General features: G+C 34.8%; 5 protein-coding genes and 1 long non-coding RNA gene across 6 annotated transcripts; all 6 read right to left on the bottom strand.

Annotated features, from left to right (window-relative positions):
• Positions 1-17,242: 17,242 nt before the first annotated feature.
• LOC131613264 (uncharacterized) lies at positions 17,243-24,836 on the bottom strand. The gene is made up of 3 exons (XM_058884951.1): positions 22,387-24,836; positions 21,982-22,272; positions 17,243-17,339 (listed from the first exon to the last, which is right to left on the bottom strand). Exons 1-3 carry the CDS (start codon positions 24,834-24,836, stop codon positions 17,243-17,245), a joined length of 2,838 nt encoding a protein of 945 aa, XP_058740934.1.
• Positions 24,837-32,820: 7,984 nt separating this feature from the next.
• On the bottom strand, positions 32,821-33,448 carry LOC131611286 (uncharacterized). The gene is made up of 2 exons (XM_058883355.1): positions 33,333-33,448; positions 32,821-33,238 (listed from the first exon to the last, which is right to left on the bottom strand). The coding sequence occupies exons 1-2, from the start codon at positions 33,403-33,405 to the stop codon at positions 32,994-32,996; spliced, it is 318 nt and encodes a 105-aa protein (XP_058739338.1). The 5' UTR covers positions 33,406-33,448; the 3' UTR covers positions 32,821-32,993.
• Positions 33,449-34,230: 782 nt separating this feature from the next.
• On the bottom strand, positions 34,231-34,698 carry LOC131613263 (uncharacterized). The gene has a single exon (XM_058884950.1). The coding sequence runs from the start codon at positions 34,696-34,698 to the stop codon at positions 34,231-34,233; it is 468 nt and encodes a 155-aa protein (XP_058740933.1).
• Positions 34,699-57,279: 22,581 nt separating this feature from the next.
• LOC131613262 (uncharacterized) lies at positions 57,280-59,516 on the bottom strand. The gene is made up of 5 exons (XM_058884949.1): positions 59,428-59,516; positions 59,059-59,338; positions 58,612-58,963; positions 57,573-58,268; positions 57,280-57,401 (listed from the first exon to the last, which is right to left on the bottom strand). Exons 1-5 carry the CDS (start codon positions 59,514-59,516, stop codon positions 57,280-57,282), a joined length of 1,539 nt encoding a protein of 512 aa, XP_058740932.1.
• A 1,868-nt stretch (positions 59,517-61,384) lies between these two features.
• On the bottom strand, positions 61,385-61,951 carry LOC131611285 (uncharacterized). Its single transcript, XR_009286827.1, has 2 exons — positions 61,834-61,951; positions 61,385-61,686 (listed from the first exon to the last, which is right to left on the bottom strand). It is a non-coding gene; the product is annotated as an uncharacterized LOC131611285 (long non-coding RNA).
• Positions 61,952-70,086: 8,135 nt separating this feature from the next.
• Positions 70,087-70,732, bottom strand: LOC131611284 (uncharacterized). The gene is made up of 2 exons (XM_058883354.1): positions 70,578-70,732; positions 70,087-70,406 (listed from the first exon to the last, which is right to left on the bottom strand). The coding sequence occupies exons 1-2, from the start codon at positions 70,639-70,641 to the stop codon at positions 70,159-70,161; spliced, it is 312 nt and encodes a 103-aa protein (XP_058739337.1). The 5' UTR covers positions 70,642-70,732; the 3' UTR covers positions 70,087-70,158.
• Between the last annotated feature and the right edge of the window lie 1,357 nt (positions 70,733-72,089).

Genomic DNA, 72,089 nt, shown 5'->3' with positions numbered 1-72,089 from the left:
GACTCTTTGTCCAATGTGTTGGTAGACACCGGATCTTCCTTGAATGTGATGCCAAAGACGACTCTTGCTCGCTTGTCTTACCAAGGAATGCCTATGAAGTTCAGTGGTGTAGTAGTCAAAGCATTTGATGGATCGCAAAAATCTGTTATTGGCGAAGTCAACCTTCCCATGACAATTGGTCCACATACATTTCAAATCACTTTCCAGGTCATGGACATTCAAGCTGCTTATAGCTGTCTGTTAGGACGACCATGGATCCATGAAGCAGGGGCAGTAACTTCTACGCTCCACCAAAAGTTAAAGTTTGTAACAAATGGAAAATTGGTAACGATAAGTCGAGAACAAGCCTTAATGGTGAGTCATTTATCCAATTTCTCTTTCATTGGTGCTGATGATGTGGAAGGAACTCAGTTCTAAGGTCTCTCTTTAGAAGACGAATCTTCCAAGAAGAAAGCATCAATCTCTTCTTACAAAGAGGCAGTGAAAGTAATGAAAGATGGAACTACCACTGGCTGGGGGCAAGTTGTGATCCCTACCAACAATGAAACCAGAACAGGACTCGGATGTTCACCAATGTTCTCAAACTGCACCAAGAAGGATGAAACCCTTCGTCCGATCAAAGAAACATTCATTAGTGGAGGGTTCCTTAACCCAATTCCTCAAGAGGTTAATGTCCTTATCGAAGAATGCATCGAAGAAGGTCTACCTGATCCTGAAGAAGAATGGAAATGTTATCTCAATGACTCGGGATACATATCTCAGGAAGAACCATATCCTCCTTCAGAGAAATCTAAAGGCAAAGAAACTGAGCCTGTTCCTGCAGAAATCTGGGACACCTTGGGACAACCAAGTGGAAAATATGATTACATGGTGAAATACACTACACCTGAAAGTTCAAAGATTGCGATTGAAGATATCCGACCAACTGGATGGGGAGATTCCTTTGAATATAATAGTCAACCAGAAGAGGCTTATCAGCCCTGTCAATTTTCTCAGCAGCCTGAAATTACTGAAGATTTCGGCTTCAACGCATCTACCAAGATTTATAATCCTGAAGATGGTTATTATCACATAAATGCCATTTTTGAAGATGAAGGGGAAGATGGCCCCGCAGTTGACTCGGAAAGTGTCTCTGACAATGAGTCTCTTCATCCTGAAGACTGGGAAGTACATCCTGAAAATTCTGAAGATTGTGACTCATCATATGCTCTTCAAGAAGTAGAAGAAGACCGTTTCAACTCTACAAAGAACAAGGGTGACAAACCAGGACCTTCAAATCCTGCTCGACCAGCGGTCAATGTCAATACTGAAGATAATTTTGAGGAGAATTTTCCTGAATACATAATACACAGAGGAGTTCGTTGCTACTGGAAAGCTGTCGACGTTCCGAATGTTGTTCGCCGCTCAAAGTAATCACCTCGCTGTTATTTTGACCTCCTGCCTTGCCCAAAGCAGAGAGATGTTTTATAGGGCTTTGCTTTTAAATGTTCCGCCCAAATAACTTTGTGTATAGGGCTTTGTTTTAAAAGTTTCCCTCTTTGTCCTGCCCAAGACAAATGAGTCTGTGTTTAGGGCTTTGTTTCAAAAATGAATCATAAATAAAGTGTCATTTTGAATTCCCTACATTATATGTTTTATTTTTGCTTTTTTCTGGAAATGGTAATCCTAAAAAACCAAAATAAAAAAAAACCAAAAAAAAAACTTTTTCAAAAAAAAATGTGCATACACTCCTGCATTCATAAAATTTCTGAAATAAATATAAATCATATGTGCAGATTTACTATTGATAAACCCATTGAATGCAATAACTCTATGCCCTCTCCCAACTTTGAGTTTCCTGTGTTCGAAGCCGGAGAAGAGGAAGAAGAGGATATCCCGGACGAGATCTCTCGATTACTTAAGCACGAGGAAAGAGCCATTCTGCCTCACAAAGAGCCTTTAGAAAAGATCAACTTGGGTTCTGAAGAAGACAAAAAAGAAGTGACCATTGGATCGCTGCTTGATGCTGATATCAAGAGTAAGTTGACAGACCTTCTCAAAGAATATGTTGACGTGTTTGCCTGGTCCTACCGAGACATGCCTGGGTTGGATACCAATATTGTTCAGCATTACTTGCCATTGAAGCCAGAATGTCCGCCAGTTAAGCAGAAATTGCGAAGGACTCACCCTGATATGGCTAACAAGATCAAAGTGGAAGTTCAAAAACAGCTCGACGCAGGTTTTCTTGTCACCTCAGAATATCCTCAATGGTTGGCCAACATAGTGCCAGTTCCGAAGAAAGATGGAAAAGTCAGAATGTGTGTTGACTACCGTGACTTGAACAAGGCCAGTCCAAAAGATGACTTTCCATTACCACATATCGACATGCTGGTTGATAACACCGCTAAGTTCAACGTCTTTTCCTTCATGAACGGGTTCTCTGGTTATAATCAGATCAAGATGGCTCCTGAAGACATGGAGAAGACATCTTTCATCACCCCATGGGGTACCTTTTGCTACAAAGTGATGCCATTTGGATTAAAGAATGCAGGCGCAACTTACCAAAGGGCAATGACTACTCTCTTTCATGACATGATGCATAAAGAAATTGAAGTTTATGTGGACGACATGATAGCTAAGTCCAGCACAGAAGAAGAACATATTGAATACCTTTTGAAGTTGTTTCAACGACTAAGGAAATATCAGCTTCGCTTGAATCCTAACAAATGTACTTTTGGGGTTAGATCTGAAAAACTCTTGGGTTTCATTGTCAGCCAAAGAGGTATTGAAGTAGATCCCGACAAAGTCAGAGCTATTCAAGAGATGTCTGCACCAAAAACTGAAAAGCAAGTAAGAGGATTTCTCGGACGATTGAACTATATCTTCAGATTTATCTCTCAAATGACTGCTACTTGTGGGCCAATTTTCAAGCTTCTCCTCAAAGATCAAGGGGTTGTATGGACTGAAGATTGCCAGAAAGCGTTCGACAGTATCAAGGAATACCTGTTAGAACCGCCAATATTGATTCCTCCAGTTGAAGGAAGACCATTAATCATGTACCTTACTGTGTTGGAAGAATCCATGGGTTGTATGCTTGGACAGCAAGATGAAACCGGTAAGAAGGAGCATGCCATCTATTACTTGAGTAAGAAATTCACAGACTGTGAGTCTCGTTACTCCATGCTCGAAAAAACATGTTGTGCTTTGGCTTGGGCTTCAAAACGTCTCCGCCAATACATGATCAACAATACTACTTGGTTAATCTCCAAAATGGACCCGATCAAGTATGTCTTTGAAAAGCCTGCCTTAACAGGAAGGATTGCCCGATGGAAAATGCTGTTATCTGAGTATGACATCGAGTACCGTGCTCAAAAAGCGGTCAAAGGAAGCATTCTCGCTGATCATTTGGCGCATCAACCAATTAATGAATATCAATCTCTCAAGTTTAATTTTCCTGATGAAGATGTCATGTACTTGAAGATGAAAGATTGTGACGAACCGTTACCTGAAGAAGGTCCTGATCCTGGATCAAGATGGGGCCTAATTTTTGATGGATCAGTTAACGCTTTTGGCAATGGAATTGGGGCAATCATCATCACTCCCAAGGGTACTCATATCCCATTCTCCGCCAGACTGCTAATTGATTGCACCAACAACATCGCAGAATATGAAGCTTGTATCATGGGTCTCGAAGAAGCCATTGACTTAAGGATCAAGATCCTCGACATATATGGAGATTCAGCCCTCGTGATCAACCAAATCAAAGACAAGTGGGAAACTTACCACCCTGGCTTGATTCCTTACAGAGATTATGCAGGACGTCTGTTGACTTTCTTCAACAAGGTTGAATTGCATCATATACCTCGAGATCAGAATCGAATGGCAGATGCCTTGGCTACTCTATCTTCCATGTTCAAAGTGAGTCACTGGAACGATATGCCTAAAGTCAGAATTATGCGCCTTGAAAGGCCAGCCTATGTGTTTGCAACTGAAGCAATCATCGATGATAAACCGTGGTTCCACGACATCAAACGCTTCCTTCAAACTCAAGAGTACCCGCTTGGGGCATCAAACAAAGATAAGAAAACTCTACGGAGACTTTCTGGAAGTTTCTTCCTAAACGAAGACGTGTTATACAAAAGAAACTTCGACATGGTTTTGCTCAGATGCGTGGATAGACACGAAGCAGACATGTTAATGCATGAAGTGCATGAAGGGTCCTTTGGAACCCATTCAAATGGGCATGCAATGTCCAAGAAAATCTTAAGAGCAGGATACTATTGGTTGACAATGGAATCTGATTGTTATAAACACGTGAAGAGATGTCACAAGTGCCAGATCTATGCAGATAAGATCCATGTGCCACCGACTCTACTCAACGTTCTCTCATCTCCATGGCCGTTCTCCATGTGGGGTATCGACATGATTGGAATGATCGAACCGAAAGCTTCAAACGGTCATCGTTTCATCTTAGTGGCAATTGATTACTTCACCAAATGGGTCGAAGCAGCATCTTACGCCAATGTTACAAGACAAGTGGTTGTGAGGTTTATCAAGAATAACATCATTTGCCGATATGGTATTCCCAGCAAGATCATTACTGACAATGGTTCAAACTTGAACAACAAAATGATGAAAGAATTATGTGAGGAATTCAAGATTGAGCATCATAACTCTTCTCCTTACAGACCAAAAATGAATGGCGCCGTTGAAGCTGCTAACAAAAACATTAAGAAGATCGTCCAGAAAATGGTCGTCACTTACAAAGACTGGCACGAAATGCTGCCATTTGCTTTACATGGGTACCGTACTTCAGTGCGTACTTCAACAGGGGCAACCCCTTTCTCTCTAGTATACGACATGGAAGCTGTGCTCCCCGTAGAAGTTGAAATCCCATCAATGAGAGTCCTCATGGAGACTAAGTTATGAGAGGCTGAATGGTGTCAAAGCAGATACGATCAGTTGAACTTAATCAAAGAAAAACGTATGACTGCTCTATGCCACGGACAGTTATACCAAGCAAGGATGAAACAAGCCTTCAACAAAAAGGTTCGACCTCGTGAATTTCGAGAAGGCGACCTCGTGCTTAAAAAGATTTTGTCTTTTCAACCAGATTCTAGGGGCAAATGGTCTCCTAATTACGAAGGCCCGTATGTTGTCAAAAGAACATTTTCTGGCGGCGCCATGACTCTTGCAACCATGGATGGTGATGAACTCCCACATCCTGTGAATGCTGATGCAGTCAAGAAATACTTTGTCTAAAAAAGAACAAAAGAACAGCTCGGTAAGTCGAAAACCCGCAAAGGGCGACTTAGGCAAAAATGAGCGTCTCGGTGTACTGAAAACCCGAAAGGGCGGTCCAGGCAAAAATTAGAGACAATAAACAGAAAAAATTCATCCTGGTAGATTGAAAACCTGAAAGGACAATCTAGGCAAAAATTAAGGATTTATGACAAAGTAACTGCATCAGTCCGTACTTCGTCACCTGAGGAGTATTTTTCATCAAAGGATCTTCAATCAAATTATTGCCAATCTGAAGCGACAAGCACAGTTGGAACTCAAAGTTTATAGGGGGAATAATGGTTATTGCTTTCAATGTAGCCTTTTCCGCATAATTACCATTCCCAACTTTTGTAAATACTCCATGGAATCACGCCTTTAGCTGATTTCCATCCTATTAAATAAATTTGAGCCTTGTGCCCATTTGTTTGCAATCTCTAATTTCTTTTAGCTTGCAAAATGACGCTTTAATTGTGTTATTCGTTTTTTGAAAGAAAAAAGAAAAAAGTTTTAAATGAATTTACTTTTCTTTTTCAAAATAAAAGCGAAATTTTCCTTTTAGTTGTGAACAACAGAAGGAACATCAACAGCTATCTCCATAGGATGAATCAAAGATTATGATAGGAAAAACTCTTCTATCCCCAGTGAAGAAGGTCTTTTATCCCCAGTGAAGAAGGTCTTTTATCCCCAGTAACGAAGATTTTCTATCTCCAGTGAAGAAGTTCTTCCATCTCAATAAGAAAAATGCTTGTCTTCCCCAAAGAAGTTTAAAACATGCAGCACCATTCATCACCTGTGTTATCTACACCGTGCTGAAGAACATTTGCCAAGTATCTGGTTGTATTGCGACGTCGGTCCCTCTCCAGTATACACTTATTTGTCTGTCAGTATCGTTAGCATGCATGCAACATTCATGACATTCATCATTCATACATATTTGCATCATTTATGCATTCTTGCATTTTTCAATGTTTGCTTCGAAATCACTTGTTCAGGATATATCTATCCCAAAAAAAAAAGAAGAAAAAAAAAGAAGAAAAAAAAAGAAAAAAAAGAAGAAAAAAAAAGAAAAAGAAAAAAAGAAACAAGTACGGGCGTGTCATCCCTCCAGTAGGTTGTCACCCATAAGCAAAAAGAACATATTCTTTCTCCAGTTCCCCACTGAGATCATCCCTCGTGGAAGAAGGTTGCTTTAGTTTCTCCTCTCAAAACAAAGGAGAAAATCCCCATTTGAGTTCATCCCTCATTGGGTACAAAGTCTTGTTTGGCTGTTTCTTTCCAATTCATTCATGGATAGAACCTTGTCTTCACCAGATTCAAATTTTGATTCCCCAAACAGAGTCGTGAAAAACAGAAAATAAGCAATAGCCTCATCATCCGAGCAGCTTATGTCTTTTCCAAAAGACTTTTCCTCTCTAGGAAATCAATCATGAAGACCATTTGACAATTAGGGCCTTATTATTGTTCACAAGGCTGAATAACCAGTAATTTCCCTAACAAAGTCTCCAGAATCATTTTATCACTCGGCTGATAATTGATCATGTCTTCAAAACCACGATCACGAGGCTGGTAGTCGGTAACCTTTTGTTCTGGTTATATTATTTAACATGTCTATCACCATGCTGATAGTCGGTAATATTAACCGAACCTTTGAAACTATTTTTTACCTTGTCAAGTCTATCACCATGCTGATAGTCGGTAATACAGTTTCATACCTTTCACCTTCGCATTATTAAACAAGTCTATCCCCATGCTGATAGTCGATAATGTCGATAGGTAAGCTTTTCTTACAAAGCTATCATTCCCCGGTGAAGCATACACTTGCTTTCCCGAAAAGAAAAAAACGGATTCTCTTCGTAAAACGGATTGAGACATCCTTCCCGATCTCTTGTCCCCAGTGGAGTCAGTTCTTGATATCCCCTCGGTAAAGATATCCTTGCATCATTCGCAATTTTGGTATCTTAGGTCCAAAATTTGCGTCTTCTGATATTTAAGTCTCTTCCACCCTATCAAAACGAAGATTTTCAATCTTCATATCTCAGGTTGAAGAAACTTAAATAGGGGCATCTGTCATACCCCAATTTTTGACCTAAGATACCACCTCATATCATTGCATATGCATCATTTGCATCTCTAACAAATTGCATAGCTTGTGTTTGCTACTTGTGCTCAACAGGGATTAAACAAGAAATCACTCATCAATACAAGTAACAATCAATTAGGGTTTTGTTCTCCCTTCATCCCAAATGAAACATCTTCATCAACAATCAACATTTGGTCCTCAAAAATTCATTTCAACAAGCTCAAAGGCTCTGAATTAACCAGATTAGGGTTTTGACTGAAGATAGCATACTCTTGACTTTTGCTCAGGATTTGACCTAATGACCTGGGACATGACCTAAAGACCCCAAGTACATCATTTTGACCTAATCCATTGGCTCAGGACATCTCCTACACAAGGATTGATCAACAGTGAAATTTCAAATCATCAAATTAGGGTTTTGAACTATCAGGGACTAAAATCAGGGATCACATTTGGGAAACCCTAAAAATCCCCAGGGAGTCAATCAAAGGTTTCAATCATCTTCAAATAATCCCTATGGCAATATCCAATGGAAATTACATCTCAGTTCAAGATCCACAGTCATCAATTTCATCAGGTCGACAATTAGGGTTTTAACCTAATTCACTTGAACAACTGACTTTTTTATCAGAACATGATGCCATAACTTAAACCATGGCTCAAGATCCTCCAGTAACTCAATGTGATCCATTCATACCACTCATTTGGTGAGGATAGCCTGGTTCATTTGAAATCTCCAGAAACGCGATTCGTCTGAAAAAGTCAACTGTACAAGATCACCATTGACTTTTGGGGAATTTTGGTCAACCATGACTTTTGAAGTTTTAAATCATCAATATATGATATATGAAGTCATTTGATCAAGAAAAATCAAGAAAATCAATCAAGAATCAAGAAGTCAAAAGTTTGACTTTCATACTTAGAAAAATTTCTAAGTGTTTTTCAATGGTTTTTTCCAAACTTTGGAAGGGAATAATCCAAAATTTCACCTACAAACTGAAAAAAACTTCCAACATGAAAGTTGTAGATTATGATCCAATGAACAACTTTGTCACATAAAATGATTTTCCAAAAGATCAACCATTTAAGAGATATGGAGCTTCAAAGTTGGTATCTTTTGAAAATTTCACTTAAAATCTCACTTTCTTCAAAGTTCATGGATCTTTTTCACCCATTTCCTTAAAGGTCTTGAAGAAACTTTCAACTAGGGTTTTGAAGTGTGTAACATGAGCTTTCCAAAATGTCCAAGAGCATGGAAAAATATGGAGCATAGCTATGGTTTTGAATTTTGACATTAGTGACCATTATGCTTGAATTTTCACCATTTTTCACTAAGTTTCAATACTATATGGCCTCTAATGCAAGTAATGACACATCAAAGCAATAATTGAAAGATATTTTCTGATTTGAAGATCAGAATGGAAGAGGATAAGAAGCTTGGAAAAATAACCATGGTTAAGTCACTTTAACCATTTTGCATTAAATGTAAGAGATTCCATTTTATCTCATAAGCCAAATCATCACTGTTTGATCCACTTGCAAAGGCTTTGTATTCAGAAAGCTTGGCCTATCAATAGAGGTCATTTCCACTCTTCAAATCACACCAAAACCTCACAATCATAGGTTTTCTCTCTTCTTTCTTTATTTGCAAGTTTCAAGTTTCAAAGTGAGGTAGAAATCCCAACCTCCAAACCTTTGAAGTTCTGGCCAAAATAATGCCTCCCACAACTCATAAACATCATATGGGATGTGTTTGATCCATCCACACACCCCAAAAACACCCAAAACTCAGAATCACTCTTCAACCTCCAAATATGCATAACACTAGCCTTATCATGCCAAAATCAATTCCAGGCCAATTTTGTCCAAGCTAATCATCCAAACACATTCCATATACCATATGTGAACTATCCCAACCATCATTCATGATCTGAAACACCTCCATCATCAAATTCGATCCTCACACCAAGCAACTGCAGATCGGGTCCCATGGCTATGCTTAGATGAATTCAGTTCACTCCAAGCATCCAGACATGTTCCATAATCATCATTGAAGCTATCCAGATCATTGCAAAGCATCTGTAACACCTCTATTGAAGAATTCAATCTCCAGTTTTGCCCTTTTTGAAGGTAAGCCTCATGAACTTCAAACTCATACATACATGCATCATAAATGAAAAATTGAGTTGCCATCTTGTTTCTGCACTATCACTGATCAATAGCCCTCAATCGATTTGACAATTCATCAATCATACACGATTTCATGTTCAAATTCAGAATTAGGGTTCTTCGTGTTCATCACAAAATTGATCACCTTATAGCAAGAATAAATGAATTATGAGGGCACCATCATGTTCCTCGTAAAAAACCGAGTGAGATAGACCCTTTACTTGATGAAAACAACACAGTTTTAGAGATTTTCAAATTTCAGTTGAAGGTGTGTTCTTGGCGCCATTTTTTATTCAGAAAATTCAAATGATACGTTTTAAAATATAATTAAATGGAAGCGTGTATATTACAAGCTGCGCGCGCAGCTCAGTTTGCAAGTGTTTTGGTTAGTAAGAGAGAGGGCGTGGGTTCAAGCCCTAGTTGAGACAAAACCAATTTTTTATCACTTGTTTTCTTTAATTTTTTACACAACTTCATCAATTGATTTAACCAATCAAAATTCATCATTTTCACTTCATTTTTTGCATACTCTTTATTTAATATACATATTTTATGAACATCCAAAAAAATCACAAAAAATATTTATTTAATACATTTTAAATAGGTTTAAAATGACATGTTTTTAAGTGTTTTTAAAATACTTTAAATATTGTTTTTCATTTGATTTTTCAAACTTAATCATTTGTAAATATTTTGTGATCAAACCCTAATCATTTAGGTGTTAATTAAGTATAATCTTTGTGTTTATCTTAATTAATTTGATTTCTTTCAAAATTTCAAACTGTTTTAAAACAAACGATCACAGTTTTTTCGAAACGATAAATCATTTCTTTTTAGTTTTCTTTTCAAGAAACTATTGATTAAATCTTTTTGGATTGATCAATTGATTTTCAAAACCTCCTGGGCATCCCTTATGGTATAAGCCCCATTCCTTTGTATAAATTTAGGTTTTTCATTGTATATATGCCTATCTTTTTATACCACGATCGAATTGATTTAAACCCTCGAATAACAAGATCAAAATTAGGGTTTTTCTTCAATCAATATGGGCCTCCATGTAGGTATAAGTCCCATTCCTTTACATGAAATTAGGTATTTCATTGTACATACACCTTTTTGTACATACCTCGATCAGTTTGATTTTTAACTTTGAATAACAAATCAAAAATGAAGGTTTTCTTTAAATCTTCCCAAAAAATCAACATGGGCCTCCATGTAGGTATAAGTCCCAAACCTCTTTTGTAAATACTTGTTTACATAGCTTTGAATAAACTCATTGGGCCTCTCCCCGAGTATAAGTCCCGAGCCCCGTGTATACAAATGGATCATGCTTACAGGTATATTTCCTTCATAAACTCCATTATATACACACACTTTGACATATATATGTAATTGTTCATACTTGTTCATGTTTGTCCATGTTTGTTCATACTTGTTCATGTGTTTGTTCATGTTATATATACTTGTTCAACTTAGTACAACACTAGGTTCCCCATAGCCTCCTATTGGGCTTCGTGCAAAGAATCTCCCTAGTTTAGGTTAGGACATAGAGTATGGTTTCCCGGTGAAATCGCTCTAAGAGCTCAAACCAACTATACCACGCCTCCTCTTGGGCTTCGTACAAACGACTTGTCCCTCCCATAGCCTCCTCTTGGGCTTACAATGCAAGGACCCTCGATTGTCCCTCCCATAGCCTCCTCTTGGGCTTACAATGGAAGGACCCTCGGATAGCCTCCTCTTGGGCTTCGTACAAGGACCCACGGGCTTCTTATAAGCATCCCCAATATCCAAAACAAATACCCTAGGAGATTAGACATTTATCATCTCTATGATAGGAGTATCTCTTCTATATCATCACAAACAATTAATCAACCGAATTTCTTTTTGCCACAAGGTTGGCTAATCAATCAAACCGTTTAGCCACCATACTGGCTGATTAATCAAAGTTTTTGTCACAAGGCTGACTTCATTGAAACTTTTGCCACAAGGCTGGCTGATTAATCAAAACTTTTTGTCACAAGGCTGACTTCATTGAAAGTTTTTGCCAAAAGGCTGGTTAAACAAAAAAACATCTTTATCATTCTAAGCGCCATAAGTGGCACAGCCCAGGGCTTATAATGAAAAGATTTCAAACAAAAATGAAACAGATGTATGTGATGATATAGATTAGATACATCGAACATTAAGATGACATTTGTCTCTTATCCTTTGCTTCCACTAGCATAAGTGGGAACTACGATTGCTCTGACTTTCTCAACATCCCTTTGAAAATACGTAGGCACAAGGTCGTATCCTTGGCGAGCAAAACTTCTCTCTCAAACCACTCAAACCTTAGCACCCGTAGACCCCGAGCTACAGATGCTCTGATTCCCTCTAAGGGATATGTATGCAGAGGATCGCGATGATCTTTGCGAGCATAATCAAACAAACACCTTAGTTTCCCACCTATCTCACAACAGAACCCCAATAGCATAGAATGAAATGGACATAACAAAGAAACCTATAGAGTACTATAGATACGTTGGGTGCTAATACCTTCCCTTCGTATAACCAACCCTCTTACCCGGAATCTCTCCCCCACTTTTAAGGTTATTGCAGCTTTTTTCCTTTTCCTACTTTGAAAACAATAAAAAGTTTGGTCGAAACAAAAGAAAAATCATTTTTTTGAGCACTCGAGCCCAAAGAAGGCATCAGGTGTCTCATCCCGAAAAAAGATACGATTTTCCCCGCGACAAGGGTGATAACGGTATATACTATCATCCTCTCAGAAATTGTGTTGCTGCTGAGGAGAAGCCCTTCGTGGATGAAATTGAAGAAGCTAGAATGGCTGCTGCAATGGAAGCTAACCCTTGCAGGGAAATTGTGGTCTGGAGACCTCAATATCCTGTTCTGCTCGGAGATTTCAAGACTCTCTTTGACTTTCTGAGGGAAAACCCTTCTAAGGAAGACCCAAGCTTGGCCATTCCAGAAGTTGTTGACCCACCAGAATTTGAAGGTCCTTCTGCCCCTAGGAATCTAGCTGCCATTCTTCAGGCACTTGAGAATGGAGATTCTGAGGTTCCTGCTGCTAGGGGTGTACATGGGCCGGTTTGGATTGGGTTTGGCCAAACCCAATGGCCAACCCATATTAGACACTCCGGTTTGGGTGATGTAAATTAACCACCCGTTACATCAATGGGTCGGTTTGGGCAACCCACTTTTGGGTCATGGTTCATTAAAATAGTAAATGTTTAGAGACTAAAATTACTATTTCTAAGTTAATATTCATCAAAATTATTAAAATTGTAATAATAAATATTTGATTAGTGGGTCAATGGGTCTTTTGGGTTTGGGTTGGGTTTTGCCCGAAACCCAATTTTTTAAATGGGTTTTTTAGTTTTGAAACCCATATCCACCCAATTACCCGACCCAACCCACTTTTGTGGATTTTTTTGGGTGGGTTTGACCGGGTTTTGTGGGTTGACCCAACCCATGTACACCCCTACCTGCTGCTGAGTATGAAGATGCCTCTATGCAAGAAGCAGTTGCAGAAGATCATGTTGCTGAAACAGTTCCTGTTTAGGAAAACCCTGCAAATGATCTAACAATGGAAGTTGCAGATCACAATGTCATCCCTTTGGATAAAAGCTGTGAAGCTTCTTCTGATGAACTTTCCCGTCTTGCAAGGACTCTGGAAGTTATTCAGAAGAACCAGGATGAGCAAAGTTCAGTCAATGCTGAGTTTAGAGCTTTCATGGAGAGGTAGAATGAGCATAACAATGGGGTTCAAGATATGCTGGCCAAGATCTTGTCGAAGCTAGGGTCATCTTAGATTGAGTCTTAGTTGTTTGTTTTTTTTTCTTGCTTTGCTGCATCTGTTTGTGCATCTTCTCTTGCTTATCCTCTTGTACTTCTGTACTTCTGTCTTCCTTGAGCTTAAATGAAAATTATCTTTTTCTTCCATATGTTTCCTTTTGTTTTTCATCTGAATCTTTTATGTTTTTGATGTAATGACAAAAAGGGGGAGAAATATGTGATAAATGATCTAATTAATATTATCAGTTACCGGGAAGAAAGTCCCTACACCACTAACAGAATTTGCTAGATTTGTGTTTCTAAGTGTTTTTGCAGGATTGAAGACAATCTTTAAAGCTCAACATGAAAAGCAAAACCATAAGGAGAAGCAATTCTATAAAGAATCAAGCTTTTGAAAATTGAAGCAAGCTGAGTGCTAGAAAGCTTCAAGATCAGAAGCAAGAAGGAAGAATGTTCAGATATTCTGATGATAGAATATGCTCTGAAACATTATGTCTATTTGTTCTGATACATATTATGTGGCTCTGATACATATTATGTGTTATGAAACATATTCTATGTTCTGACTCATTCATGCTGACTTTTGTCGTTTAGTTTTGTTCTGTAACATTTCAGGATGTAGAGATGCTCTGATGATGCTCTGGTACATTCAACAATGTTCTGATACAATCTAGCATGAAGTGATGTAAGAAGAAATTCAAGTTCTAAAGCTGTCCGATGGAAGCAGGAATCAGAAGCTGTGAATGTTCTGAAGATCAAAGAAATTCAAGTTCTGAAGCTGTCCGATGGAAGCAGGAATCAGAAGCTGTGAATGTTCTGAAGATCAAAGAAATTCAAGTTCTGAAGCTGTCCTATGGAAGCAAGAATCAGAAGTCATGAATGTTCTGAAGATCAAGCATATGTGAACGTCTCTACTGAAATACTCAGGGAAGTCTTTTATTTATAAAATTCTTCTAGTATTAATTTCAGGGGGAGATTACTCATCTCAGGGGGAGATTGCAAATCTCAGGGGGAGACATACTCACACTTTGTCTATATGCTTATGCTATAGCTGTGTAATTGTCCTTTGCCGTCTATTCTTTTCTAATTGCAAATTCATATCATTTATGTATGTTTTTGTCATCATCAAAAAGGGGGAGATTGTTAGAACAAGATTTGTTCTGATCAATATTCTTAGTTTTGATGATAACAAGGATATGAATTTTGTATGAGATAATGTGGTACTCTAATACACTGCAATTTCCCTTTCAGGAAATATATAAAGAGTATGCACAAATCAGCGCTCAGAAGCTTTGACTCAGAAGGTTCAGCATGCAACATTAGAACATGGTCTGGCAAGACATCAGAAGATGGTCAAGCAGAATCAGAACATGGGTCTATGGAAGCATCAGAAGAACTAGAGATCAGAAGCAGAAGCACTGAAGTTCTCATGGTATCACGCTCAGAAGCACTTCAAGGTCAGAAGACAAGAAGATGCTCTGCACCAAGCTGTTTGACTCTGATGATATTCAAACGTTGTATACACAAACATCAGATCAGAAGCAAGTACAAGATGGCAGGCTACGCTGACTAACAAAAGGAACGTTAGAAGCTATTAAAGGCAACGTCAGTAGACACAGTGTAAACAAGGCTCGAGGTAGTTGACAAAAGAGTGAAACATTAAATGCAATGCTGTACAGAATACGCAATGCATTAAATGCTCCCAACGGTCATTGTAATACGGTGAACTGACTTTATATCGAAATGTCGCGGATAGCAAGAGTCGCCACCGACTTTTATTTTATCCAATTGGAATGGCTAAAAGAACAGAAAAAGACCTTTGAAAGATTTTGAGTTCGGGGGGTAAGTTATACAAAGGGAAGGTGTAAGGCACCCTTCGCATCCATGGTTATCCATGGGCTCTTAATTGCTTAGCTCACTTTGTTTGTTTGAAAAGTTTGAATAAGAAAAGATTCGTTTAAGGACTTTAGCTTGTAAATAAGCGTAGCCTTGTTTTGAAAGTATTTGAATAGGAGGTGTGAAAAGCATTTGATTTTTAAATTGATTGTGAGCAAGCAATTAAGAACTACCTACCCTAAGTTTGTCTTTCGTGTTCTTTAAGTCTTTCGGGCGAAAGGGTTTATCCATACCATGAGAGGGCAGGAAGTCTTTCAATTGGATGTGCGGGTCATCGGGAATAATCGTTCGTCATAAGACTGTCCCTACCATGAAGAGGGCAGGTAGTCTAAGGGAAGGATATAATAGTCATTTAGGCAACAGTAAGGATACCTTAGCATTCGAAGGGACTATCACCATTTAATCGAGGGACGAGATCATATTTATCGTAGGCAACTCGAAGGGACTATGATCTTTTATCGGAGGGGCGTGGTGATTTTTAAATCGAAGGCAGCAAGCTAAGGTATCCCTACATTCGAAGGGACTTGACTATTTGATCGAAATTGAAGGCAACAGGCAACAGGCCACAAGAAGGGTACCCTTAAAGGTGTGTGCGTGTGTGCACCAATCACGTGATTGTTTTCGGATAATATTTATCTTATAATTACAGTTATTCTAATTCTGTTAAAGGCTTGCACTCCCTAAGATTACTATCCACGCAGTTTAAAATTGCAGAAAACTAAAGGCAGAAAGATAAATGTCCTACGCTATTACAATAAACACCTGCGGAGATGGGGAAATTAAAAGGGCAGAAGAAAAATATGGCATAATAATTAATATAAATTTTTTGAATGCCTCGACCTTCCTCGAATCTTCGATTGTCTTTGACCATCTGAGAATTAACAGAAAATAATGGGGTGAGTGCATTACCAATTCGGTGGTAAATGGAACAAACCTTATTTTAATTTATAAGGCAAAAATTAATGAATAAAAAAGGATATTTAAATCAGTGAGAAAAAGGAATGAGAACTTAGCTTTTTCGATTGGCATGGCGCGTAGTTGGAGAATCTCGACTAGTCCTGAAAATTTGAACAAAGAAAGAATTTTTAGTGTACGGATGATCTACAAACCTTAAAGATCCATAAACCCTAAAAGGTTTGCAAAACCTACCCCTGAACCTAACATATTTATTCAAGAAAACTTATTGTGACCTACAGGGTTTGTAAGGCTAAAATATGTGTTAGTGGATAACGCCTACCTGAGGATTCTAAGATTTATAAATGAGTTTATAAATGAGTCAAGGTTAACAAACCTAAAAACTAATTATTAATTTTTAATTAATTAATTAATTAAAAGTATATACAAAAATAACAATTTTTATTGTTTAAAAATAATTATTGATAAAATTAAAAAAAAGTCGAGTTTTCGATAAAAAAAATGAATTTATAAAATTATTAAGTAATTTTATGTGACAAGTCTTGATTAAAATAAATAAGAAAACCAAAATAAATAAATAAATAAAAATAATGAAAAAAAAAGAAAAGGAATTGTAAAAATAATTTTTTTTTGGAAAATACTTAGCTCTGATTCTGTGAGGTTGATCTTGCGGGTGTATGGTGAGCCTCTCTCTTCAGATGCGTGGGATCCAATCTTGGGGAGATCTGGTGGTGTTCAGACGAGGGCACATGGTATGCCAGCGTGTGCGTTACATTGGATCACGTGGGAAGTCCTTAGTAAAAATAATTTGCAGTACCTGGGACTCGAACTCAGGACCCCCAAGCCACACTCAAACGCCATTTGCCAAGTGCACTGCATGATATTAGTTGATAATATTATGCCTTGAATGAAATAAATATTAAAACAAAATACTAAGTGCCAAATTTGAAAAGAAGTCAAAGTGGGGCCTGGAGTATTGTGCAGCATCCAATGAGTCCAGAGAGAGAGAGAGAGATTGGAGAACATTTGACCAGCCCATGAAATCGATCCACGCGTAGAGAGAGAAAACGATTCGCTGACCCGCCAGTATTTATGAGCCACGCGTGATCCCAGTGCCCCCACGCACTATTCATCATCTTCAACCCATGCACCTACGAAATTACCTGCAAAAATAGCTTCGAACTTACCTGCGGATTTTTCCGCAGGTTCTTCGTTTCCATATCTGCAAAAATCAAAACACGCCGAGAACGAACCATACAATACTTCCAAGTGCCCAGATCATCTAAAACGGCCCCGGTGGTTTCAATGGTGTCGTTTGTTTGGTTTAAAAGCGACGGAAACCCTCAAAACGAAAGAGAAGGTTCCCATGCCCTAACTATGGTAGGTAACGTTCTACACGTTAAACCTTCCAACCAACGATCCAATCCTTCTCTAAAATGTTCCAGGAACTCAAATAAACCGTTAGCCAGGATTAAAAAGCACTGAATAATAAGGTACGAAAATCAGAAGCGCATGAGAATATAATGAATATAATACATGCGTGTTAGGGATGTTCGAGCGTGGATATGGGTTCAAACATACCTTTTACTACTTCAGAAGGAATTTTGTATGGTTGTTTCGCATTGCAAATCCTTGAATGGAGGATATGATTGTTACACCTTCCTTTGAAAATTTGTCCTTCAAACCCTAGCCTCTTCTCCTAATTTTTTCGTCCCCTTGGCTGCTGAGAATGTCATCCTTATATATGTCATGAAATTAGGGTAATAATCTGGTCCAAAGGATAAGTTAATTGATTGGAAAAAAATTGAAAAAGATTTTAGTTCATATATGATTCAAATCATCCTATTTTTGTTCCAATCAATTCTCAACCAAATATTTTCGACCTTGCCAGCTTTTAATAAATATCTTGGACCTCAAGGATACTAAAAAAACAAATCTTGTATTTATTGATTTATTTTTTGCATTTTATTTTAATTAAAATTGAATTAAATGGATTAATTCAAGAATAAATAAAATAAATATGAGAATGTCATGCCAATGGGCTTTAGAGACTTTTGGAAGCTTTAGAAACAAGTTTGGATCAAAAGAAAATAAGCCCATTTGGAAATATTTGGAATTTTGGTCTTTTTCTCTTCATGCATGCCCTTGAAAATAGGTAAATTTGAACACCTTGCCATTTCCTCATATTTCATCATTTCTTCAAGTTCTTGGACTTTTTAGAAACCTAGAAGAGTCCTCTAATCAACCCTTTTTGTTTCATCTCAATTGAGTCTACCATGTTCATGTTATGGTCTTTGAGAAAGAATGACTTTTTTGCGATCCTTTAGAAGGACCTGTAATGTTTTGGCTCATATCTCTCAAATGAAGCACTTTTGGCCTTGGCATGTGAGAGACAAATTTGTAGAGAATTTGATTTCCTTCAAAATGAGCTTTGGGATGGGCAATTTTTGATGTTCCATGTGAAAGTTATGGCTGGTCAAAGTTCAGTTGGCTTTTAGTTAAAAACCCTAATTTAGAAATTTTGAGTTTTGTTGATTTCTGAACTTTCCTTGATGAATCATGATCAATCCTTGATCAAATGATGAATGATACTTCATAATGAGGATGTTGACAAAAAATCAGATGTTTTGACTGTGGTTTGACCATAGTTTGACTTTTAGGTCAACTAGTAGACTATTGATCGTTTGGGCCATTGGGTGAGAAATCTTTTGAATCAGAGTTTGAAAACTGGCATGAGGATCCTTTGAAGCATATGAGAGGTTATGAGGTCCATTGGAGATATCAGAACCTGACTTTCCTTTGAGAAAAGAAAAACCCTAGTTCAGAGGCACTTGTTTAGGAGATAGGTGACTTTGAGCAATTGGAGATCTTTGAGCATTTGAAAGGTGAAATGAGATGGGCAAATTTTGGGGTATGACAGTCATCTTCTCAAGTGCCTATAAATATGAAGTTCTGATGAGAAGCAAGGTTACCGATTCTGTGAATACAAACTTGCTGAAACGCTGTTCAAATCAAAGCTCTCGAACTTCATCTTCATCAAAGCTCACTACATTGGTGTTGTAATATATTAGTGAGATTAAGCTTAAACTTTAAGAGAAATATCACTATTGTGATTATAGCTTTTCAGAAGCACTTGTAATACTCTTATTTGATTACATTAATTTGTAAGGAACTAGAGTGATCAGATTTGATCAGGAAACTCTAGGAAGTCTTAGCTTGTGTCTAAGCAATTGTAACTAGAGTGATCACGTGGTGGTCAGGATACTCTAGAAAGTCTTAGCTTGTGTCTAAGCAATTGTTCCTAGAGTGATCAGGTTGTGATCAGGAGACTCTAGAAGACTTAGTCGCGGGCTAAGTGGAAAACCATTGTAATCTGTTGAGATTAGTGGATTAAATCCTCAGGTGAGGTAAATCACTCCAAGGGGGTGGACTGGAGTAGTTTAGTTAACAACGAACCAGGATAAAAATAACTGTGCAATTTGTTTTTATCATTCAAGTTTTTAGACTACACTTATTCAACCCCCCCCCCTTTCTAAGTGTTTTTCTATCCTTCATTTTCATCTTCTTCCAAGTTTAGATTCCTACCGATTTGTTTTTTATTGTGGTATGGTGATTAAAAAAACTTCATTTGATTTAAATATTTTTATTTTGATTTCGGTTCATAAACACTCTTCATATCCCTTCCATTTCCTCTATATTCATGGTATCTTCATTAATGCTTTAGTTTTTCTTGAAGGTGATTATGTAACACCCTCGTCAAATTCTAATTCCTTCCTCCTTTTATCATGATAGCTCTTCTGTCTACTCTGAAACGTTTTCATTTTTTCTCTAATCATCTTGATTTTCTCGATAGTCTGTTGCACAATTTGTGGGCCAAGAACTGTGCTCTCACCTGATACATACTAACACAAAGGTGTTCTACATCTCCTTCCATACAACTCTTCAAAAGGTGCCATCCCAATGTTAGAATGATAACTATTATTATATGTGAACTCAATCAGAGGGAGGTGGCTATATTATAAGTGCCAAAATGTAGTTATTTTGTGTATGTAAATAGTGGCACTTATCGATGCATTTTGTTAATACCATTTGAATAATTCCCCGTTTTGTGTATATTTTGTATCGTTTGTGTTTTAATACGTTTTTATGTAAATATATACCGTTTGATAGTTTTGTTGTCTTTTTGTAGGTATTTTTGGCGTTTCGGAGCCTCGAGGAATAAAGTGTCGAAGACACGGCTGCGGACTCGTTTTGAAGAGATAAAAGTTGTTGTTCTGGTGTAGCTCGCGTCGCGCGCAGGAGCTCGCGTCGCGCGCTGAAGATGAAAAATAAATAATCCAGACAGAGTGTTACTCGCGTTGCGCGCTATGTATCTCGCGTCGCGCGCTAGGGCGGTTTAGTGTTTTAAGTGAGAGAGCTCGCGTCGCGCGCTCTATCTCCCGTCGCGCGCTCTGCGATTTCAGTTTTTGTATATATATTTTAGAATAGATTTTCTAGGGTTTTTATCACCCATTTCCCCCTTGGAGTGGCTCTGATCCATTTTTGATAGTTTAGAGGTTTAGGAAACACCATTGGATGCTACATCATGTGGATTGATCATGGATTCGTATCGATTTCATTGTGACGGTGAGATTTCTCCGGTTCATCTTCTTTCTTCCCTATGTTTCATTCCAATGGTGGGTTTTGTATGTATATTTCTACTCTTCTTGTATGTACATTTGTCGATCTTGGGATTGTTTAAATATTCGCTTTATAAATCATCATTGTTGTTGTCCTTGATCTTTTTGCTTAAATGCTCTGGATTTGTGTTGTCTCAAAAATGGACACCATAGATCTTGATTAGGAATGATAACCGTTAGTTTCTAGGTTTCAGAAATGGATTTAGGGGTAATGATCGTAATGGGTATCGAGTTTAATGCCTCCGTGTTGTTTGTGTCGGTTGAGACATCGCTGATGTGAATAGTGCGGTTGAGCTTTCGTCGGTGTTTCAGACATGGACACTGATGTGGCGTCTCGATTGATGCCTGGTGATTTTGATGTGTATTGTGAGTGTGTTGCGATAAGATCGTCCGATTTAAGTATTCGTCGGGTAGAACAAAATGCAATTCCATAACTATTTCTCTTAGACTATTAAGAATGTTTATTTGCTTTTATTTACCTTTCTGCACCCGAATCATGAAACTTAGAACGCGAGATAGTCGAACGACAGTTCTTCTCACCAATCTCTGTGGACACGATAATTCCCGGATAAATATTTCCAAATCTTTTGTTGCTTGCCGCTTTACCGCCCCAACAAAATAGCGCCGTTGCCAGGGATTAGTTGAGATTAATCGTATTGCGATGGTTTCACGTTTTAAGTTTCGTAAATATGTGAATATCGTATATTTTGTGTATAGACTCATACTTGTATATTTTTGTATAGTTATACTTGTTTTGTTTTGTTTGGTGAACTTACTAAACAAGTTAAACTCGGATTAGCTCTTAAATTACATATCTTCACTTTTCAACTTGTTTAGTCAATTTCACCATTCAGTTGTAAATTGGTGTTTTTACACAAACTTGTATATACTTTTGCTTTTGATTCGTTTGTTAAGTGTTTGGGCAGGACGTTTTCTTTAGGTTGCGTTTGAGGCGAAAGCATTAGCGTACCGCGAGGAAGTTTCTTACCATTCGCGAGACAATAAAAGGCGTCGAGCCTACGACGTAAAACAAGCGCTTGTTGGGATGGACCACCAGAATAACTTCTTAAGATCATGATACATCTTCGTAGCTCCGGATGGATACTCAAGCTACTCCGATGACTCTCCCCTAAGATCATCTTCTTTAACTCAAAATTATCAGGGACACAAATTCGGCCCCGAAACCTCAACACACCCATAACGTCCACTTTAAAGCTAATCTCTGGATTGGATTCCATTGCAGACATCAAATCCACCAATTTCACGTCAAGCTTTTGATTCTCTCTGATCTCGACAAGAAAATCGTTATTAATCTTCAACATGCCCAACATCACACTACTTGAAGTCACTTCACATACCATGCTCAAATCTCTAAATTGCTCAATCAAATCTAGTTCTTTACTCATCAATGCCGACATATGAATAGCCTTCCTACTGAATGCGCCCACCACAACATTAGCCTTACCCGGATGGTAACTCAAATTAAAATCATAATCCTTTAGGAATTCCAACCACATCCTCTGTCTCATATTCAATTCTTTCTGGTCGAATAGATATTTCAGACTCTTATGATCATTGAATACTTCGAACCTCGACCCATACAGATAATGTCTCCAAATTTTCAACACGAAAACCACTGCAGCTAATTCCAAGTCATGAGTAGGATACTTCCTCTCGTGCACTTTCAATTGTCGTGACGCATAAGCCACAACCTTACTCTCCTGCATCAGCACACCGCCTAATTCCATTTTAGATGCATCATAATACATAACAAAAGGCTCAATAGGATTTGGAAAAATTAACACTAGAGCTGTAGTTAATCTCTTCTTTAACTCCCTGAAACTTTCTTCACAAGTGACATCCCACACAAACGATTGACCCTTTCGAGTCAACTGAGTTAAAGGTAGCGCCAAATTAGAAAACCCTTCAATAAATCTACGGTAGTAACCTGCTAAGCTGAAGAAACTTCTTATCTCTGTCACTGATTTAGGAGGTTCCCATTTCAAAACAACACTTACTTTAAATGGATCCACAGCTATGCCATCCTTAGAAATAACATGGCCTAGAAAACTCACCTCTTGCAGCCAGAACTCACATTTTGACAATTTTGCAAACAACTTGTTCTCCTTCAACACTTGTAATACAATTCTCAAGTGTCCTGCATGTTCTTCATCCGAATTCGAATAAATTAAAATGTCGTCAATGAAAACTACAACAAGCTGATTCAAATAGCTATGAAAGATACGATTCATGTATTCCATAAACACGCCCGGCGCATTGGACACTCCGAACGGCATCACTGAATATTCGTAATGTCCATACTGAGTCCGAAAAGCTGTCTTTTGAATATCTTCCTCCTTAACTCGAATTTGGTGATAGCCTGATCTCAAATCAATCTTACTGAATACTCGCGCCCCCACCAGTGGATCCATCAAGAAGTCAATCCTCGGAAGCGGACACTTGTTTTTTATTGTTACCTTATTCAACTGACGATAATAAATGTAGAGTCGCATGCTACCGTCCTTTTTCTTAACCAATAACACCGGAGCTCCCCATGGTGACATACTAGGTCTAATAAACTTCTTATCAAGTAACTCTCCTAACTGTGATTTCAGTTCTGCTAACTCTGACGTCGACATTCTATATGGTGCCATGGATATTGATCTGGTACCCGAAATAAGATCAATTGTGAATTCAATCTCCCTCTCGGGAGGTAATTCAGACACATTATCCGGAAACACTTCTGGAAACTCGCACACCATAGGCAATTCAATAATTGACATCTTTCCCGCAACACATAGTGAGGCAAATATCGCGAACACTTTGGCTTCTTCTTCCAACAATGCTCTTAATTCTTTGGTAGTTAAATAACCAACTAACTCTTCCTCTTCGGAACTAAGAAACAACAACGTCTTCGTGTAGCAGTTGATATACACATGGTTGAACTCTAGCCAGTTCATCCCCAAAATAACATCTAGCCCATTGAGTGGTAAACAAATCAAATCCACTCCAAAATCCTTACCAAGAATTGATAAGGGACAATTCAAGCACACTAAAGACGTGGTCACTGATCCCATAGAAGGAGTATCAATCACCATCTCTCTACCCAAAGTAGACGGCACAAGTCCTAACCTCTTCACACATTCAGCTGAGATAAACAAGTGGGTTGCACCCGTGTCAATAATGGCAATCAAAGGAGTATCATGAATATAGCAAGTACCTTGAATCAAACGATCGACACTAGTAGGCTGAGACCCTGCCAATGCAAACACTTTCCCATATGTTTGTGACTTCTTCGGCATCTGACAGTTGTTGCTGATATGGCCCTGCTCTCCGCAATTAAAACAAGTAGGTACATTAGCCCTACAATCAGCTACAACATGACCCAGTCGCCCACATTTGAAACATTTCTTCACATCAGACTGACACTCATTAGCACGGTGATCCATGCCACCACACCTGTAACACTTGACAGGATTTGGAGGAACACCTCTCCCACTTGGCCTCTTGCCATCAGTCATCTTATGTTTCCCTCTATCAGCAGGAGCATCATAGGGTCTCCCACGATTCATATTTTGTTTACCTCTTTTCTCACTCAAACTCTTATAGTGAGCTGAATGAGCCCTGCTATCCTCTTCATAGATTCTACAACTATTCACCAATTTTGGAAACCTGCGAATCTGTTGGTACCCTATAGCTCTCTTGATCTCTGGACGTAGTCCACTCTCAAACTTTATACACTTAGAGAATTCCGCAGTTTCAGCAGTGTAATGTGGATAGAACTGCACATGTTCTACGAACTTAGCAGCATACTCAGTAATAGCCGAGTTCCGTTGTTTTAGCTCAAGGAACTCAATCTGCTTCTTCCCGCGTACATCCTCTAGAAAATACTTCCTCAAAAATTCTCTGCTAAACACAGCCCAAGTAATCACTTCACCTGTAATTTCCAACCTCTGACGAGTGCCCAACCACCAATCATCAGCTTCTCCAGCCAGCTTATGCGTACCATACCGTACCTTTTGGCCCTCAGTACAATCCATTACCCAAAAAATTCTTTCAATCTCCTTGAGCCAATTATGTGCTCCATCAGGATCATGCTTACCCCTGAAGGTACGCGGATTCTCCCTTTGAAACGTACTCAAGCTACGAGACTCGTCGTTTCCTCCAGCATTAGGTTGATTCTGCACAGCTTAAGCAACAGCCTGTAAAGCAGCAGCAATCGCAACATCGTTTCTTCCAGCCATTCTCTGTTTCACACCATAAACAGCAACAATGGTTAGAAGTTATCACAGACATTATACCACTGTCACACAAAAATGACTGAACTATTTGGCCGGACGGACCGACCTGCTCTGATACCAATTGTAACACCCTACTTTCCCCATGAATTAATTGTGAAATAACAAAATAATTTTAACAAATAAATCAGAGTCCACACAAGTAGGAATGTCACATCCCGTAAAAAAACTCATGAAGTATCAAGTCACTTCATCTTTTATAGCTCGACAATTAAATTAAGTAGCGGAAGTTCAAAACTAAACACTTCGATGGCTCCAAGACCTTAACAAAATAAATCCCACCATCTCTTGGTTTAATATAATCCAAAAATAAGATACGTAACAACAGAATAAATAAAACATCACAAGTAAGATAGTCTCATATTCCCCGTGTTACGTATCAGAGCGACTCCTAAGACTCGACCGAGCAACACAAGATCCATGCTTACTCAAGTACCTGGATTATCTGTACTCCCGAAGAAGCACATACATAACAACAGAAAAGGGGTGAGAATTACATTCAAATAATAACTGGTGAATATCACATGCTAAGGAAGAGTATTCACAATTAATCCAACAATCACATGTTCAAATAAATCACATAACCACATCCCGCACATTCACTATGCACAATTCATGTTTCATTTATGTATGCAAGTGATTCACCTATCACGACTCTATGCATGCGGTACCAACACAACCAATACGGTTCAATTATATGAACCAAATTCCCGTCGGAATCCGGATAAGCCTCAATCGTTCCCCTGAACTACGACTTATCTCCACACAACTCCCACACGGAGTCCGGATGAGACTAGGCACCCATCATGGATTCTCACCTAGACTCATCTCCACATGACACAACATGAAATGCATGACATATATTATGCATAAGACAATATTATTAATGCATAATACCCGATCCACACTGATCAGACGCGAGTCATATGCTCACCGTAATTCCCACTAGAATTACCATATCTGTCCCAAGGCTGTTCACAAACAACCACAATCTCATCACATAAGCATCAACCACTCATCATTGAACAATTTACACAAATAATCTATGTTTTACCGTTTTTCCTATCATTACTAAATTCATTATATTGAATTGATTGATCTAACCACTGTTAGTTACGAACCTCTCAACTATATATTAAATTTATTCAGTTAACAGTGTATAGAAAATATTAATAGATACTATAGCAGTCGACACACATTGATAGGCACTAAGAACACATGTTGTACAATTCTAAAGCAAATCATGATATAAGCAGGCTATTAGTTACAGTGGATAAACATTCGTAAGGACAAGCATTAATATGAATATATAAACATGAAGGCTCATGTCTAATTTCAAACTACAAGGTTGAAAATCATAGAGACATGCATTATATAATAATATATGGTACACTGTTGCTCACAATAGCTTAAACAATAAGCAATTACGATACGGCATTGTTATATAATGATATAAATATAATACAATTCTAAGCATAAAAATTCAGCACTTTATGTCTAATAATAAAGAATAAATATCACTTTATTTTGGTGTTGTATGTGACTACTTATAAAATCATATTCATGCTACATGTAAACACACATGAGGACTATACTAGTAGGACAAATATATAATGATCCATGAACCGTAAGCAAGCAACAGTAACAATGACTAAATCACTAAATATAGGACTTGTTATTTCATAGCATACCTAGCTATAAAACAGACACCATATTATCTTCCGAACAATACCACTAAATCACACATTAAACTCAAGTGAATAAAATTACCTAGATAGCATATTGGAATCACGAAATCAACGATTATATTCCGCGTATAATTCTACCAGACTAAGACATACTAAGAATTACATAATTAATATATATTATTTATATTTATTTGTTTTAGCGACAACAGTTAAGCAATTAATATATATTATTTATATTTATTTGTTTTAGCGACAACAGTTAAGCAAGTGCAAGTACGATATAGGATCAGTTTTCTTCAGCTTTAAAAAAATGGATTTTTTCTTTGTATTTTTAAAAATACAATTTCTTTGTATTCACATGTAGTTTATCAGTATAATCACATAATCAATAACTCACCAATTTCAAATTTGAAACACAACAATAACACATCCAAAACAGAATTATACGACTCTAATAGGAGAGTAAGGACCTATCTTCTTTATCCCCATCATGAAATACACACACATTGATATTCCTTTCTCCCCCTTACCTTAGTTTAAAGCTTTGATCCTTCAACAATGGTGGAATCTCCTAGTCTCCCTCTTGCCCTAGCTTCTCTTCCTTCTCTTGTTTTCCTTTTCACGTGTTTACAGTTTTTCTAACCCTATTCTAAACTCTTCTTAATTATATTTTATTTTCCTTAATTTTAGTCATAATATCAATAATAATATTACTAATAATATTAATATTAATAATAAAAATAGTAATTTATATATCCCATCTTTTACTTATTATATTATCAATATAATATTATTCTAAGGTTTTTATTTAAGTTAATCAATTAAGACTAAGTTCTCACACTCACCCTTACCACATACCCTTAATTATACCAATATAATTTCACAATCAAAACACACAATGACTAGATATTTAAATGGGGTGTTACAGATTACATTATTGTGTTTGATTTTACTTAATTGAACTAGTGATTTGCTAAAGTTTTGGCTTTTCTTGAAGATGATTTATTACAATATTGTTTTTATTAAAGATGTAGTTTGATAAAAGTAATCTTAATATTTTGTTAACGATGATTTTGTTATTACAGTATTATTCATATCATCAAAGAGAGAAATCGGAAACGTATGGGGAACCTTTAAAGAAAATGTTAAACCGTTGAAACGAGGCCAAAATGTTTACATTCTCAACCACGCTCCAAAGTCTCACACAAATAACTACATCAAGAAATCTCTTCCCTTGGTTACAGTGAGTATTCCTTCACTATTATTAGATGCATCTTAATTTTTTATACAATTTTTAATTTAGGGTACATTTTAGAATATTGTTAATTTAAGAGATTGGATTGATATGATTCTAGAAATTAAGAACTGGATTGGATATTGCATTAAAGTAATACAATAAATTGAATTTTAAAAAATTTTATAATTCTTTTATTGATGATGGTGAAAGTGTATGAAGTGGGTTCACAATGGAATTAGTTGAGTCAAAATCATGTCGGGTAAACTGTGAGTTTGAGAACTCTTTTGGTTTTTTGTGCACAAGCTCTATGAGATTTTCACACTTTTTATGATAAAGATTAATTGTGTTGATTTCAATGATAAAATGAATGTCATTTACTAAAATATATTCATTAATAATAAGTAGTGGAGTAATTACATTATTTAAAATATAATAAATAAGGGTTACTTAATAGAAATAAAAAATAAATATTATATGTAGAGTACAATAAATAAGGGTTACTCAGTAGAAAATAATTTGTGACACATAAAAATTGTTTAATCATTAGGTAAAATAATAAACTAGAAGATGATAAAGTGATAACATTGTTAGAAAACGATTTTGTTAGAAATTATTAATGACTAATAAACTAGAAGAGTTCTATGTAGAATATGGTTTAATAATAATTTCTCCATTTTTCAATTTTTTTGAAAATGATTGATTTTATGCTTCATAAATTACTTAAAAGTTTGTCATTGTTCAATCAAATTTTAACTTTTAAAATGGACTGAGAAAATAAAATCTAACATCTGAGACTCAAAATATAAAACCTCGTCTATTAAGATGTGACGTTATTATTAATTTAACTCCTTAAATTTTTAGCATTTGGGAATAAAATCATCTTGGCTTACAAAAGGAAAGTAATTCTCATGTTTCATTGATCCACAAACTATACAATATAAACATGTGTGTATTTTCAGTAGAATCACATCTACATTGACGAGCCGGTGAACCCTTATACCTTGAATAGAATCACATCATAGCAGTCACGTGGACCACCATGCAGGCAGTCACCACTCAATCCTTAAAGAAGTCTAGGCCAATATTTGATATTAAGTTCTTCACCTACATGTAAAACATTATAAGAAAAAAAATAATATGATAAATCATGAGAATCAGAATTTAAACCTTAGTATTGATGCTTAACCTAATAATATCGATTTTTGTCATTGAGAGCTTACCAACGTAGTAATAATAATAATATTAATAGTACCTTATCCATAGGTAAAACTGAAGAGAGCAAACAAAACAACTAAGAGTAAGAGAATGCTTCTAAGCTTCATGATTATATTAACAAACACAATATTTTCAAATAGAACTTTTGAAATGTTATGACAATGTCAAAATGGAACAAATATATAGTAAAAGTCACTGAATATTTTGGCAATAAATATTAAGGACAAAATATAATATTTTAAATACTGGCGAACTTCATTCTTTTGGTAGTTATCGATACAGTTTTTCTAAAAGAATGTTATTCAATCTCTTTTTATTATGTCATTTTATTAAATATTTTATACTAGTTTGGTTTCTTGTGAATGAAGTTAAGAAAATAATATTAACTGTTACAAAATTAATACTTTGATCAACTATATTTATTTATTCCTGGGATTTTATCAAGAGGCTCCTGTTTTTAGAGATCAATGTAATAAAGTAGTTTCCTTTTCCCATTTGTTAAAAGTAGTTAGAATAAAAGTTAATTTAAATATAGTTAATTTAAATTATTCATTAAAAATGAAAAACTTTCAGAGATTGTAATAATAAATATTAAAGACAAGTTTATTATTACTTATGTTAAATAAAGTAACAAAGTATTTACTTCTTAATTTATCTAGAAATTAAATTATAAAATTAAAACTATTGAAATTCATTTTATTCAAAAAAAGTATATAAATACAAAATATTTAAGAGGAGGGATCAAATTACATCCGAAGAGTTGCACCACGAGTTACACTCGTTCGTAACTTCATTTTGAATAATTATTTTTTAAAATCAACCGTTGGATTGAAACATAATATCATATGGATCATGTCTATAAAATTTGAGATTAATCTATAATGATTTACTATACCATCAAGATATCAAAATATTAACGTCAAAATGAATTTTCATATTATGTTAATTTAGATGTAATTCAATGATATAGTAAATCATTATAGATTATTATCAAAATTTATAGGTATGATCTATATGATATTATGTTTCAATCAAATGGTTAATTTTAAAAAATAATTATTCGAAATAAAGTTACGAGCAAGTGTAACTCATGGTGTAACTTTTCTGGTGTAATTTGATTCCCCCTAAATATTTAAAGAAGAACCATATTTTATGTTCCGCAGAGGAATCATAAATGATTAGTGAGTTGATGAAGTAGTGTTTGTTTTGGTGGTCACAAGCTTTCAATGTGTTGGAGAGGGGGGTGTCTTGCAATATTAATACTTTAACGCTCAAGTTAGTAAAAGAGTGAAAAAATAATACGTGAATGAGAATGAATTTGAATACTTGAAAAAATGCATGTTTTTTCTTTTAAATATGAGAAAGACTCAGCAATTGAAAGCGTGAACTGATGCATGGATTGTAGTCATCCATCAGATTGATTTGGGCATCCGACAAAGATCTCTTAGATGGTATTGTCCTCTTCTAGAGGAGAGAATGTCTACATATTCTGCACGCTTCTACCACTTTCTCGGCAAGCCCTTGTTTTTATTTTGTAAGACGATAATTTGTTGTACGTATTCCTATTCTGAACATTAGATTCGGAGGCACGGAGGAATTTTAGGGCTCGCCATTGTCATTGGGAACATGCCCCTTTGTATACTTCCCTTGTAATAAGTAATGTTTTGCTGGAAACGACAGACACGTGTGCATATGCTAGTTGACAATGATGTTTCCTCTTCTTTGGAGCACTTGAATACTTTGAATAGTTTTTTTAATAAAAAATCTCAATCATTGGTGGTGCATAGTTGATTGGATAACACTCAATAAATGGGTAGCTTACAATAGGCATTTGAAGCGTCATTTTGACCCTTACATCCATTAACAACCTACAAACAATTTATTTCTTCTTTTTCTTGTCACATTTTCTACTCTCTTCCGTCCTCATTCAAGTTCATACGATCTTGTTCTTTGGCACTTGACATGCATGATAGATCGATCAATCTTTTAAAGATAAATCTAACATTTTCTCTTGCTCCTCTCCCCTTTTCCATGGGTTCCTAAATAGTGGGTATTTGATACCTCTGTTTCTTTTTCAAGATAATTCTTCTATTTGTATTTGGCTTTTCTTCGTTGACCTTCTGATTATGAAAATTGCACCAACTAGGATAAGGAATGGGAACAAGGATATTTTATGTGACTGGGTAGACCAAAAAATATCTCTGCTTTCGTTTATCAGTGTGGTTTAGACCATACTTTGATTGATATGGGGCTTTAATCTGATTGGGGATAGTTTTTCTCTGATGGAGATAAGAGAATATGTAACCAGCATGTTGGGTTTGCCATCTCCTACCACTAGTTCTTATTCTTTTTCATAGGCATTTGTCTTCCTTTTAATGAGTTCGAAGTAAGCAACATATTCACTAGAATGTTTTAAATCGGCTAAATTTCATTTCACATATATACTGGTACTATTACTTTTAATTAAATTGCAATGGTATTTCTCTATTATGTCATTGTTTATTCGTTGGCCTTTGTTTTGTATTAGACAATCTGCTAGCAAGTTCCAAATGAGGTGGCTGAATTAAAAAAAAAAAAAGCAGGATGGTGATGATACCGATACGAAATGCATATGTTGTTAACTAGTTTATGTTAAAATCATTATTCTGTTTATTAATATTGCTTGCAGTGATTCATCTTTGAAAATAATAATAAACATATCCAGTACTTTTGTTTTTAATTATGTTTGCTATACAAATGGCAATTGCTATATTTGGGATACTATATTGGCTAAACTAATGGTTGATTTAGTTGATCAAAATGAAGGTCCTTGCATGCATAGATTGATTGGTAGATGTTAAACTTATTTATTGGATAACGATTGTAGGCAATTCATTGTAATGAAGGTCTTTGCAGACATAGATCGAGGATACATGTGAAGCGTATCTATGAGATAACAATTGTATAAGAGAATGTCAAGCCAAAAATGTGTATTGTTTTCTCAATTGAATCTATTCTTTTTTAGTCTCTATACATTTGTTTTCTCTATATAATGTTTTCCCAATTATATTGCAATCTTAGCTAATACGAAACATACTCACATTTTTTAAGTTTGGAAATCATTGAAATCGTAATACTATTGAAGCATATCGAGAATATCATCCACTTATATAATTTTATATACTTTTAGTTATAAAATTATTTAGTCATGTAAACGAAAAAAACAGTATTTTTGATACAAATATTTATATAAACGGTAAAAATTTATTGTTGATACAAATGTTTTTATAAACATTTGGATAATTTGTTTAGCCATATTTTTATTATTTTTGAAAATACTACTTGGATCAATGTATAACAGTTGATGCATATTATTAGTTTATATTTGTAATTTTGTGAATGTTTATAATCTGTAAAACAAATTTCAAAGTTGTCAAATGAAATATCGTGACGTATAATATGAGAACAGACAGAACATGTGCAATAACACCAATATTTTACTAGTATTGACTATTGATTAAACGATTTTGTTAAAAAATACAATTGATTAACAAACTAAAGGAGTTGTATGTAAAACAATTGTTTATAATAATTTATCCATATTTATTTTTTTTAAATGATTTATTTTGTACTTCTTAAATCATTCAAAGGTTGTCATTATTCAATCAAGTTTTAAATTTCAAAATGGATTGAAACAATAAAATCTAAGATCTGAGACCCAAGATATAAAACCTCATAAATTAAGATGTGAGGTTATTATTAATTTAACTCCCTAAATTTTTAGCATTCGGGGAGAAAATCATTTTTGCCTACAAAAGGAAAATTATTCTTATATTCCATCAATCCACAAACTATACAACATGAACATGTGTGTGTATTTCCTGTAGAATCACATCTACAACGACGAGCCTGTGCACCCTTATACCTTGCATTGAATTCATCATTGCAGTCACGTTGAGCATGGAAACAGTCACCACTCAATCCCTTAAGAAGTCTAGGGCAATACGCAATATTCGGTTCTACTCCTACGTGTAAAACATTATAGGAAAAAATAATCAAATCAATCTTGAGAATGTTAACATAATAATATCGAATTTGGTGTTGGTTGAGTAAGAGTACCTGATCCATAGGTGAAACTGAAGAAAGCAGTCAAAGCCACCAAGAGTAAGAGAATGCTTTCTAGCTTCATCATGATGATATTAACAAACACAATATTTTCAAAATAGAACTTTGGAAATGTTAGGACAATGTCAAATAAGAAGGATGAAACACACTTATATACATTAGTAAAGGTCATTCGATATTTTGATAATAAATGTTAAGGACAAAATATAATATTTTTAATACTGGTGAACTTTATTGACTAGATAATTAGTTTTAAAAAACTGTTTTTTAGTTTTTAAAAATTTGAAAAGAAAAAACTTGTTTGAAACCATCTTTTTAAAAACCGTTTTCAAAAACAATATTTAATTTTATAGTTTTCATTAATGACAGTATTGTAATTAGTTTATAATAACTGTAATATCTTTTTCTTCTTTACACACCAACCATCCTACACTCACTTTCTTTCTTTTAGGCGTGCGTACGTTTGTTTTTCTTAACATATTTTCTATTGCTTTTTTATTATAGGGTTAAATAAGTTTTTAATCCCTATAAATATGGAACTTTTTACTTTTAGTATTTACAAAAAATTTCGTCGAATTTTGGTTCTTATAAAATTTTCCGTCACAAATTTTGGCCCCTCCCGTTAGATTGCTCTAACGGAGTCTTACATGGCATGCCACATGTCTCGCCACGTTAGACAAAGGCAAAATTAAAGAAAAAGAGGCAGATTGCGGGGGTTTTAAACCCCCTTTAAATAATTGAAAAAATAATAATTTCTCACAAACAATTAATCAAACAGTTGGTAGACAAATCGTTTTTGTATTATGAGAAGACATTCAGATGTCAATGCTTATAATGAAGAATAGTAGAGTTTCCATCTTTACACAAACACACAAAACTCTTTGTCACATTATCAAATCCATCCACATGTTCCACCACCCTTCAATTCATCCTGACACATAAGACAACAAGTAGTAACAGGTATATCAAAATCAACTCTAATGTCATATATAGGCACTTGATCATAAGGTTGAAGAATACCAACATCTCTCAAATAAATAGTAGCATAACCAATACAATACTTAAGCATCAATCTCAAAGATTCACTTGCTTTTGAATAATAAGAATAACAAGAACTACTAGTAAGAGAAAAAGAACATCCTGGTAAATGTCTACGTAGATAACTAGCAATATCACATGATGAATCACAGTGTTCAGAAAAATGTTCACAAAACACAGGCTTTGGTTGGATAATCACATATTCTTCACTACAGTTGAAAAACATGTACTCATTTTGCTTAGAGAGTTTCAGTTTTGTGCTAGTGTCGAAACTAAAGGGTCTCATCGGTCGAAAGTTTTCGCCGTCCTCGCATTTCCACATGAATGAATCAGTGACAACAATGTCAGGATTATCACAGGATATGTTACGAATTTCATATCGACCGGAAGGTGTTCGGAGTTTGAATTTTTTTCTGAGTCAGAACATGCGAGAATGTGTCTGTAGTATGGACTTCCACAACCATCATCAATGTTAAATGGATATTTGATTGAAATGTTGCCACATGAAGTTCTGCATATGGTTGATTGAGATTTTGTTGTGACTATGAGTAATGAGAGAAGGATTTTGTTGCTCTTATATATAATCTCTTTTTGCTTTTAAATAATCTCTATTTTGGTTTCTTTAATCTATGCTTTTGTTTTCTTTATTTATGGCTTTTGCTTTCTGCATTGTTAAGCTAGTTGGTGATAGAAGGGAAGATTAGTGGACTATGTAATGATTAATGTATGTCTGTCTCGGATTTTCTACTTTTTCAGTGTGCAACAAATTCAGTAATATTACTATGCTTAAGAAACTTAGAATATATTCCTTAATTTATTTAGATTTTAACAATTCTATCTCATTGTTCCTCAAGGTGGATTTTCTATCTTACTAAACTTTTTGGTAGGTTCTCACAAAAATCATGAATAGCTCGTTTTGAAGACGTAATGAAAAAAGCATCTTCACAGTTGTGAAATTTTTTTGATTTTAAAGTTATTTAAAGGGGGTTTAAAACCCCTGCAATTTATCTCTTTTTCTGTAATATTACTTTTAACTTACGTGACTTGACACGTGGCGTGCCACGTAAGCCTCCGTTAGTGAAATCTGACGGGAGAGATAAAAAATAGGGACGAAAAATATTGCGAGGATCATTATTTAAAAAAAAAAATTGTAATGACTAAAATTGAAAGTTGTCATATTTATAGGGACTAAAAACATATTTAACCCTTTATTATATTATTTACTTCTTAAACTTAATTAATTTTTACTTTTATTAATAAATTAATTTTTATTTAGATTTTAATAAAAATTCTTCAAACAATAATCTCAAAAACATTTCATGCTTTCTCTTTAGTAAAACATTATATTCTTACTCTTTTAATTTAACATTAAATAAATTTTTGTCCCTATAAATATTTAAGTAAATTAAAAAATGATAGCATTTGATTTGACATTATTTTTCCGTTTAGTCTACTTTTTATTTCAAATTTATTTAGTCAAACTAAATCACATATTTATTTAAAATAATTATTTAAAAATTTATTTATTATTTATATTAAAAATATTTCATTTGTACATAAATATATATTTGTGGAATATTTTATATTTCAATAAAAATATTATGAATTATGTTTTCTTAAATATACTAAATATATTTTAAAATTTAAATTATTAAATATGTTTTATAAGTCTCTTCTTACAAAAAATTTAAAATTATATAACCAAACAAGTTTTCTAATTATCTCATATCAAAAAGAGTTTTCAAAAGTTAATTGTAACACCCTATTTTTATTAGATTTTATTTAATTAGGATTATTTGATATTTGGTATTGTCTGTGTGTTTTATTTAATTATTGTTTGAGTCATAATTATTTAATTGTGTATGGTAATATGTTATTTAGCTAATTAATAAATGGTAGAATTATATTAGAATTAGCTATTGAGCTTTGTTGAATTAGAATTGAGAATAGTGGATGGGTTAAGCCCAATGAGATAATGAGAGTTAGAAGAGGATTTTAGGACTTAACCTAAATTAGGAAAAAATAGAAAGATAAAAAGAAGAGAAAAGAGGAATAGAGAAGAAAAGAGAAGATGAAGTAGATCCTTGAAGAGGGTGGATTAAGAGTTAGAGGTAAGGGTTAGAATCCAATACTTTTGTTTTTAATTATGTTTGCATTATAAATGGCAATTGCTATATTTGGGATACTATATTGGCTAAGCTAATGGTTGATTTAGTTGAACAAAATGAAGGTCCTTGCATGCATAGACCGATTGGTAGATTTTAAACTTATTTATTGGATAACAATTGTAGGCTATTCATTGTAATGAAGGTCTTTGCAGACATAGATTGAGGTTACATGTGAAGCGTATCTATGAGATAACAATTGTATAAGAGAATGTCAAGGCAAAAATGTGTATTGTTTTCTCAATTGAATCTATTCTTTTTTAGTCTCTATACATTTGTTTTCTCTATATAATGTTTTCCCAATTATATTGCAATGTTAGCGAAACGTACTCACATTTTTGAAGTTTGGAAATCATTGAAATCGTAATACTTTTGAAGCATATCGAGAATATCATCCACTTATATAATTTTATATACTTTTAATTATAAAATTATTTAGTCATGTAAACGAAAAAAAAAGTATTTTTTATACAAATATTTATATAAACGGTAAAAATTTATTATTGATACAAATATTTTTAAAACATTTGGATAATTTGTTTAGCCATATTTTCATTATTTTTGAAAATACTACTTGGATCAATGTATAACAGTTGATGCATATTATTAGTTTATATTTGTAATTTTGTGAATGTTTATGATCAGTAAAACAAATTTCAAAGTTGTCAATGAAATACTGCGACGTATAATATGAGAATAGACAGAACATGTGCAATGATCGGTCACCATTTCTACCTAATTTCTATCATGGATTCGGTCTAAATTTGTTGATTCGGTAACACTTTGATCAATGTTTTATTGTTTTTGTTTAAGTATTTCATGTTTGATTGTTTTTATGTTTACTTTGCATTATGTTTTAATTTAAGTTATTTAGATGCTTTTTATGCCTTTTGTTTAGTTGTGTACAAGTTGCAGGTTTGAACAAAGCATCTTGAGTGTCCAAGCATCAAGGAAGAAGGAAGAGCAAGAAAGAGATGAAAAATTACAAGTCTGGGGGCAAACACGGCCGGCCGTGCTGAAGCACACGGCCCGTGTTGGAGCACAGAACCAATGCCATAGAAAAACCAGGGGACCAACACGGCCGCCCGTGTGCCTGAGCACGGCCCGTGTTGGTGTTCACCAGCTGCCCATAGAAGCAACCAGGGGACCAACACGGCCGCCCGTGTGCCTGCGCACGGCCCGTGTTGGTAGGCGCATTGGTGATCAATTTTTGGGTCTTGGGACATTCCAACTTATTCCAGGGGCACTTTTGACTTTGTACTACTAAAGGCTTGTATGGAGACTATTTAGGTTTATGTTTTAAGTTATTTTGGGGACTTTTGCATCAGACGATAGAAATTCACAGAAGAGAGAAGATAGCTTCATCAAGGGTTTCGGAGACGGAGAGATTCAACGGTGGACACCATTGAAGATCAAAGTTCCCAATTATCTTTGTAATGTCTGAATTCTTTACTTTGTCTTTCTTGAATATTATGAGAGGCTAAACCCCCAATGCCAGGGGGGTGTCCCTGATTTGAATTGTAATGACTTTTGAATTCCGTATTTCTTTAATCAAGTATTAGTTTTATGCAATTTGATTGTTTAATGTTTTTATGCCTTCTTTGTCGGAAAAACAAAGATTGATCTACGGTTAACAATTTGTAGGACTACGGTTGTTAAGGTTTTTAAACAATTTGATCTAGTAGTTATCACCTAGGACTAGGGATACCGAAAGGTTATTTGAACATTCTTGATTATTTACATCTTTGGTTTGCAAACCTTTGTTTCTAAGGACTTAGGCAATAGGATTGCAAACCAAAAGGCTTTCCACTAAGGACTTAGGGAAACACCCTTAAGAACAAATAGTTGCAGTCTATGAACTTGTTGAAGAGATCTTTTTACAGAGTCATTATAAGGAAGATCAAACACCTACCCTGGCATTACCTCAAATTACATCTAAAAAGTCAAACTTTAATTTCAGTTTATTTTTATTATTTCTTTTATTTAAATTTACTTATTGCATTATAACAAAACACCTATTTGCTCTTTTGTTTAATTGACTTTAATAACTTGTGTTTCCTACGCAATCCTCGTGATCGATACTTGGGGTAAAACCCATTATTACTACATCGGTGAAAATAGTACACTTGCTATTTTTCCGATCAAGTTTTTGGCGCCGTTGCCGGGGATTGCCAAAATATAAGTTTTATTTTAGTCAATTAAAATTTTATTGCTCTGCAATTAAAATTCTTTTTGCTGAAATTTTTATTTGCTTATTTTAATTTTTTTTTTTAACTTATCTACTAATCGATTTCTAATCTTGTATGCGAGGTAAGGCCTCAGCTAAACTTTTTTTTAACGCAGAACCAGAAAGACTATTGAGAGCACGACTCCGAGAAGTCAAGCGAAAAAGACTGGCATCGAAAGAAGACTCCCCTGTAGTTTCAGAATCAGAAGACGAAGAATTAATATCTATTCAGTCCGAGCAGCCAGATTCTGAGCCTGAAACTATGGCAGCTGATCCACCTCCTCCAGAGAGACTTTTGGGTGATTATGGAAGGGCCAATGCACCGCTTGGAAGAATGACCATTGTAAACCAACCGGTCAATGTTGCACACTTCCAACTTCATCCTTCAACTATCCGACAGTTGGAGAGCAAGCCGTTGTTGAATGCAGTATAGGGCAAGCAACAGAAAAGATTTGGAAATATTGATCCGGGATTTATGGTCCTCAGAGATGGAGAGATGCCATTCAACAGTTTCTACGGTTTCGAGCTCGGGATCGAATGAGCAAAAAGTAAACAAAGATATAGACAGGTAAGAATAAACACATTCTTAGAAGAGAAAGAACTTATCAGGAATGTAAATATATCCACTCTTCACAAACATACACTTACTACCCCGTTATACTTAACCTATGATACTCATCTATGTCATCACGTATCTCTCACATAAGCGTCCATCTCTGGAGCACAAATGAGATCATCTCACAACTAAGGTTATCTCTAACGCAGAGTTACGAGAACATCCGTATTCTCGCGTCGGCGATCTCTCGCGCGCCGCTCAAACACGAAAGCATTAAGTACAGATACAAACAGTGAATGCTAGCTCTAAATCTATCTCTAGAGTTCAGAACCAACAGATAATCATCCTAGATAAGGATTCAAGAAGTTTATCTCTAAAGCACCCAAATCCCCAGCATAGAGCAAAAATCCAGGATAACATCAACACAGATTCGTAAAGCAAGTTAAACATAACATTATAATCGGTAAATATACATAAGATTCAAGTAAATATACAAACAAAACCAACCAAAGAGAAATACACAAAGAAGAAGAGAAATGAACCGAAGATCTCCCGGTTTGTCAGCTCCGTTCGACGCTCAATCCACCCCCGATCATCCTTATGCAACCTCCGAAGTTGTTTTCTAAGCTAATTTTGATCTAAGAATGAAGTTGATGGTGTTGGGACTCAAAAATACCCAACCCATGACCTAAAAATTGTGTTTTGGCCCCTTTTAACGAGCTGCTGTCTTAGCAGGTCCGCTTAGCGGACCCCCTCCGCTCAGCGGGCTCAAAATTGCATCCAGACGCTGATTTGCTCCGCTGGAGCTCCGCTCAGCGGACCCCCTCCGCTTAGCGGAGTCTGCTAAAAATCAGATTTTGTTTTCGCCATAACTCGAGAACCGTAACTCCGAATTGCGCCCGGTTCGAAGCGTTGGAAAGCTTATTCAATGCTCTATCCAATAATGAATGAATGGAACCCAAAATGATGATTTTGGTCATCCTTATTTTGAGTCTTTGGAAGTCCGCTTGACGGTGGCTAAGCGGGCTTTCACCAAAATTGCGAAATCGAAGCCGTGTCTTTGACACTTTATTCCTCAAGGCTCCAATAAGCATGAATACCTATAAAAACAAAGGAAAAACTATCAAATGGTATAAAAGTATATGAAAATACAACTATTCACAAAGTATACGTATTTATATACAAAACGGGAAATTATTCAAACGGTGTTAACAAAAGTATCGATAAGTGCCACTATTTACATACTCAAAATATCGATATTTTGGCACTTATCAAACTCTCCCCAACTTGAAACTTTGTTTGTCCTCAAACAATGTCAAATAAATCAAAGAATCAAAAGTAATAAACCAAAGAATTGTGAATCAACAAGTTTTGAAAACCAAAAACAAATGTATGCATGGCTCAATACAAAAACGTATAAACAAAGTAAATACTTACCACTATGCTACAACGACAACATGTAAACGAAACAAATCCTAAGCACAAAAAGCATACAAAACATTCTAACACAATACATGCTTACATCATGAATCACACCTAGTAAAAATTCATCAATGGATGAAGAACACACAAAGGTAAAGGACTTTTAACACTCATCCAACAATCTTGCAAACAAAAGATTAAATTATGCATTCATCCAAAAATCACATTGAAGATACAAAAGCAAGAATCACAAGGACTTTTCAAGGTTGTAATGTGGCTTGGTTAACAAACAAGGGATATGTCCTAAGGCTAATCGAAACAAAAACTTGCCTAAACCTAAGGGAGTGATCAATCCACCAAATATTTAAACAACACAATTCCGATCAAACTTCTTCCTTAACCACAAGTTTCTCAAGCCAATCACAATACTTATTAGCACAATTATTCACTTATCTTTTCATTTTCTTTTTCAAAACTTTTTCTCTTTCTTTTCTTCTTTTCTTTTCTTTTCACATTTTTTTCTTTTCTCTTTTTTTTTCTTTATTTTCAACCTCATAGAAACAACCAAATAAGTAGCAACCATTTCTCTCCCCAACTTGAATTCAACCATACCATCATGTGAATACTCCCTACTTTCTAAGGCAAGGTAAAAATTCATAACAAAAATCATGGTTGAGGGTTCAAGAAAACAAAGAATCAATCATCCATGCAAAAATGAGAACTAAACACTCAAAGATAAGCATTTAGCAAAAATAACATGGACATTGACAAAAAGGCTTAAAAGGGTTAACAAATGATCACACACTCACAAGGTGAATTTACTATTTGGTTTTGGTGGTTATGCTCAAAATGAAACAAAATGCCTTGATCCTTTTCATACTTTCATAAAATCAACATAAACAAAAGATTAAGCATAATAAAATCCAGTTAAAACAAAGATTGTGGCCTCCAGCATATGTGAATAATGGAAAGCTTCCTCACATTTATGGTTTGGGAACTAAAGTGATTCAATCAACAAGCAAGTAATGCAAAAGAATGAATGGTATGGTAATTGTACAAATGAAAAGTTTCATAAACATGTTATGCTATAGAAAGCGATAAATGAGTACCTTGAATGATACAACTTCAAAAACAATATCCTACCATACATCCGCAAGTTGAAACACTCAAGCTTTGGAAAATCACCTCAAAAATCTTCGAATCACCGAACAAAATTCGAGTATAAACAACCAATAAAAGAATTAGAAAAACAAAACCAATATATACTACTAATTAGTCTTGGTGAAAGTGGGAAAAATGAGTGAACCAGGTGGAATAGGAACCCCACTGGTACAAAGCAAGAAATCAAAATTTTACTGTCATCGCTTAGCGGATGACAGAAAACCAGAAAAATCAGATCAGTAACATGTGTTCAGCTTGCTTCCACTTCACCTAAATACCTCATAAACATAAAAATAACAAAAACTTAACAACCGTTGGGGTGCCTCCCAACAAGCGCTTGTTTTACGTCGTTAGCTCGACGCCTTTATTGTTTAGGTGTTTGGAAAGTAGCTTCCTCCAATCATGCCATGGTGACGTCTCACCGCACAAGCCTAAAGAAAGTGTCCTAACCAACCACTCAACAAACGTTACGGGTACAAATATATACAACGATTATACGAACATAAAAACAAAAATATACAACTATATACACAATCAAACACATATGCACAAGTATGGAACAAATACAATTATTATCATACAAAAATAGAAAATTGGTGAATGTTGAATTCACAAGTTGAAAAGTGAAGATTTGTTATTAAAGAGCTCATCCGATATCAACATGTTTCACCAACATTCACCAATAAAAGTATACTTATATGTAACATATACAAGTAACTATATGGTGAACATAAACAAGTAAACATGTACAAGTAAGTATATACACTTGAAACTATACAATATATACGTTATATACAAAGCTCAAAACCACGAAAACTATTGCGATGCAATCCACAACCATCCCCGGCAACGGCGCCATTTTGTTGAATGCAGTATAGGGCAAGCAACAGAAAAGATTTGGAAATATTGATCCGGGATTTATGGTCCTCAGAGATGGAGAGATGCCATTCAACAGTTTCTACGGTTTCGAGCTCGGGATCGAATGAGCAAAAAGTAAACAAAGATATAGACAGGTAAGAATAAACACATTCTTAGAAGAGAAAGAACTTATCAGGAATGTAAATATATCCACTCTTCACAAACATACACTTACTACCCCGTTATACTTAACCTATGATACTCATCTATGTCATCACGTATCTCTCACATAAGCGTCCATCTCTGGAGCACAAATGAGATCATCTCACAACTAAGGTTATCTCTAACGCAGAGTTACGAGAACATCCGTATTCTCGCGTCGGCGATCTCTCGCGCGCCGCTCAAACACGAAAGCATTAAGTACAGATACAAACAGTGAATGCTAGCTCTAAATCTATCTCTAGAGTTCAGAACCAACAGATAATCATCCTAGATAAGGATTCAAGAAGTTTATCTCTAAAGCACCCCAAATCCCCAGCATAGAGCAAAAATCCAGGATAACATCAACACAGATTCGTAAAGCAAGTTAAACATAACATTATAATCGGTAAATATACATAAGATTCAAGTAAATATACAAACAAAACCAACCAAAGAGAAATACACAAAGAAGAAGAGAAATGAACCGAAGATCTCCCGGTTTGTCAGCTCCGTTCGACGCTCAATCCACCCCCGATCATCCTTATGCAACCTCCGAAGTTGTTTTCTAAGCTAATTTTGATCTAAGAATGAAGTTGATGGTGTTGGGACTCAAAAATACCCAACCCATGACCTAAAAATTGTGTTTTGGCCCCTTTTAACGAGCTGCTGTCTTAGCAGGTCCGCTTAGCGGACCCCCTCCGCTCAGCGGGCTCAAAATTGCATCCAGACGCTGATTTGCTCCGCTGGAGCTCCGCTCAGCGGACCCCCTCCGCTTAGCGGAGTCTGCTAAAAATCAGATTTTGTTTTCGCCATAACTCGAGAACCGTAACTCCGAATTGCGCCCGGTTCGAAGCGTTGGAAAGCTTATTCAATGCTCTATCCAATAATGAATGAATGGAACCCAAAATGATGATTTTGGTCATCCTTATTTTGAGTCTTTGGAAGTCCGCTTGACGGTGGCTAAGCGGGCTTTCACCAAAATTGCGAAATCGAAGCCGTGTCTTTGACACTTTATTCCTCAAGGCTCCAATAAGCATGAATACCTATAAAAACAAAGGAAAAACTATCAAATGGTATAAAAGTATATGAAAATACAACTATTCACAAAGTATACGTATTTATATACAAAACGGGAAATTATTCAAACGGTGTTAACAAAAGTATCGATAAGTGCCACTATTTACATACTCAAAATATCGATATTTTGGCACTTATCAGCCGTTTGCGGGACGAATCAATGAAGATGCAAATAAGCATCTACAAAGATTCCTCACCACGACAACGTCATTAAAGATTGAAGGTCATTCTGAAGAAGCTAAGAGACTTGTAATGTTTCCTTTTACCTTATCTGAAGATGCGGAAGAGTGGTTTTACTCACTTCCAGCTGGAAGCATCACAACATGGCAACAGATGGAAACCGCTTTCTTGAACGAATACTTCCCCGCATCAGTTTTCATCCGAAAAAGATATGATATTGTAAACTTCAAGCAGAAAGAAGGGGAATCGTTGGGGGATGCATACAAAAGGTTCAAGAGATGTTTGGTTGCATGTCCTACTCATAATATGGACCCAACCGAGCAAATGCAGACTTTCGTAAATGGTCTCCGAATTAAGACAAAACAGCTTATTGATACGGCTGCCGGTGGCTCAACTAATTTTTCAACAGCCACGGGTATCAAGAAGATCATAGAAGCTATTGCTGCTAATGAGCACATCGAGTTATATGACCGTGCAATGAGCCAACCGGAAGGAAAAATTGATTTGAAGCTTGCTGATCAGGTAGTTAAAATGGAAGACCAAATTGCAGCTGAAGTAGAAAGAAGACTGAAGAAGATGAATCTTAGTGAACAAAAGGTAGCACAAATTGAACCAGCGGCCTCAGTTGTATGTGAAATATGTAGTGGACCACATTTTGCTATGCATTGTGTGGCAACGCAGGAACAGGTGGAACAGATTCATATGTTGAGGCAAAATAATCCATACGCCAATACTTATAATCCGGGTTGGAAAAATCATCCTAATTTCGCATGGAAGGACCAACAAGGTAACTTTCAAAAGCAAGGATCAACCCAATTTCAAACTCCAGCGCAATCACAACAACACAGACCTCCACAACAACAACTTCCATATCAACAACAATTCCAACATCATCCTCAACAATTTCAACAACAGGTACCAAAGAAAGAAGATTGGGAGATCGCTCTTGAAAAAGTGGCAACTCAAAACTCTCAGTTTCAAGAAGAGACAAGGGCCAACCTCAGGAACACCACGGCTTCAATCAAAAATCTTGAAGTTCAAATGGGTCAAATAGCACAACATCTCACTCTGCAGGCACAAGGAAACTTTCCGAACGAAACTGTGAAAGATCAAAAAAATTTAGAGAAGATCAATGCTGTTACAACAAGGAGTAAAAAGGTGTTAGAACTGGAAAAGGAAAAAGAAGAGTTAGATGACCCTATGGTGATAGAGGTAGATTTGGAAATAAGAGAGAACCCAAGAGAGCCAGAAGTGGTGATACCACCGGTTAAACCAGCTGAAGAAAAAATTAAAAAAGGTGCCAAACCGGAAATTAAACTACCCTTCCCTTCAAGAATAACAAAGAAGAATTCAAAAGAGAAAGACTTTAAGAAGTTCACTAAATTGTTCAAAAGGTTAGAGGTGAATCTACCTTTTTTTGAAGCACTTGAGCACATGCCTTTGTATAAGAAATTTATGAAGGAGGTGTTGGCGAAAAAGAGATCACTAGGAGGAGAACCAGAAATTGAAATCGAGAAGTGTGGTATAGTCTCTTCAGCAAGAAAGATCCCAATTAAGAGGAAAGACCCTGGGCCGGTGGCGATACCATGCACTATCAAGAATATAGCATTTAAAAAGGTACTCCTCGATTCTGGTTCTAGTGTAAGTTTAATGCCTTTATCCATTTTCAAAAAGCTTGAATTGGAAAAGATTAGTGAAAGTAAGACACAATTAAGGTTCGCTGATCACACCGTTAAGAAATCATATGGGGTAGCTGAAGATGTACTAGTGGAAGTTGATAAATTTGTATTCCCTGTTGACTTCCACATCATGGACATTCCGGAAGACGAAGAAACTCCTATCCTTCTTGGGAGACCATTTTTGTCGACAGGCCGCTGCAACCTCGACATTGAAAAAGGGACACTAACACTGAGATCTTTTGATGAAGAAGTAACCTTGAAGATGTTAGGAGTTAAGAAACATATGGCGGTTGTAAATGATCAAGCTTCTGTTGGTATGATCGAAAGTGAGGGAGAATACAAAAGCCCTAAACATCTCCAAGAAAAAGTTTCAAGCATAGCTTCTCAGGTGGAACTAGCTCATGTTTCTATCAAAAGTCCTAAGGTCGCTATAGAAGTTAAGAAGAAAAAGAAAGAAGAAAACCAAGGTGAGAAGATGAGGGTTGAAAGTGAGTTAAAGAGAAAAGTGGTCCATGCTTTTCATCTCCAAGAGTTTTTGGTGGAGAAAGTAACAAGCAACAAGGTTTGGAGAAGGAAATACCCTCCATAATAAAGGGTAATGGACCGTCGAGCCATGCGACGTTAAACGAAGCGCTTCGTGGGAGGCAACCCATGGTTTTAATAATTAATTTCTTTGTTTGTTTGTTTTATTTTCAGGAAATAAAAGAGAGCATCTCTAGTGGAAGCTAGGAAGTGATCAGTGGAATGCAATACCTCTGTAAGCAACCTCTCCAAGGCTGGTTCTAAAACATTGAGGACAATGTTTGGTTCAAGTGTGGGAGGGGTTCTTTTCATTTGCTTTTAGTTGTTTTCCATTTTTGTTTTTGTTTGTGTGTTATGTTGACATTGTGTTATAGATCGACTTATGGATGCCGAATGAATGATGAATGGTATTTAGTGGATGAAAGGTGCAACCTGAACCTATTCCCCCGAGGCACCCTGGAAGTTGATGCAGCCGAAAGAAAAGTAACAGTTGGACGCAACTTGCGGATACTGGACAAAGAGGATTTTATGGTGTACCTACGCCAGAAAGAAGCCACATGACACGAGGAGTGCTTTGGAACCTGTAAGCTTACCCAACATGGTGAGGTTATAAAAAGCCAAACACAACAGATTATCATCATGAGAGTTCATTCAGGTATGACTTTATCATTCTAATTTTGCGTATGTTCTACTGACACAGCATAATATGAGGACACACACTGAGGCATTTGTTTGTTTTACCACCTGAGCCTTTCTTGCCATCGAAATTATATGTTTATCCTTTGTTACCCTAGTTGAGCCATATCCTTTTGTTTGTTATAACCATATATATTAACCCGTAGCCAAACACTTCCAACCCTTGCTCGGCATAAATGTTGTGGTTTTCAGAGTTGTGCTAAAATCTAAGTTTGGGGTAGTAATCATCAAAGAAGAGGGCAAGAAAAAAAAAATAAATATGATGAAAATAAAATTTTTGAGACATATGAATGTATGTCCCATAAAAAAAAGAAAGAAAGAGAAAAACTTGCCCGAATGAAAGACTCAGTTACATTAAGCACTCACGGAAGAATGAGTGAAGCAAAAGAGTCTAAGTCGAATAAATTCCCAGTGTAAATAGTTGAGCACAATTACGAAAAACACAACATGAATGTCGAACCCAAAACCATTTGTTTATCCATTTTCTTGTGTATCCCACCGTACCTAAACCCCATTACAACCCAGAAGACCTCAAAAAGTGTGTGGACTTTGTTAGTGTAGTGAAGGTAGAATTTATTCAAAATTAAGAGTTGATATTGCATACCTTTATTTTGTGAGTGCAAAACACTTTAACCCTGAGAGATTTGGTGAGAAGTGTGAAAAAGCTTGCAGGTAAAAAGGTACTCTGAAGTGGAAGTGTGGTAGAAAGTTTGGTTCGGCAAGCCAGAGATTCTATTAGAAAGGTAGACGCAAGTTGTGAATAACATCGGCAGTGTTGTGGAAAGAAAAATCCAGGGTGACCTCTGTTTGGTCTCTTGCATCGCTTGAGGACAAGCAATGAGATAAGTTTGGGGTTGTGATCGGTCACCATTTCTACCTAATTTCTATCATGGATTCGGTCTAAATTTGTTGATTCGGTAACACTTTGATCAATGTTTTATTGTTTTTGTTTAAGTATTTCATGTTTGATTGTTTTTATGTTTACTTTGCATTATGTTTTAATTTAAGTTATTTAGATGCTTTTTATGCCTTTTGTTTAGTTGTGTACAAGTTGCAGGTTTGAACAAAGCATCTTGAGTGTCCAAGCATCAAGGAAGAAGGAAGAGCAAGAAAGAGATGAAAAATTACAAGTCTGGGGCCAAACACGGCCGGCCGTGCTGAAGCACACGGCCCGTGTTGGAGCACATAACCAATGCCATAGAAAAACCAGGGGACCAACACGGCCGCCCGTGTGCCTGAGCACGGCCCGTGTTGGTGTTCACCAGCTGGCCATAGAAGCAACCAGGGGACCAACACGGCCGCCCGTGTGCCTGCGCACGGCCCGTGTTGGTAGGCGCATTGGTGATCAATTTTTGGGTCTTGGGACATTCCAACTTATTCCAGGGGCACTTTTGACTTTGTACTACTAAAGGCTTGTATGGAGACTATTTAGGTTTATGTTTTAAGTTATTTTGGGGACTTTTGCATCAGACGATAGAAATTCACAGAAGAGAGAAGATAGCTTCATCAAGGGTTTCGGAGACGGAGAGATTCAACGGTGGACACCATTGAAGATCAAAGTTCCCAATTATCTTTGTAATGTCTAAATTCTTTACTTTGTCTTTCTTGAATATTATGAGAGGCTAAACCCCCCAATGCCAGGGGGGTGTCCCTGATTTGAATTGTAATGACTTTTGAATTCCGTATTTCTTTAATCAAGTATTAGTTTTATGAAATTTGATTGTTTAATGTTTTTATGCCTTCTTTGTCGGAAAAACAAAGATTGATCTACGGTTAACAATTTGTAGGACTACGGTTGTTAAGGTTTTTAAACAATTTGATCTAGTAGTTATCACCTAGGACTAGGGATACCGAAAGGTTATTTGAACATTCTTGATTATTTACATCTTTGGTTTGCAAACCTTTGTTTCTAAGGACTTAGGCAATAGGATTGCAAACCAAAAGGCTTTCCACTAAGGACTTAGGGAAACACCCTTAAGAACAAATAGTTGCAGTCTATGAACTTGTTGAAGAGATCTTTTTACAGAGTCATTATAAGGAAGATCAAACACCTACCCTGGCATTACCTCAAATTACATCTAAAAAGTCAAACTTTAATTTCAGTTTATTTTTATTATTTCTTTTATTTAAATTTACTTATTGCATTATAACAAAACACCTATTTGCTCTTTTGTTTAATTGACTTTAATAACTTGTGTTTCCTACGCAATCCTCGTGATCGATACTTGGGGTAAAACCCATTATTACTACATCGGTGAAAATAGTACACTTGCTATTTTTCCGATCAAGTTTTTGGCGCCGTTGCCGGGGATTGCCAAAATATAAGTTTTATTTTAGTCAATTAAAATTTTATTGCTCTGCAATTAAAATTCTTTTTGCTGAAATTTTTATTTGCTTATTTTAATTTTTTTTTTTTAACTTATCTACTAATCGATTTCTAATCTTGTATGCGAGGTAAGGCCTCAGCTAAACTTTTTTTTAACGCAGAACCAGAAAGACTATTGAGAGCACGACTCCGAGAAGTCAAGCGAAAAAGACTGGCATCGAAAGAAGACTCCCCTGTAGTTTCAGAATCAGAAGACGAAGAATTAATATCTATTCAGTCCGAGCAGCCAGATTCTGAGCCTGAAACTATGGCAGCTGATCCACCTCCTCCAGAGAGACTTTTGGGTGATTATGGAAGGGCCAATGCACCGCTTGGAAGAATGACCATTGTAAACCAACCGGTCAATGTTGCACACTTCCAACTTCATCCTTCAACTATCCGACAGTTGGAGAGCAAGCCGTTTGCGGGACGAATCAATGAAGATGCAAATAAGCATCTACAAAGATTCCTCACCACGACAACGTCATTAAAGATTGAAGGTCATTCTGAAGAAGCTAAGAGACTTGTAATGTTTCCTTTTACCTTATCTGAAGATGCGGAAGAGTGGTTTTACTCACTTCCAGCTGGAAGCATCACAACATGGCAACAGATGGAAACCGCTTTCTTGAACGAATACTTCCCCGCATCAGTTTTCATCCGAAAAAGATATGATATTGTAAACTTCAAGCAGAAAGAAGGGGAATCGTTGGGGGATGCATACAAAAGGTTCAAGAGATGTTTGGTTGCATGTCCTACTCATAATATGGACCCAACCGAGCAAATGCAGACTTTCGTAAATGGTCTCCGAATTAAGACAAAACAGCTTATTGATACGGCTGCCGGTGGCTCAACTAATTTTTCAACAGCCACGGGTATCAAGAAGATCATAGAAGCTATTGCTGCTAATGAGCACATCGAGTTATATGACCGTGCAATGAGCCAACCGGAAGGAAAAATTGATTTGAAGCTTGCTGATCAGGTAGTTAAAATGGAAGACCAAATTGCAGCTGAAGTAGAAAGAAGACTGAAGAAGATGAATCTTAGTGAACAAAAGGTAGCACAAATTGAACCAGCGGCCTCAGTTGTATGTGAAATATGTAGTGGACCACATTTTGCTATGCATTGTGTGGCAACGCAGGAACAGGTGGAACAGATTCATATGTTGAGGCAAAATAATCCATACGCCAATACTTATAATCCGGGTTGGAAAAATCATCCTAATTTCGCATGGAAGGACCAACAAGGTAACTTTCAAAAGCAAGGATCAACCCAATTTCAAACTCCAGCGCAATCACAACAACACAGACCTCCACAACAACAACTTCCATATCAACAACAATTCCAACATCATCCTCAACAATTTCAACAACAGGTACCAAAGAAAGAAGATTGGGAGATCGCTCTTGAAAAAGTGGCAACTCAAAACTCTCAGTTTCAAGAAGAGACAAGGGCCAACCTCAGGAACACCACGGCTTCAATCAAAAATCTTGAAGTTCAAATGGGTCAAATAGCACAACATCTCACTCTGCAGGCACAAGGAAACTTTCCGAACGAAACTGTGAAAGATCAAAAAAATTTAGAGAAGATCAATGCTGTTACAACAAGGAGTAAAAAGGTGTTAGAACTGGAAAAGGAAAAAGAAGAGTTAGATGACCCTATGGTGATAGAGGTAGATTTGGAAATAAGAGAGAACCCAAGAGAGCCAGAAGTGGTGATACCACCGGTTAAACCAGCTGAAGAAAAAATTAAAAAAGGTGCCAAACCGGAAATTAAACTACCCTTCCCTTCAAGAATAACAAAGAAGAATTCAAAAGAGAAAGACTTTAAGAAGTTCACTAAATTGTTCAAAAGGTTAGAGGTGAATCTACCTTTTTTTGAAGCACTTGAGCACATGCCTTTGTATAAGAAATTTATGAAGGAGGTGTTGGCGAAAAAGAGATCACTAGGAGGAGAACCAGAAATTGAAATCGAGAAGTGTGGTATAGTCTCTTCAGCAAGAAAGATCCCAATTAAGAGGAAAGACCCTGGGCCGGTGGCGATACCATGCACTATCAAGAATATAGCATTTAAAAAGGTACTCCTCGATTCTGGTTCTAGTGTAAGTTTAATGCCTTTATCCATTTTCAAAAAGCTTGAATTGGAAAAGATTAGTGAAAGTAAGACACAATTAAGGTTCGCTGATCACACCGTTAAGAAATCATATGGGGTAGCTGAAGATGTACTAGTGGAAGTTGATAAATTTGTATTCCCTGTTGACTTCCACATCATGGACATTCCGGAAGACGAAGAAACTCCTATCCTTCTTGGGAGACCATTTTTGTCGACAGGCCGCTGCAACCTCGACATTGAAAAAGGGACACTAACACTGAGATCTTTTGATGAAGAAGTAACCTTGAAGATGTTAGGAGTTAAGAAACATATGGCGGTTGTAAATGATCAAGCTTCTGTTGGTATGATCGAAAGTGAGGGAGAATACAAAAGCCCTAAACATCTCCAAGAAAAAGTTTCAAGCATAGCTTCTCAGGTGGAACTAGCTCATGTTTCTATCAAAAGTCCTAAGGTCGCTATAGAAGTTAAGAAGAAAAAGAAAGAAGAAAACCAAGGTGAGAAGATGAGGGTTGAAAGTGAGTTAAAGAGAAAAGTGGTCCATGCTTTTCATCTCCAAGAGTTTTTGGTGGAGAAAGTAACAAGCAACAAGGTTTGGAGAAGGAAATACCCTCCATAATAAAGGGTAATGGACCGTCGAGCCATGCGACGTTAAACGAAGCGCTTCGTGGGAGGCAACCCATGGTTTTAATAATTAATTTCTTTGTTTGTTTGTTTTATTTTCAGGAAATAAAAGAGAGCATCTCTAGTGGAAGCTAGGAAGTGATCAGTGGAATGCAATACCTCTGTAAGCAACCTCTCCAAGGCTGGTTCTAAAACATTGAGGACAATGTTTGGTTCAAGTGTGGGAGGGGTTCTTTTCATTTGCTTTTAGTTGTTTTCCATTTTTGTTTTTGTTTGTGTGTTATGTTGACATTGTGTTATAGATCGACTTATGGATGCCGAATGAATGATGAATGGTATTTAGTGGATGAAAGGTGCAACCTGAACCTATTCCCCCGAGGCACCCTGGAAGTTGATGCAGCCGAAAGAAAAGTAACAGTTGGACGCAACTTGCGGATACTGGACAAAGAGGATTTTATGGTGTACCTACGCCAGAAAGAAGCCACATGACACGAGGAGTGCTTTGGAACCTGTAAGCTTACCCAACATGGTGAGGTTATAAAAAGCCAAACACAACAGATTATCATCATGAGAGTTCATTCAGGTATGACTTTATCATTCTAATTTTGCGTATGTTCTACTGACACAGCATAATATGAGGACACACACTGAGGCATTTGTTTGTTTTACCACCTGAGCCTTTCTTGCCATCGAAATTATATGTTTATCCTTTGTTACCCTAGTTGAGCCATATCCTTTTGTTTGTTATAACCATATATATTAACCCGTAGCCAAACACTTCCAACCCTTGCTCGGCATAAATGTTGTGGTTTTCAGAGTTGTGCTAAAATCTAAGTTTGGGGTAGTAATCATCAAAGAAGAGGGCAAGAAAAAAAAATAAATATGATGAAAATAAAATTTTTGAGACATATGAATGTATGTCCCATAAAAAAAAGAAAGAAAGAGAAAAACTTGCCCGAATGAAAGACTCAGTTACATTAAGCACTCACGGAAGAATGAGTGAAGCAAAAGAGTCTAAGTCGAATAAATTCCCAGTGTAAATAGTTGAGCACAATTACGAAAAACACAACATGAATGTCGAACCCAAAACCATTTGTTTATCCATTTTCTTGTGTATCCCACCGTACCTAAACCCCATTACAACCCAGAAGACCTCAAAAAGTGTGTGGACTTTGTTAGTGTAGTGAAGGTAGAATTTATTCAAAATTAAGAGTTGATATTGCATACCTTTATTTTGTGAGTGCAAAACACTTTAACCCTGAGAGATTTGGTGAGAAGTGTGAAAAAGCTTGCAGGTAAAAAGGTACTCTGAAGTGGAAGTGTGGTAGAAAGTTTGGTTCGGCAAGCCAGAGATTCTATTAGAAAGGTAGACGCAAGTTGTGAATAACATCGGCAGTGTTGTGGAAAGAAAAATCCAGGGTGACCTCTGTTTGGTCTCTTGCATCGCTTGAGGACAAGCAATGAGATAAGTTTGGGGTTGTGATCGGTCACCATTTCTACCTAATTTCTATCATGGATTCGGTCTAAATTTGTTGATTCGGTAACACTTTGATCAATGTTTTATTGTTTTTGTTTAAGTATTTCATGTTTGATTGTTTTTATGTTTACTTTGCATTATGTTTTAATTTAAGTTATTTAGATGCTTTTTATGCCTTTTGTTTAGTTGTGTACAAGTTGCAGGTTTGAACAAAGCATCTTGAGTGTCCAAGCATCAAGGAAGAAGGAAGAGCAAGAAAGAGATGAAAAATTACAAGTCTGGGGGCAAACACGGCCGGCCGTGCTGAAGCACACGGCCCGTGCTGGAGCACATAACCAATGCCATAGAAAAACCAGGGGACCAACACGGCCGCCCGTGTGCCTGAGCACGGCCCGTGTTGGTGTTCACCAGCTGCCCATAGAAGCAACCAGGGGACCAACACGGCCGCCCGTGTGCCTGCGCACGGCCCGTGTTGGTAGGCGCATTGGTGATCAATTTTTGGGTCTTGGGACATTCCAACTTATTCCAGGGGCACTTTTGACTTTGTACTACTAAAGGCTTGTATGGAGACTATTTAGGTTTATGTTTTAAGTTATTTTGGGGACTTTTGCATCAGACGATAGAAATTCACAGAAGAGAGAAGATAGCTTCATCAAGGGTTTCGGAGACGGAGAGATTCAACGGTGGACACCATTGAAGATCAAAGTTCCCAATTATCTTTGTAATGTCTAAATTCTTTACTTTGTCTTTCTTGAATATTATGAGAGGCTAAACCCCCCAATGCCAGGGGGGTGTCCCTGATTTGAATTGTAATGACTTTTGAATTCCGTATTTCTTTAATCAAGTATTAGTTTTATGCAATTTGATTGTTTAATGTTTTTATGCCTTCTTTGTCGGAAAAACAAAGATTGATCTACGGTTAACAATTTGTAGGACTACGGTTGTTAAGGTTTTTAAACAATTTGATCTAGTAGTTATCACCTAGGACTAGGGATACCGAAAGGTTATTTGAACATTCTTGATTATTTACATCTTTGGTTTGCAAACCTTTGTTTCTAAGGACTTAGGCAATAGGATTGCAAACCAAAAGGCTTTCCACTAAGGACTTAGGGAAACACCCTTAAGAACAAATAGTTGCAGTCTATGAACTTGTTGAAGAGATCTTTTTACAGAGTCATTATAAGGAAGATCAAACACCTACCCTGGCATTACCTCAAATTACATCTAAAAAGTCAAACTTTAATTTCAGTTTATTTTTATTATTTCTTTTATTTAAATTTACTTATTGCATTATAACAAAACACCTATTTGCTCTTTTGTTTAATTGACTTTAATAACTTGTGTTTCCTACGCAATCCTCGTGATCGATACTTGGGGTAAAACCCATTATTACTACATCGGTGAAAATAGTACACTTGCTATTTTTCCGATCATGCAATAACACCAATATTTTACTAGTATTGACTATTGATTAAACGATTTTGTTAAAAAAATACAATTGATTAACAAACTAAAGGAGTTGTATGTAAAACAGTTGTTTATAATAATTTATCCATATTTAATTTTTTTAAATGATTTATTTTGTGCTTCTTAAGTCATTATTCAATCAAATTTTAAATTTCAAAATGGACTAAAAAAATAAAATCTAAGATCTGAGACCCAAGATATAAAACCTCAAAAATTAAGATGTGAGGTTATTATTAATTTAACTCCCTAAATTTTTAGCATTCGGGGAGAAATTTTTTTTTGCCTACAAAAGGAAAACTATACAACATGAACATGTGTGTGTATTTCCAGTAGAATCACATCTACAACGACGAGCCTGCGCACCCTTATACTTTGCATTGAATTCATCATTGCAATCACGCTGAGCATGTAGACAGTCACCACTCAATCCTTTAAGAAGTCTAGGGCAAAACGCGATATTCGGTTCTACACCTACGTGTAAAACATTATAGGAAAAAGTAATCAAATCAATCTTGAGAATGTTGACCTAATAATATCGAATTTGGTGTTAGTTGAGTAAGAGTACCTTATCCATAAGTGAAACTGAAGAAAGAAATCAAAGCCACCAAGAGTAAGAGAATGCTTCCTAGCCTCATCATGATGATATTAACAAACACAATCTTTTCAAAATAAAATTTGGAAATGTTAGGACAATGTCAAATAAGAAGGATGAAACACACTTATATACATTAGTAAAGGTCATTCAATAATTTGATAATAAATGTTAACGACAATATATAATATTTTCAATACTGGTAAACTTTATTGACTAGATAATTAGTTATTAATAACTGTTTTTTAGTTTTTAAAAATTTGAAGAAAAAAAAACTTGTTTGAAACCATTGTTTTTAAAAACCGTTTTCAAACACAATTTTTAGTTTTATAGTTTTCATTTATGAAAGTATAGTAATTAGTTGATAACAATTATAATTTCTTTTTCTTCTTTAGACACCAACCATCCTACACTTTCTTTCTTTCTTTTAGCTGTACCGTTTATTTTTCTTAACATATTTTCAATTGCTTTTTTATTATATAATTTACTCCTTAAACTTAATTAATTTTTACTTTTATAAATAAATTATTTTTATTTTTAGTTTTTTTAAAAAATTCTTCAAACAATAATCTCAAAAACATTTCATGCTTTCTTTTTAGTAAAACATTATATTCTTACGCTTTTAATTTAACATTAAATAAAATTTTGTCCCTATAAATATTTAAGCAAATTAAAAAATGAATGCATTTTATTAGATGTTGTTTTTCCGTTTAGTCTACTTTTTATTTCAAATTTATTTAGTCAAACTAAATCACATATTTATTTAAAATAATTTAAAATTTTATTTATTATTTATATTAAAAATATTTTACTTCTACATAAATATATGTTTGTGGAATATTTTATATTCCAATAAAAATATTATGAATTATGTTTTCTTAAATATATTAAATATATTTAAAATTTTAAATTATTAAATAGGTTTTATAAGCCTCTTCTTACAAAAAAAATTTAAAATTATATAACCAAACAAGTTTTCTAATTATCTCATATCAAAAAGAGTTTTCAAAAGTTAATCATCAAATAGATTTATTCATTATTCTCTTTTCAAAAACATGTTTCTAATAACAAGTTTAAAAAGCAATTTTAAAAACTAAAAGTATTTCAAAGAGGCCCTTAGTCTGTTCTCATTATGTCACTTTATTAAATATACTTCATTAGTGTTTTTTTTTTTTTTTTTTCGTAAGTAAGATATATTGATAGGGAGAACTAAGGGTTCTCCAACCTGATTGCACAAAGATGGAAAAATCCACACAAAAAAGAGAAAAATTACAACCATTTAAACTTATGAGAGAAAAAGAAACGGATCTTTAATAAATTCATAAAACGAATAATTGGAGTACGTAATTTTCCCGCAAAAGGACCATTTCCAAACCATGGACTTAATGTTCCAAACCGTATCGTTAAAGTTTCAATTTTCCTCCCGGAAGCAAACACCATTCCTAGCCAAGCATAAAGTCCATGTAGTAGCTAACCACACCATATCCACCTTTCTATTTTTAACATTTTTATCCCTGAAGAAGCAATGTCAATCCATAAAATTCAACAAACACCCATCCTCCATACCTCCCTCTTTACCCACCCAAAGAGCTATCTCTTTCCAAATAGCCTTCACCACCCGACAACCAAAAAAAGAATGGTTTCTATTCTCTACTTCATATCCACAAAAAAATACATTTTAATTTATCTAAAGGAAACTAAATACCTCTATACACCAAAACGTCCTTAGTCAGAATCCTATCAAGAAGAAGTCTCCACCCGAAAGCCTTTATTTTAAAAGGCACCTCCGCCTTCCACACAAGCCCATAAGCCTAATCATACTTGTTTGGAGGCCTATGCGGCATAAAATCTTTTCCCAAAAAAGCGGAACAAGATGCCACCCAAAAAACCCATCGGAATTGAAATTCCATGAAACAACATCTCTCCCTTCCCCCACTTCGCCAAAGTCGGACAACACCTCCTTCAACCTTAATATTCCCTCCGAAAGACCCCTATCCGCCTCCATAGCTATGGATACCCCAAAATCCCCCCACCTCCATCTCCCCTCTAACCACCCTCCCATGATCGCCACCAACACCCCTTTCAAACTAGACGCCTCATATAAATCCGGAAAAACATCCTTCAAAATATTTCCTCCCCACCAATTTGCTTCCCAAAAATGAGTGTTATACCCATTATGCACAACAAATCTACACCCTTCAACGATAGGATCCCTAAAAGAACTTCTTCCAATTTTTATAACGTCCCTCCACCATAAAGAAAAATGAGATGAAATAGATGAAAAAGAAGGAGATTTTGAGCCAAACTTACCGTACACCAAGGAAGATAAATCTCCATACCGGGACTTCAACACCCTCAACCAAAGAGAATCGTGCCCTTGAAGAATTCTCCATATCCACTTTGTAAGTAGAGCTTGATTAAAAACCGCAATGTTTTTTACTCCGATTCCCCCTTTGTCAAAAGGAAGAGTAACATTCTTCCAAATCACCCAATGTATCTTCCTCTTTTCCTCCGTACCTCCCCATAAGAAATTATTTTGAATATTTTAACTTATTTCACAACTTTCAAAGGGATATTGTAAAACGACATTGTAAAATATTTAACGAGGTGATGATGGACTTCAAATGCGTGATTCTGCCTCCCAAATTAAGGAACCGATTCTTCCAACTCCCAAGGCGTTTTTTTAACTTCATCACTAAAGGCTTCCAAGTCAATTCCTTCCTTGGATCGAAACCAATAGGTATACTAAGAAAATAAAAATTGGTTTCTTCCACTTTACAAGAAATAAAAAGAGGTGCGGCTTCCAAAAAAGAACTCCTTGTATTAATACCAATTAATTTGCTTTTATGATAATTAATACCAAGCCCCAAAACAATCTCAAACGCCCTTAACACCCCCTTAATCGCCTTGACATGCTTCCAAGTCCCTTCCCCCACTAATAAAGTGTCGTCTGCAAATTGGAGAATGTCCACCCAACAAGAGCTCTTTATGCAAAAACTCCCAAATTTCCCAATTTCTATAGACTTCATCACCAACCCCGAAAGACCTTCCGCCACCAACACATAAAGAAAAGGTGAGAGAGGATCACCTTTTCTCAAACCTTTAAACACACCAAATTCCTTAGTGGAGCTTCCATTGAAAAGAACCGACATACTACTATTGAAAACCAACATCTCCATCCATCCCATCCATCTCCTACCAAAACCTATTCTCTTCAACATATACCACAAAAATTCCAACTAACTTTATCATACGCTTTCTCAAAGTCGACTTTAAACAACAAACAACTTTTCCTTTCCTTCCTAACATAATCCACCACTTCATTAGCCACTAGAACTCCATCCAATAATTGTCTACCAGGCATAAAAGCGTTTTGACAAGGAGAAATAATACTATCAAGAACACACTTTAACCTCCCCGCCAAACTTTTATCCACTACTTTGTACATGCAACCCACCAAGCAAATGGGTCTATAGTCATCCAAGGATAACAGATTGCTAGTCTTAGGAATCAAAGACAAAAAAGAAGAAGTAATAGCCTTAGAAAATCTGGTTCCGCTTGGCAAGTTATTCAAAACAGAATCCCGTCTAAGGAAAATCTAGTTAAAAGATGTATCTTAAACGCAGATGCACAGTTTTGCGAAGGACTCTGTAGATCAACCGAATCCATTTCTCACCTTTTTTTAGAATGTCCTATCGCGTTTAAAGTTTGGTCGGATATATTTTGTTGGTTGGGAGTTTCCGCTGTTTCACATAACCATATCATTGCCAGTCTTACTGCATTTTCTAGAGTATTATAGGGCAAGAAAAGCCCTGAAACTGGCCTTCATATTATTTGGCTTGCTTGTCGTTGGAGCATTTGGAAGGCTAGAAACACAAAGATCTTTCAAAACAAAGTTGTTTCCAGCTTTTCGATTGTATATGAAACTAAGCTCCTCTCTTGGAATTGGTTGAGAGTTAAATTAAAGCGTTTTTAATACAACATTGTGTAATGGTAATGTCTCCGTTTGAATGTCTTGAAGCTGTCAGATGATGATGACTGGGTCGCTCTCTTTGTCTCCTTCTGGTATGTGGATATTGTGATTATCAGTGTCGTCGCATTCGGTAGGTGCGATGGCGTGATTAATCTCTCCTCTTTGTACTTTAGTTGGAGTTTGTGCAGGTGAATTGTTGTCGAAGAATGCATATCATGCTGTCAAAGTCTGCACTTCATGCTTGTCAGGTTGGCTGCTGGTTTTATTCCTTATCGTGATCAAAGCATTTTGATATATCCAACAATGTCAAGTACTCTTTCTCAGCGCTGAAGTTTATCGGCAAGCCCTTGGAGCATTTTGTTTTGGTTCTGATGTGTTATTGCTGCAGTAACTATGTTTGTATTGCTGTTTGTTTTGGTCCTGTTTTGATTCTAGTGGTTTGGTCTTGTTGCTGCAGTAACAGTGTTGTATTGCAGGTGTTCCCTAATTGTATTGGTGTGTATGCTTCTTTAGTATTGGTAGTAACCTAGTGAGAGATGCTAAATTATGTAACTTTTATTTGTAAATATTCTGTACTATCACTTGTGCTTATAATGTGTTTATTATATATCTATATATATATATCTATATATATATATATATATATATATATATATATATATATATATATATATATATATATATATATATATATATATATATATATATATATATATATATATATATATATATCCTGCAGTGGGTCATCTCATGTAAAAGCTTTATACTTTTTATTAAAGAATGTAAACTATCTTTGTTTTTATAATATTCTTACATTTTATATATATAATATTAAAAATTTGTAGTACAATTAATATACATTTTGTGTATGATTATTACTAAATTGTTAATTATGCCTTTTCATCTATAAAAAAAATTAATAGTATTATAAATGAGAATGTTTGAAGAAAATAATAATAAATATATCCAGTACTTTTTTATTATAAATTAATATGATTCTCTATTTTATAACTTTAGTTTTTAATTATGTTTGCTATACAAATGGCAATTTCTATATTTGGGATACTATATTGGCTAAGCTATTTATTGAATTAGTTGATTGAAACGAATGTCCTTGCAAATATAGATTGACTTATAGATATTAAGCTATCTATTAGATAACAATTATAAAAAATTCATCGTAATGAAGGTCCTTGCAAGTGTATCAATGAGGTAAAAGTGTATTTTTGATATAAATATTTTTATAAACTGAAATATGTGTATTGTTAATAAATGGTTTAGCTATATTTCTATTGTTTTTGAAAATACTACTTGAACTAATGCATAACGATTGATGCTTATGATCTATAAATTAAATTTTAAAACTGACAAATGAGATACCGTGTCGTGTAATATGAGAACAGACGAAACTAGTACGATAACACATATATTTTATTAGTATTGACTATTGATTAAACGATTTTGTTAAAAAAATACAATTGATTTACGAACTAAAAGAGTTGTATGTAAAATAGTCCTTTATAATAATTTATACATATTCCAAATTTTTGAAATTTTTTTATCTTGTACTTCTTAAATCACTTCAAAGTTTGTCATTATTTAATCAAATTTCAAATTTTAAAATGGACAGAAAAATAAAATTTAAGATTTGAGACCCAAATTAAAAAACCTCATAAATTAAGATGTGAGGTTATTATTAATTTAACTCGCTAAATTTTTAGCATTCAGGGATAAAATCATCTTGGCTTACAAAAGGAAAATAATTCTTATGTTCCATCGATCCACAAACTATACAACATGAGCATGTGTGTGTATTTCCTGTAGATTCACATCTACAACGACGAGCCTGTGCACCCTTATACCTTGAATTGAATTCATCATAGCAGTCTGGACCACCATGCAGACAGTCACCACTCAATCCCTTAAGAAGTCTAGGGCAATATTTGATATTGGGTTCTTCACCTACATATAAAATATTATAGAGAAAAAAAATTGATCAATCGTGAGAACCCGAATTGAAACCATAATATTAATGTTTGACCTAATATTATTGAATTTTGTCAGTTGAGTAAAAGTTTAGCAACATACTAATAATATTATTAATAGTACCTAATCCATAGGTGAAACTGAAAAAAGCAAACAAAGCCACCAAGAGTATGATAATGCTTCCTAGCTTCATGATGATATTAACAAACACAATCTTTTCAAAATAGAACTTTGGAAATGTTAGGACAATGTCAAATAAGAAGGATGAAACACACTTATATACATTAGTAAAGGTGATTCAATATTTTGATAATAAATGTAAAGGACAATAGATAATATTTTCAATAGTGAAATTTATTGACTACATAATTAGTTATTAATAACTTTTTTTTAGTTTTTATAAATTTGAAAAGAAAAGAAAAGAAAAAACTTGTTTGAAACCATTGTTTTTAAAAACCGTTTTCAAAAATAATTTTTAGTTTTATAGTTTTCATTAATGACAGTATAGTAATTAGTTGATAACAACTATAATTTCTTTTTCTTCTTTAGACACCAACCATCCTACACTTTCTTTTAGTCGTACCGTTTATTTTTCTTAGCATATTTTTAAGAGAAAAGGGATGATGCACTGACAGTGTAAAATATTTTTACACTGTCAACCAATCACCACCATGTATTCAATTAAACCACTATTTTATTTAAAAAATAATTTAATGACATGGCTAATTGATAACTTTCTATTGGATGACAATGTAAAACTATATTACACTGTCAGTGCACTACCTTTTAACTCTATTTTCAATTGTTTTTTTATTATATGATTTACTATTTAAAAAATTCTTCAAACAATAATCTCAAAAACATTTCATGCTTTCTTTTTAGTAAAACATTATATTCCTACTCTTTTAATTTAACATTAAGTAAAATTGTGTCCCTGTAAATATTTAAGCAAATTAAAAAATGATAGCATTTGATTAGAAATCATTTTTCCGTTTAGTCTACTTTATTATTCCAAATTTATTTAGTTAAACTAAATCACATATTTATTTAAAAATTTAATTATTATTTATATTACAAATATTTTATTTGTACACAAATGATATTTGTTGAATATTTTATATTTCAATAAAAAAAATATAATTTATGTTTTCTTAAATATATTAATTATATTTGAAAATTTAAATTATTAAATAGGTTTTATAAGTCTCTTCTTACAAAAAATTTAAAATTATATAACCAAACAAGTTTTCTAATTTTCTCATATCAGAAAGAGTTTTCAAAAGTTAATTGTAAAACATATTTTATTCATTATTCTCTTTTCAAAAACAGGTTTCTAAAAACAATTTTTAAAAATTAAAAACCAAAAGTATTTCAATAGGCCCTTAGTCTTTTCTCATTATGTCACTTTATTGAATAGAGTATTAATGTAACACCTATTTTTTTTCTCTTTTACTATAAAATATAATTTCAATTTCAATTGTATTTCTTTCTTTACAAATATATCCCTAGTTATTTTAAATCTTTTTATGTGATGATCAATAAATATTGTGACGGGAATATATATACTTAGTTTTGTTTCTTGAAAGTGAAAACAATATCAATTATCCCAAAATTTATACTTTTTTTTAATCAATTTTCTTTAGTTTTTTCATAGGGTTTTATCAAGAGGCTCATGTATTTAGAGGTCAATGTATTAAAGTACTTTCCTTTTCCCATTTGTCAAAAGTAGATAGAATAAAAATTAGTTTAAATATGGTTTTTTTTAACTTATTTGTCAAAAATGAAATTTTTTCAAAAAGTTGATAATAAGTATTAAGGATAAAATATATTGTTATTTATGTTAAATTAATTACAAAAGTATTTAGTTTTTAATTTATGTAAAAATTAAATTATATAGTTAAAGTTATGGTTATGGACATTCATTATATATATATATATATATATATATATATATATATATATATATATATATATATATATATATATATATATATATATATATATATAATTACAAAATATTTAAAGAAGAATGATAGTTTATGTTCTATAGTGAAGCCATAATGATTAGTGAATTAATGAAATGGTGTTTTTTATGGTGGACACAAGCTTCTGATGCGCCGGGGATAGGTTAATCTGCAATGTTAATACTTCAGTGTTCAAATTAGTAAAAGAGTGAAAACTGACACGTGAATGAGAATGAATTTGAATACCTGAGAAATGATGTGTTTTTCTTAAATATGAATTGCAATTAGAAACTAAAAGCGTGGAGCTTTTTTTAGTATCTTAAATATGAACAACGAATCAGTTCTACAAAACTATACCTAAGTGCTGCACAAACTCTGTTGAGATATTCTTTGTATAGTTTTGTATTTTTAGAAAGGAGCTTTTGTTCGTATCTTACTTTCAACACAATAGTGTTGTTGTACTTAAATATTGTGTAATCTTCTTATTAGAAGCATCTTTGTATACACACTTATAATCAACCTTGGTTGATAGATACCTTGCGGGACTAAGTGATAGTCAGAATTCTGAAGAAGACTTTGATTCCGGTCATAGTGGTTTCACGATAAGGATCAGTTGAACTTGTTGGGGTTGTCAACAAGGTTGATCATAAGCTTATTGTGGTTGTCTGTAATAAGTTGGATTGTAGTAGATTAAGTCCTTGTTGATAAGGTGAAATTACCTTTGTGGGTAGACTGGAGTAACTTAGTTAACAGTGAACCAGGATAAAAATAATCGTGTTCATCTATTTTTATTCAGTTATTAATGCAGTGATTGAGTTGCGAAAAAGATTATATTTGGTGCAACCAAATTCAAATCCTCTCTTTCTTATATTTCACGAACCTTTAACTAGCATCAGAGCTCCGGTTCTGGTATCAAACACTTAATCGTGTCAGATATATATCCAGACTTTCTCTGTGAAATACTATGACAAATTCAACACCACCACCGCCACCAGTTATTAATGAAAGAGAACACTACAATGCTAAAACTCCAATCTTTGATGGAGAAATATTTGATTAATGGAAAGACATAATAGAAAGTTTCTTTCTTGGTTATGATGTTGATATATGGGATATGGTAGTCGATGGCTATGAACATCTTGTTCATGCTAGAAGAAACAATGTCGAAAGAAGAAGTATGAGCGGCCAGTAAAAGAAAGAGCATAACAATCATCATAAAGTTAGAACCATTATGCTAAATGAAAATTCTTATAACGATTATGAAAAGATAACAAATAGAGACTCTGATAAGTCTATAATTGATTCTTTGAGAATGACTCATGAAGGAAACGCTCAAGTAAAAGAGACCAAGGCTCTTGCCTTGATTCAAAAATATGAAGCTTTCAAGATGGAAGAGGATGAAACCATTAAGAACATGTTCTCAAGGTTCCAAACTCTTGTTGCAGGTCTTAGACCCCTAAACAAAGGGTATTCTACCCCGAATCACGTGAAGAAGATTATCAGAACAACACCTCTCTTGAAGAACTTGTCAGCTCATTGAGAAGTCATGAGATAGAGCTGAAACAAGATGAACCTCAGAAAAGAGAAAAATATGTTGCTCTAAAGTGCGTCAAAAAGTCTAAAAAGACTAAAGCTCTTCAAGTTGGAGAGGAAGAAGACTCATCAAAAGATTATGGTTAAGAAGCAGATGAGTTATCACTTCTTTCCAGAAGAGTCGAGCAACTCTGGAAGAAAAAGAAAGGCAACAAGTTCAGAGAAGTTAGAAGGACAAGTGGTCGCTTCGAGTCTACCTTTGGGCTAAGGAAGTCTGGTAGTAGCAGAGAAGTTTTCTAGTATGGGTGTAAACAGCCAGGTCATTTCAAGAACGAGTTTCCTAAGCTCCGGAAGGAGAATCCTAAGAAGAAGATCTTCAAAGGAAAGAAGAAAGGTCTCATGGAAACCTGGAATTCTTATGATTCCTCAGAAGACAAATCTGAAGAGGAACGTGCTAACATAGCGTTGATGGCTCATGTTAGAATTTATGATGTGATGATCTGTCCAGAAGATGAAGTAGAATTCGAGTCAGACTCAAAAGAAATATCCTTAGTTTCTCAACTAAAACACCAATCGTGGTACTTGGACTATGGTTGCTCATGACACATGACAGGAAGAAGGTATATGTTCCAAAGTATGGAACTTAAGCCTGGAGGCGTCATGGGTTTTGGAGGTGAACAAAAGGGAAAAATCATAGGTTCCGGAACTGTAGGTACTGGCTCTCTTCCTTCCATAACTAATGTTTTACTTGTTGATGGTCTAGTGCATAATTTACTATCTATAAGTCAATTAAGTAACAGTGGTTAGGACATCATCTTTAATCAAGAATCATGTAAAACTGTTAGTCAGAAGGATGAATTGGCAAAAGGAAAAACAACCTCTATAAGATTAGACTTTCTGATCTTAAAGAGAAAAATGTAAAATGTCTTATATTTTTCAATGAAGAGCAATGGACCTGACACAGAATATTGAACCATGTTAGTATAAGAAGAATATCTCATCTAAAAAAGCTTGATCTAGTCAGAGGTTTTCCTAATCTGAAGTTCTCTTCAGAAGCTCTTTGTGAAGCATGTCAGAATGGCAAGTTTTCAAAAACTTCTTTTAAAGCAAAAAATGTTGTTTCTACCTCCAGACCATTAGAGCTTCTGCATTTTGACCTGTTTGGACCAGTGAAAATTGCGTCAATCAATGGAAAGAAGTACGGATTAGTCATTGTTGATGATTATAGCATATGGACTCAGGTTAAGTTTCTTAGACACACGGATGAGTCACATTATGTGTTCACCATAACTGTAACCAAGTGCAAAATGAGATGAGTCTCAGAATTGTCAAGGTTAGAAGTGACCATGGTGGATAATTTGAGAATAAACACTTTAAGAAGATGTTTGCTAAGAATGGAATTTTCCATGTTTCTCCTGCCGTAGAACTCCATAGCAAAATGGAGTCTCAGAAGTTGCTCAACCAGAAGCTATTGAAGCACAGACACCTATGAGGAAGCACAAACAGAGATTATCTCAATTTGAGGAATTACTTATGGGTGACAAGACTGAATCAGTCAGAACTAAATCAGTCTTCAAACCATCATAAGAGATGGTTCTAGGGTTGGTGTCCGTGATAGGACTTTATCCAATCGATTAAAGAAACAAGAAACACCTTCTAATTGATTATAAATTCCATTAATCAATTAAAGTATCTATTTGTTTAGATTTTCCTTTTTTTTCAGAATAAGGATTGCAGCTTTTTTGAAGTATATTAATGGATTAAAAGATGTTTTAATCGATTAACTTATTTATTTAACCCGTGATTTATTCCCTTTTTGAGCCAAATAATTTTTTATTTTAAGGAGATTTCTCCTTATTTCATTTTATATTACATTTCTGAATAGAAATCTCTCCACTATTTTTCTACTATCTTGTCTTTAAAAAAAATCTTTTTTCACTATTTATTTCATATTGATATTAACAATTGATTGATGTGGGTGGAGTAGCTCGATTGATAATTTCTAGTTAGGCTAGGATGGTGCAAGTTGTTAGTCCAAGACTCGACTCCTGGAAGCGGTATTTATTTGTATTTTTTTTCAAATGTAAACAAGTTGTTGTTATTTATTAACCAATAACTTAAAAAGACTTATATTGACAATTGTTTAAATGATTTTGAAAAAAAAATAGAATTGATTAATGAACTAAAAGAGATGTATGTAAAAAAATCTTTTAATTTCTTTTTATATATCACATTTTGCATAATTTGTTGTCTTTAAACATGAGGTTTACAAATTTCAATTTAATATTTTTCGATGTTTGTAAGTATAAGAAGGATGTGGGCTAGGAGTTAAAATATCTGGATAGTTAATCTATCTCTTCTATCCAAATGGATATGGAGGCTCTTGATAAATGCCTTTAATTTATGGTTTGATATCCTTTCATTCCGGTATGACGCTTCCATTATTTCCCTCTAGTATGGTGGGAGGTCCACGGGGCATCACTTTTTTTCCACTTAGTGGAAAGGAGTGTCCCTTATGGGATCCAAGAAAGATGACCCACTGAACTGGGTTGAGTTTGAGTTAAAACATATGGTCTAGGCTTTTGACTTTCTTCTAAGGAGATCCTTGGCAAGGTAGTAACGGTGTTAGTGGATCAGAAAAAATCAACTAAATCGACTTTCGAAACCAAACTAAACTGAAATGAAACTAATTATTTCTTGTTCAGTTTTAAAACCGAACCATACCAATGAAAACATATATGGTTTGGTTTAGTTCTCGTTATTAGTTTTTAGGAACCGATAAACTGAACAATTGAATATAAATACGCACTAAATCTTTTATTCCACCCATCGTTAAATCCAAATTTTGTATAGGTCCAACCATTCTCCATCTTTGTTTACACTTTCTTCCTTTTAAAAAACATACATCTAAAACCAAACTCCAAAACATAGAAAGTAGAAATAATAAGTCAAAAAACCTTCCTTTCATTGAACTACTGCTTTTGCTACTCGTCACAACTGCGGCTCTCTCTATCATCGTTCTGATATGTTATCGTTTCCTTCTTCATGTTCAAGTTTTATTTGTTAATTTTCATTTTTTTACCTTTTTTTTCTTATTCAACAAAATTCCTTCTAGTTTTGAGACAAAATAGTTTCCATATATGTTTGAGGTGTGAAACATATTAATTGACACGTGTTTTGTTGTGTTCTATTTGTTAAGCTTTCAAATCCCTTCGCAACCTTCTGATGCCAAATGTTAACTTTTATATTTGATAGTGAACTTATTTTAAGAAGAATGGAAATCATGTAACTTTTCGTATGAATTAAGAGTAACTTGTAATTTGTTTAAAAAAATAGTGCATGAAATAAATCATTTTAAAAAATAATAGGATAAAATACACCAAAAAATGCGATAGTGGAGAATACAATGATGAAGATAATGTTTGAAAAAACATTGTAAATCGATTAACTAAACCAAACCAAACCAGTTAGTTTGGTTCAATTCCATTTTTTAAAAATGTTTAAAACCAAACCAAACCAAAACGATTGAGATATCATCAGACCAAATCTTTTTTCAACGAAAAGCTGGTTCAAACCGAACCAGTTACACCCCTAGGTAACACCCTTCTTAAAATTATATTTTAGATACTCTTTTCTATTTCCCAAATTCAAATTGGGACTTTGGGTTAAATTGGGAGGTTGGATCAAGGGAGGTTGACTTGGAGGAGATTGTTCTTTGTTCAAAAGGAGCCTATGGTTGGTGAGTTCTTCTTCGCTCTCCAAGAGGTTCATCTTTCTTTGGAGAATGATAAGGGGATTTGGAGACATACTAGAGATAGTGTTTTCTCTGTGGCACCTGCTTATCAAATCCAATCTAGACTTGCTCTTATCTCTGATATCCATTGTGTTAGTGTTCTTCCTTTTTTTGCCTTTGATTTGGGAGAGCATTACTCCATAAAAGGTGGTGGTCTTTTCTTGTCATCTTATGCGAGATAGGTATTGAGTTGGCCTCTTGTGTGTTTAGTACTTGCAGTTTTGCTTGGTCTGTCTAATATATGATCTTTAGGTGGCTTGGGCGTATATGGCTCTTCCTAGCAAGCCTAGAATTTTGTTTGAGGTTTTCTTTTCTTTAGGTCCTACGATTAAGTTTATAGGTAAGTTTATTATGATCTAGCATATTATGGTGTGGTCTATCTTGTCAGCTCGTAATAATAAGTTTTTTTATGATATGTCAACAAATGGGAAAAAGTGGAGGAAAATAATATTTGATTAGCATTTAATTGGTTCATTAATAAATCCTCTGTGGACGTGCTCCTTCTCTGACTGGTCTCAAAACCCAATCATGTTTTTAAACCAATAGCGAATCAAGACTTCTGGCATGTTCCTCTCTAGTCTTTGAACTCTAGTCTGGGTTTTAATGTGTGGTGCTCTGGTGTGCGGGTGTTTCTCGGGCCTTCATTTCTCTTCACCTTGGTTGTTTTCAATACTATTTTTGTTGTGTTCTTCTATTGCTTATGTTGTGACAACTATTTTTTGTATTTGCTTTGTTATTTTCGTAATCTTTATGCATGTTGTTTTTGTTTGTATTTTACCAGGTTGTTTTCCCATTATTATTAAAAATATTTTATCATTCAAAAAATAAAAAAAAATTCAGTTTAATATTAATTATAATTTTTTAATAGTTCTTTTAAATATTGTTGATAGATAAATTAATAAAATACATCCATAAATGAATAAGTATACAATAGAAAAGAAAAAAAATATGATATTAAAATTAGAAAATTTTATTACATTCTCCATTTTAGATTTTTTTAAAGATTCATTTGGTTGTTCTTAAATCACAAAAGAGTTTGTCATTATTCAATCAAACATTAAAATATACTGTACTAAAAAAATAAAATGTAACAGATTCAAAATATAAAACCTCATACAATAAGATGTGAGGTTATTATTATTAATTAAAATTTTTCAATTATAAGCATTCAGTCGAATAATCATCTTGACCTAAAAAAAGCTTATTTTTCTCATGTTCCATCTTTCCACAAACTATACAACATGAGCATGTGTGTGTATTAACAGTAGTGTCACATCTACAGCGACGGGCCTCAGCACCTTTAAACCTTGCATTGAATTCAGCATTGCAGTCACGTTGAGCATGTAGACAGTCACCACTCAATCCCGTAAGAACTTTAGGGCAATATTTGATATTGGATTCTTGACCTACATGTACAACATTATAAGAAAAATTAATATGATCAATAGCTCTTAATAATAATAATAATAATAATAATATTAATAATAATAATAATAATAATAATAATAATAATAATAATAATAATAATAATAATAATAATAATAATAATAATAATAATAATAATAATAATAATGTACCATAGCTAAGGTCGAAGAGAGGAATCAAAGCAACCACAAGAAGGAGAATGCTTCCTAGCTTCATGATGATATTAACAAACTCAATATTATCAGATAAAATATGAAAATGTTAAAGGAAAAAATTTGAAAAAGTTGGGAAAAAATAAGAGGACAGGAACACACTTATATATGCATTACTAAGATAAAATTTATATTGTTAATACATTTGGTCTTTATTTATAAAGTTATTTCTAAATTTAACACTATTATAAAGACTGTTAATTATGTGATTTTATAAAGAGGGTCATATATTTAGAAATAGAGCTAGTCAAAACAAAATCCTTTTTCATTTATGAAAAAAATTAATAATAAAAAATATTTTAAATATATTATATTTGATTTATTCTTCTTAATTGTATATTTTTGCTGCCATTTCTCTATTTGTTTATTGAAACTAATATAAGCGTTTTAAAAACCAACTTTTTAATAAATTATTTTTAAATTTCAAATATCACAATTCACCCCTCCCTCTCGTGTTTGTAGTTAATTAGTCAACCATTAATATTAGATTCTAACTCTTATTATCAGACTAATCGTCTTAAGATATATTACAATGACTTCGTATACTTCTTACTTTAACAAGAGAGTTTTCATGTACAAACCTCCACCTCTTAATGCTAAAAGGTTTAACATATGGAAGAGAGAATACAAATACTTATTGACTCTATTGATTTTGAATTGTAGAATTATGTTTTAAAGGGTCCTTTTGTTCATATTCATTTTGTTAATTGAACTAGTAAACAAACCAAGCTATTTGTGGACCTTAGAGTACAACTATGATTATAACTGTAGCACTCCCAAAGAAGTGCGAGATACTTTTGAAAAGATATATTAAGAATCTACTAAGATCAAGAAAGAAAGGATGAACACACTTGTCCAATAAATTGAACACCAAGTGAAAATGAAGATGATCTTCAAGGAAGGTTATAAAATATTAAACCTCTTGGAAAAAAAATCTTTAAAAACTTATTTTAATGAATATATAATATTCAAGAACTAGTATCATAAATCTGGTCCAACACTGGACTTTAGAGATACAAAAGTTATTGACGAATTTCAAGAAAGATTTAGTAAGAAAAAGATCATTGGAGAGTTTAAATAATTCATCAAATTGCTTGAAAATGAAGAAATTATCAAAAAAGAAAATCCAGTTATATATGAAGAATCAATAACAAAGATATCATCGCTAGAAGCATCATATGAAAAACTGTGACAATATATGAAGAATCATGTGAGGAGTTTGTTCCATCATACAAAGGTTTTATAATGCCATATGAAGAATCAGTTAAAGAAACATATGAATCATCATTCAAAGACTTGCATGAAAAACATTCTAAAGAATCAATAAAGGAATCAGACAAAGAGGTGAATATTTTCTTGAAAGATACTTGTGAAGAATACAATGAGGTAACTACTCTATCTTACAAGAAATTGTTTGATTTAAGTGTTAAACTTAGCAAGAATAATTATGAA

The sequence above is a fragment of the Vicia villosa genome, linkage group LG6 (assembly GCF_029867415.1).
Source record: "Vicia villosa cultivar HV-30 ecotype Madison, WI linkage group LG6, Vvil1.0, whole genome shotgun sequence".
Lineage (NCBI taxonomy): Eukaryota > Viridiplantae > Streptophyta > Magnoliopsida > Fabales > Fabaceae > Vicia > Vicia villosa.
The sequence above is the reverse complement of the archived record's forward strand: the minus strand, read 5'-3'. Positions and strand labels throughout refer to the sequence as shown.

Coding starts and splice junctions, on each gene's coding strand:
- LOC131613264 (XM_058884951.1), bottom strand. CDS start 24,836: ATGGATTGTACTGAGGGCCAAAAGGTACGGTATGGTACGCATAAGCTG. Junction 22,273..22,386: donor CATTATCTGTATGGGTCGAG/GTTCGAAGTATT, acceptor TTTTAATTTGAG/TTACCATCCGGGTAAGGCTA. Junction 17,340..21,981: donor GACGTTATGGGTGTGTTGAG/GTTTCGGGGCCG, acceptor TGATTTTTGCAG/ATATGGAAACGAAGAACCTG.
- LOC131611286 (XM_058883355.1), bottom strand. CDS start 33,405: ATGATGAAGCTAGAAAGCATTCTCTTACTCTTGGTGGCTTTGACTGCT. Junction 33,239..33,332: donor CAGTTTCACCTATGGATCAG/GTACTCTTACTC, acceptor TTTTACACGTAG/GAGTAGAACCGAATATTGCG.
- LOC131613263 (XM_058884950.1), bottom strand. CDS start 34,698: ATGTGGAAATGCGAGGACGGCGAAAACTTTCGACCGATGAGACCCTTT.
- LOC131613262 (XM_058884949.1), bottom strand. CDS start 59,516: ATGATATGGTTATGTGAAACAGCGGAAACTCCCAACCAACAAAATATA. Junction 59,339..59,427: donor ATAGGACATTCTAAAAAAAG/GTGAGAAATGGA, acceptor GATTTTCCTTAG/ACGGGATTCTGTTTTGAATA. Junction 57,402..57,572: donor CCGCATAGGCCTCCAAACAA/GTATGATTAGGC, acceptor GATATGAAGTAG/AGAATAGAAACCATTCTTTT.
- LOC131611284 (XM_058883354.1), bottom strand. CDS start 70,641: ATGAAGCTAGGAAGCATTCTCCTTCTTGTGGTTGCTTTGATTCCTCTC. Junction 70,407..70,577: donor TCTCTTCGACCTTAGCTATG/GTACATTATTAT, acceptor TTGTACATGTAG/GTCAAGAATCCAATATCAAA.